At 41.1% G+C, this 60217-nt stretch overlaps 5 protein-coding genes across 8 annotated transcripts in view; 3 read left to right on the top strand and 2 right to left on the bottom strand.

Annotated features, from left to right (window-relative positions):
• Window positions 1-2026: 2026 nt before the first annotated feature.
• LOC146612492 (fibroblast growth factor receptor-like 1) lies at window positions 2027-35458 on the top strand. The gene is made up of 7 exons (XM_085343170.1): window positions 2027-2299; window positions 2856-2951; window positions 24228-24500; window positions 30584-30652; window positions 32441-32725; window positions 33374-33727; window positions 34184-35458. The coding sequence occupies exons 2-7, from the start codon at window positions 2867-2869 to the stop codon at window positions 34621-34623; spliced, it is 1506 nt and encodes a 501-aa protein (XP_085199296.1). The 5' UTR covers window positions 2027-2299; window positions 2856-2866; the 3' UTR covers window positions 34624-35458.
• A 1294-nt stretch (window positions 35459-36752) lies between these two features.
• Window positions 36753-41326, bottom strand: tacc3 (transforming, acidic coiled-coil containing protein 3). Of its 2 annotated transcripts, none has more exons than XM_085342988.1 (16): window positions 41165-41326; window positions 40721-40839; window positions 40598-40635; window positions 39368-40478; window positions 39216-39258; window positions 38978-39122; window positions 38810-38868; window positions 38599-38729; window positions 38387-38471; window positions 38163-38288; window positions 37699-37766; window positions 37567-37610; window positions 37313-37473; window positions 37099-37205; window positions 36901-37021; window positions 36753-36818 (listed from the first exon to the last, which is right to left on the bottom strand). In XM_085342988.1, the coding sequence occupies exons 1-16, from the start codon at window positions 41324-41326 to the stop codon at window positions 36753-36755; spliced, it is 2586 nt and encodes an 861-aa protein (XP_085199114.1). The 2 variants fall into 2 exon arrangements, with proteins under 2 accessions (XP_085199114.1, XP_085199115.1); XM_085342989.1 differs by having other exon boundaries at window positions 39222-39258.
• A 3111-nt stretch (window positions 41327-44437) lies between these two features.
• On the top strand, window positions 44438-54310 carry kif15 (kinesin family member 15). Of its 2 annotated transcripts, none has more exons than XM_085342669.1 (35): window positions 44438-44456; window positions 44666-44696; window positions 45292-45478; window positions 45614-45690; window positions 45804-45841; window positions 45932-46029; window positions 46120-46299; window positions 46460-46669; window positions 46764-46889; window positions 47161-47283; window positions 47394-47541; window positions 47657-47748; window positions 47834-48043; window positions 48279-48456; window positions 48562-48697; window positions 48894-49035; window positions 49145-49312; window positions 49410-49538; window positions 49620-49725; window positions 49846-50011; window positions 50536-50686; window positions 50796-50881; window positions 50988-51066; window positions 51169-51255; window positions 51338-51442; window positions 51551-51673; window positions 51785-51931; window positions 52042-52125; window positions 52535-52699; window positions 52925-53028; window positions 53120-53186; window positions 53277-53314; window positions 53439-53571; window positions 53996-54127; window positions 54233-54310. In XM_085342669.1, the coding sequence occupies exons 1-35, from the start codon at window positions 44438-44440 to the stop codon at window positions 54308-54310; spliced, it is 4143 nt and encodes a 1380-aa protein (XP_085198795.1). The 2 variants fall into 2 exon arrangements, with proteins under 2 accessions (XP_085198795.1, XP_085198794.1); XM_085342668.1 differs by having other exon boundaries at window positions 48556-48697; window positions 52030-52125.
• Window positions 54311-56255: 1945 nt separating this feature from the next.
• tdrd9 (tudor domain containing 9) overlaps window positions 56256-60217 on the top strand; it is a 38216-nt gene continuing 34254 nt past the window's right edge. For both annotated transcript variants that reach the window (XM_085342703.1, XM_085342702.1), the window contains exon 1: window positions 56256-56386. In XM_085342703.1, the coding sequence (XP_085198829.1) occupies window positions 56256-56386 (131 nt within the window). The remainder of the gene's footprint in view (window positions 56387-60217) is intronic.
• rd3l (RD3 like) overlaps window positions 58915-60217 on the bottom strand; it is a 2702-nt gene continuing 1399 nt past the window's right edge. The window contains exon 2 of the mRNA XM_085342704.1: window positions 58915-59278. Within this exon, the coding sequence (XP_085198830.1) occupies window positions 58915-59278 (364 nt within the window). The remainder of the gene's footprint in view (window positions 59279-60217) is intronic.

Below are 60217 nucleotides of genomic sequence, written 5' to 3'. Positions count from 1 at the left end.
ATGATCATTTAAAGCCTGGAATAATTTTAGCTTCTATTTGCCATTTATATTCCTGGCACTGGAGTGGGCAGTGTGGGCCTACTGATGATCCTCCTTAACTGAATTTCTTTATGGAGTTTGAGTACCACATTGTCAGAGTTTCATCCAGCCCAATTATAGGATTTCTAAAAGCAGATATTGGACACAGCTAAAGTTTCCTAACTATAGCAGGTGATCAAGTAGCTGATTGTTCCTGGGAAGGAATACATGGAGAGGAATGAAAGCTACCAGGTAGGTTTGGATTACGACACCAGGCCTATGGTTTGTTGTTGCTGAGATTTGATCAACCATTGGCAGGTCATCTAGCAGAGAGGGATGTAATGTTGGACATCCCCACCCCATTCATCCAAACAGGGGTGATGACGCATCCAATGAGAACCAAACCTTAAGAGGTCCCTCTTTAAAGGTACCTTTAGAGGGCCAAATAACTCAGCAACATGACTGTCAATACTGAATGAGAGCCAAAACATCAGTAAAACACCTAAGTTCCAAGTACTTACTGAGTGAAGCAGTGATTGTAGTTGAAATTCTTCAGCATGGCAGAAGCTGATCTGTAGCCAGTAGGTGGCAGCACATGTTCATGGCTTCGCACCATTGTATCTGGATACTGAATGGGTGTTACTCACAGCACAGGGTGCTACAGTATGGAGCTATAAGTTTGACTTTTGAAGCTTGTAATTTAATCTGGGCATTTGCGGCAGTATTTCCAGGTATCCGTTACATTAATGATGACACTTACTTCAAAGCTGTAGCTCCTAAGTAAAAAAATCAGGGTGTAATTATACTCAAACAATATAATTTATATATTGATTCATTTAGGTATTAAAAGTATCTTTTTATAATATAACTTAAGTTGGATTATGTAAAACAGCTAAAACCAATGTCTTCATGTAATACATCTCTGACTTAGTGCACATGAGTATGGAGAGCCTCAAGTGCCAAAATTAGTTAAATAAATATATCATTAAATAATTTAAGTTGTTATTAATTAATTAAAATGGGAAAGAAGTAATAGTTAAATAATGAACTTATAATGAATATTCTGTGATCAACTGGCTGTTTGTGGCTGCTTTTGATTTGAAGTATACACTGCAAACATGCTAAATGTCACAAATCTCTCAGATGTGAAAACTCGCTATTGTTATCGCTCACTTTTTCTCCACCGTCACTCCCACAACTGTTCCCTCTTCCTACGCAACCAAATACATTTTGATTAGTTGATGCGTTTTTCTGCAAATAGGCTCTGGGGGTTTCCTCAAAAAAAAATCCTGCTTTGAATTTTGACAACAGAATTCAGAGTAAAATATTTATTCTGGACTTACTTGGCCTATCAACACAATTTGAAAGCTAAAAAGTCACAGTTTTGACACAAGTTGAAACAGAGACTCTGTGAGAGTGCATCTTGCTACTATATAATCTTAACTTGGCCATGTGATTTAAACTCTAGAGGGTTAAACGTGTCATTAATTAATCACAATCAGAAACAAGTAAAACATTATATTTTATTAAGTGTTTTAAATGAAATCACTTATACTTAAAATAATTATGGATGCATTTATTTATTGCCTAGTTTGATTAATTAATGACATATTAACGTTATTATTTAATGATGTATTTATTGGATTCATTTTGGCACTTGGGGACCTCCATACAGGGATGCCCATTAGCCTGAAAATCAAAATGTTCCCCTCCACTGTTTTCATTGTGTTTATTTCTGATCAGATATTATATTAGAACAATAGAATGGCTTATATAAGGCCCATTATTTGCATGGCATCCTTCTTAACAGTTTGCAGCTGTTATCTCTTTCCCGTGCGCTGAGCTGACAGCGGTGGGATAACAGCTCTGTAATGAAGAGGTTGGTTTGAGAGATAAAGAGTTAAACGTGGCCGGGCTCTGCAGGCTGTGATTGGCCCGCAGCTGCAGCGCTGGGACGGACAGCGAGTCTCGGCTGTGTGCGCGCTCCTGGAAAAGTCACTCTGTGGATGAAGCGGACTACACGGACCGGACTGGACTTCCCTGAGTTTTCTTTTCCCTAACACTTTGGAAACTTTGTTATTGTGATTTATGGAAGTGTCCGGTTTTATTGCAGCCGTGAATCCGTTATTTTATCCCGGAGAGAGGCATGTGCTGGTCTGTTAGAGGTCGGTGGAAAGTCGACCGCTGTCACTTTTGATTCATGGACTCGACACGGACTTTAGCTAAAAGCATTTCAGTCAAGAGGCTGATACGAGGCTGACTTAATTCACTGAATATTAAGGTATGTTAAAGTCCTATTTATACTTTTATTTGCATTCTCACCCGACCTTCATTTGAGCAGCTGGAGGGATATTTTACTGTAAGCACATCAAGAAACTAGCCAAAAGCAACAGTTTCCATGAACGCTTTGCTTTCCCAGACCTTGATTTTGTATCTGAATATGTCGTTTAGATACATAACTGTGCTATTAAGATATTCAGCACTTTTTAAACCCTCAATATTGACCCTAATGTAGAGTCCCAAACCTAGGTGTCTACCTGTAGTTGGAAGGAGTGGAAAAACTGCACACATCCTGTGTTATTTAACGTTAACTTTATATGTTAATATTGCCATTAAATAAATTCTGCTTGGTTTTCATTTTAAAATCCTTAAACTTCCTTATAAACCACAAAAAGATCCCAGGTGTCTTAGTTTGGGAACCTCCAGTTTGTTAGTGATATAGTGCATATTAGGTTTGGTCAGGACTTTTATAAGCAAGCTATAGTATTTAAACTATTTTGTATACAAATGTCTTGATATCCTCCAGCAGTGTAACTGTTTGTGCATGTGTCTTTCAGGTTTAGGGAAGATGAATTTGTCTTTGGACAGCATGGACATCCTGAAGATTGTGTTACTCATCTTTGAGGCTGTTTTGCTGACTGACTGCGTAAGAGGTGAGCTGCTTCATTTTTTTAAATTATTTATTTTTTGGGTTTTTCTTTTCATTTATACAGCAGTCGTAGCTCATTATTAACCAAGCTGACTGGCTGGTTTCCTGTGAGCCTGAAGAAAGCCTCAGTTGGGTTTTGAATGCTGTCGCGCAGAGAAGAGATGGAAAACTTAAAACTCACAAAAATCTCTAAACACAGCCCAAAATCAACACAGGACAGCAGAATGAGAGAGGGCAAACCAGCCCGTCCCCTACCCCTAGTTTGTGTGTTTCAGTCATGGCAGCGTGTGTGTGTGTGTGTGTGTGTGTGTGTGTGCATTCGCTACAGCAAAACCAAACAAACATCATCCATCAGCTTCCCAGGGTGAAAGAACACAAGTTGGTGTAAGAGTCCAGCTCTCAAGTAGCTGGCCAAAGGGCCTGACTCACAACACCCTGTGTCTGTGTGTGTGTTCATGTGCGTGCATATTTTCTTGACCGTAACCCCGACTGGAGAGTGGGAAACCTCAGTCTCACCACAGTTCACTGTGCTGTTGTTTGTGCCAGTATCAATACTCTGCTTTATAAAGACAACTTACAGTGAGCTTGTCAACAGCTCGTGAACAGCTCTCGAGACAATTTCTGTGATTTCATCCACCATCACCGACTACTGAACCATGTCTGATGCAATCCAGTGGCATGAGTCAAAGCCAGAGGCAGAATTTGTAACTTCGCTTCAGTTTTTAATGAGAGAAATCTGAAAACCAGAACATTTCCCCCGAAGATTATTCTCTGGCAAAACAAGCAGGCTCTATAGCGCCTTCTTTATTCTCCCCGCTCAGCGTGTGAGTGGATTCAAGAGGCGTCTGATAGGTACAATACCTGCATGTGGCTATCATGGCTCAAGGTAGAAGGGGGCAGGAGGCGGGGGTGGGAGGCTTGGCGGCAGTTTAGAGGGGGAGATTACATCTGTGGGTCTGCAGACAATGCCTCATTCACAGCGTGGCAGCCGTGCCTTCACGGCACAACTAAACCAAAAGTAAACAAGATGTGAAGGCTAAATCAGATTAGACAGGCAATTTTCTGTGTTTACAGATTAACATATGTCAGCGAGGGAGCAAAGAAAAACGGGGAAGCCAGTTTGGACGGTGGGGAGCCGAGGTCCGATGGGTCCTGAGCTGATTTAATGTCAGGCAATGGGAAGAATTTGCAGCCTGCTTTTCATAATTTCTCTGAAAGTGGTTGCAGATGCAGGGACACATGTACAATTGCAGATATGCGGCTGGCAAGGAGTCTGAGCGAGATGATTTTTGTACGTTCCCTGACAGTCTGTGAAGTGTAAATATCCCACAGTTCCACCAACAGAAGCAGGGATACAGTGGGTTCTGTGTTACAGTCCAAATGCAACAGCTTGACTCTGACATGCTGTGAAATATAGCCTGTAGGTGGGGGTAGTTGATTCAAAGCTTCTGCTTTTGTAGTGAAGCGAAGGCCAGCAGAGCTGTTAAGCTGTCCCTGTAAAACTTAACAGTGTATGATGACATCGTTGACAAATGTAAATGAAATCATAAAGGACGGGCCCCCTTTTCGCTTGTGTGTGAAACAGTAAAAACACGTAGGGAGTGTTACTTTACTGCTGTTATCTAAACACTTCAGGCAGTGCACCTGAGAGGACAGTAAGTTTGGGTGAATGACTTTGAGCCTGTTGCTGTCAGTCACCAGGTGACATCTGACCCAGGACCCCCTGCCCTAGTACCACAGAGAGCCCCAAATACACACTCAGTCATATACACACAGACCTCCCTCTTTCTGTGCTGCAACGTCACAGCTGGACCCCCTTGTAGCCACTGCACTTCCTCCATCTTAGCACCTTCTGCCGCCCCCCCCCCAAATGTGCTGCTCTGCCTCCCCAAGCAGCTGGAGGAGGTGCTCGGTGATGTGTCCCAGCAGAGCTCTAACGTGGTGACAGGTCCGGGGACTGTTCGGCTCTGCTAAACGAGGAATGCAGCAGCCTGGACATATGGATCTGCAGAAATGCACCCTGGGAGAAAAAAATAGAGGCACCAGGTGTCCCTGTTATGCACCGGGGCTAGCTAACAATGTGCACAATGAATGGTACTATTTTGGTGCATTTTAATTAGAACCAGGCATCAAATACAGTGGTCCTTTTAAGCTGCTGCACTAGCCCTTTCCTTTTTTCTTATGTGATTTAACCCCACACGTATTTCCTTCACTTCTAAAGCTATCTGGCAAAGTTTAGAGCATGCAAACTCCTCTGCGACCCTGTTGGAAAATATACATTTTATAGCAGAGTTACATCATGGTTTCATACCAAGAATGCACTATGAGATAAACTGCATGCCAAAGGCTTTTAAAATCACAAGGCTGTTTTGGCTCTCAGACCATTTTCCATTTCCTTAAACCGTAATGACGCTAGTTTCTGAGCAACAAAATGCCCCAAAGTCCTCTTATATATATATATATATATATATATATATATATATATATATATTTTTTTTTTTTATTTTTTTTTTTTATTTTATTTTTTTCCTGCATAGTAAGAAGGTGTAACAGTGGCTTGTGGGCCAAGCTGGTGAGACGAGGTGGGGGAATGAGAAAGGGTAGAGCTGAAAAGCTGTTTAACATGTTTGTTTGTTTTTTTAATCCTCCTTACAACTCGCACTTTAATGCCTCATTTAGTGCTGGAAATAAAATCAGCTTCATGTTACCTTTTTGTCTTTCATCCCACACCAAACAGCAGAAGTCAAAGGAAGACGCACTTCATCTTTAAGCCGCGACTGGTCCGGCGCATCGTTTCTGTTTCCCACACCACGCGTCCACCAGTGAATGCCACCCTTTTAAACACATGTCCCCTTCTTTTTCTCTGCATTTCCTCTCATTTATTACCAGTCTAAAGTCGAAGGAAGTCAGTTAAGTTAATGTGCTGTCGTTAAAAACAAGGCTCGAGCTGACCTTTACTCCCACCCAGCCTTTCTCAGCTCTTCACAGCCCCATATTTACAGAGGCTGGGTCCATTTGCAGAGAACAATGGATGGATTATTGTGTGCAGTGGTCCCCCAAGGTTGGACAGGGCAGCGGTAATTAATTTTAAACCCTCGTCATCCCTTTTGACTGGACTTATTTGCCGTGTATTTAAGCTCATAGCAGACGGGGGACTCGCTTTTCCTGAGGTGGTGCCACGTAGGCCTGCGTGAGAAGAAGTTACGAGAGCGAATGGGCGCTGCTTTCGTGCCTCTGAATATATGCGTGCGTTTTATTAAGCAGCCTGAAATTACCCTGAGAAAAGTCATGATAATGAGACATCCAAGGAGCGCGGGGCAATTTGGAAAACCTCAGAGGTAGACCAACAACTATTCCCACTCCACCTCCTTCCCCTCTAAACCAGGTGGAAATAATATACCTCCTGCCTACAAATCCCTCTGTTTCTATCGCGGAAATAATGTTAGCAGCGCTATAACAATCCTTGTTCCCAATCTATCAGCGCACAATGCTGACCCTGTCAGTTCAGGAGGAAACATTTGGTGGGAGGAATGTGTCCGACTTCACCTCTCCAAGGGGAACGAAAGGAAAGAGCCGTAGCCGTGATAAGTAGTCATAATGGAGGTCACTCTGTGTTTACTTTAGCGGGGTCGTATAATCCTGGTGAGCAGCACTCCCACTCATTGACTGACTCTAATGGACACTTCAATTAAGATTCATGTGGAATTTCAACAAAGTATTGTCTGCCACTTTCAGCTGTATGCTAATGTTCAGATTTTTTCCCCCTTTCTTTTTACTTTTTAAGAAAGTCCCCATGTCTGTGTGTGTGTGTGTGTACAATGCTCATTAGTTTGTTTGGGCAGTTGGCTCTGGGAGTGTTTTCAGACCACACACACTCTTCCTGCCTGCTGAATGGATTTGAGTTCAGCTAAATAGAATTCCTTTTGCTCCTGTTAACCTTCGCGAAACCCACGGAGCTGCTCGCACAGAGGCGTCGGGACGGCCACCATTCAGATGATAATCGACTTTGTGCCTTTCGCTGGTCTGACTTGCACTATTTAGCAGACGTATGAATAACAGATTTGTGTTAATTGGCAGTTGCTTGGTGTTAAATAAGATGACACCGGACACTGTTTAGACTCCACTCTCAGAGCTGCTGCGTTACACCCTTGGCCAAAGAAAGCGAGTGGACGGAGTGACTGGAAGCAAGCCTTGTGGGTGGGTAGGTGGGAGGGGGGCAAGGGTCCCTGCCTTCCTGGAACCTTACAAGTGACCTTACAATAACATTTCAGCCCCACAGCGGGAAGTGTTTGTCTTGCGCAACCCCTCCTTCTAAGCCTCCTTCATTTCTGCAGTCTCGCTCTGTTTTCTCTTTTCTTTCGAGGAGCCAAGTCATGGAGAGCCTCCCCGAACCCCCCGCTCCCCCACCCAGCCACCTTCCTCCCTGTTTTGTGCTCCACAGCTGCTCGCTCAGTCACTTTAGTAGGAGAAATGATGACATGCCAATTGATCTCCACTTTCATTGCTCAACAGGAGAAGCTGAGGTTTGTTTTCCTGTAAATTTTAACTTCTAGATTTATGATGCATACCTGGGCACGTGAGTTTGGGGAGGGGGGGGGTGTTACAGAAATTGAAACTTTACTTCCTTCTTCTCCTGCTTCTCCACATCTTTCATCTGGCGTTAGATCCTGGTTGTATCTCCAACAAAATATGTACCAAAGCAACATTTTGTTGCCTCGGGAAAATACTATCTATACTGTCAACTTTAATGCGATGATGGCCTCGAAGGTGTTTCTTGGACTGAGCAGGTTTGGACAAGTTTGAGAGTTGCCATTGTGATGTTAGTGAATAAAAGGCTGATTTAAAGAGCAGAAATATTATCTGCCCCATCTGACTGTGTGTGCCTGTTTGCTGTACTTGCCACAGCCTGCTAGAATCTGTGCTGCTGAAGTCTCTGACTGACTTATCAGAATACCAAATCGTGCACCCAGGGTGAACCTGTTGCATATCATTTGAGGAGATCCTTATTGTTTTCCATCCACTTTTATTTTTATTCTTTTTGGTTTTGAGTCAACTTTTTGATTTTTAATGCATTACTACACATCAAACCATTAAAGATTGCTCTATCTTTGTTTTTCTGTGTTCCTTCTTCTTCCTCTGTCTAGGGTTTAATCTGGAATCTCTTGACAGTCCCTCACACAACCCCTTCCAACCTCTGACTAACCCTGCCACTCAGCAGTTAAAAGGATGATTGAAAGTTATGGTGGTGGCAACAGTGGTGGCTGGCCGGGCTTAAAGAAAGCCGAGCCAAGGCATGGCTGGGATAACGAGCTCTGAATGAGGCTTCTGCTTCTCTTCTCAACCCCCCCCCCCCCCCCCCCCCCCCCCCCCCCTCCTGTTTCAGTTCTCCTCTGATGAGCTTCAGGAAGACCCCACTTGGCATTGAGGCTTATTCACTTCCACTTTTTATCGTTAAGGATCCTTTTGAATGACCCTGGAAAGTATTTATACATTGTCCCCATTGATTCCAGTTATACAGTCTGGTCTAGGCTACCGCTTCTCACAATATGCCAAAGTAGGAGGATTTTTCTGTGAGCATCCAGGCTGTTGTGATGGAATCTGCATGTGCCCGTTTCTGCACGGGATGTGAAGGCTCGAAGCTCTGATTTTTTTTATTATTTTGGGGATGCACCACTTTTTCAAATGAATAGAAAAAATCTGTCCCCCTTGACATGAAGAGTGCAGCGGGAGGAAAAGTCATTTCAGGGGGAAAGAGTATAATCTGTCATATTTTATAGCAGAGCTACTGCTGTCCCAGGCTGGAATTCTGCACCATGCAGTGAAACTGATTTGATTTCCTCCTGCACAGAGATGTGAGCTTAGGCCTTGGATCAGTCCCCAGTCTGGATGTAGATAGATTTTAAGACTTGGCAGACGGTGGCAATATGCCAATCATACAGTTACTGTGTGCCTTGATTAGCTGAACTGGCCATTATTTTTGTGTATTTTCAACCATGCAAGCACAGCAATGATGGCAGTGTCAGTCTGTCCAGGCTAAAATATTTCAACAGCTGTTGTGTTACTATGAAATCTGTACAGTAAAGGTCCCCAGAGGATGAATCCTCCTGACTCTGGCTTTCATACCAAAAAACTACTTTAAATTATATTAACAGCTAAAGTTTTACTTTATTGTTGGTGTAGACTCTGAGTGAGGTGGGTGCCAACAATTGTGGTCGTAGCTGAGAGCTGTCTGCTTGGGATCACCACAGCACTGGAACTTGTGATAGCTTTTTGCTCTTTTTTTAATGCAGTTATCAGACAGATTACATGTATTGCTGTGCACTTAATTGTATCCAAGAGGTATTTTGCTCAATTTCAGTGAGTGAAATTCAATTTTTATTTTATTTATAGGTTTGCACTTATGAACATGTTCATAGTCAGTGACATTACTAAGTATGGACATCCATCCGTTTTCTACTGCCTGTCCAATTAAGAGTTGTGGTTTGGGGGCTGGAACTCATCCCAGTTTTCATTGGGCCAGAGGCGAATGACTGTGGGAGGAAGTCGGAGTAGCTGGAGAAAATCCACGCCAGCATGGGGAGAACATGCATACTCCACATAGAAAGGTTCCAGCCAGCCGGTTGATTCCAACCTGGACCTCCTTGGTGTGAGGCAACAGCGCTAGCTATGCCTTGTGATACTGTGCCGATGGCACCTCTGTTCTGCTACATGGACCACCCACTCACACAAATATATATTTAATTCTGGTTCCAAAAAATCCAAAATGGCACCGATCATGATGCCAAAATTATTCCAATTAACGTGCTTAGGGACACACCCATAACTCCAAATCTCCATTATGCAGTTGGATAAGTTATTAAATTCACCATCTTCAATGGAAACTTTTCATTGACACCAGCACTGATTTTTTTTTTATACAGGTTGTAAGTATGTCTATTAAATGCTGTAAAACTGGACTAAAATGACATGGAAGTCTGTGGTGATTTTAATGACTCGCTTTTGGAGGCATCCTCAAGTGGCCACTCGAGGAACTGCAGTTTCTGGTGCTGTTTGTTGGCTTTATTTTTCAGCTGTCGGGGTTTCACCTTGATCACACAACACTTGATACTTCTAACCTGGTAGTCCACCAATCAGTGAGTCGCAATGGCTAAGTCTGTGGTTCAGATTGAAATGTTATGTAACTCTTGGATGGACCGCCACAACATTTGCTCCAGAAATTCAAGTTCCCTCGGGGATGATGTCATCTGACTTTGCTGATCCCTTCAGTTTTCCTTTAGTAACACCAACAACGGGTCAAATAGCTCATTAATTCAGTGAACGCTTGACTGCTTATACTGGATGGATTGGCACCACATTGTGGGCAGAAATTCACGCTTTACAGGAAGTCTATTCTTCTTTGAATCCTTGGCTTTCTCATGTTAGTTCACTATGAGAGTAACTTTACTTCATTAAAAGTCCAACAGTCATTAATGATTGTTGGAAAGAATGCCAGACATTTGTGGTTCCCAGAGGATTCATTATAAAAACATGAGTCCACTGACTTTTTACATGAACCCATTATCAGGTCAAAGGTCAAAATGAGCCCAAAATGTTGGTTTATGACCAAAGTTTCTATTAGCCTTAATGCCTTGCAACTGCTAGATATTAAATCTAAAAAATTCAGCATGCCACTATTTTAAAAGTGAACATGTTAGCATTTACCTGAAAGCACTGTTTACTGCTGTAGACTCTTGGACTTATTATTCTAGAAAGCTTTTTTGTTGTTCGCTTATTTTTGATATCTGGAAATATGGAAAATCGATGATGTAACAGACGTTCTTGCAGCAGGACGTCTGTTCTGGTCATCAGCCGTCTGTTTCTGTGCAGGTCACTCCGGTAAAAGGGCTGCAAAGCTCTGTGTGGACAGTTGATTAACAAAGAGGGAGACAGACAGACTAGCAGACAGAGATGGATAGAGGGCAGTGACCTTTCTACAGTGCAGTAGTAAGGTGAACTGGGAAAGCACTGAACAAATTGTCACTGTGAAAGGGCGAGTACCACATGGTAATGACAGACTCAACAGCTCCATGATGACAGATTGATTTCAGACAATATTCCTGGATTGTCAAGGAGGCCCCATTGCTGTCAGTGAGAGCTTTGCCAGTTCTTCCACCCCCTCCGTCTGTCTCGTCTTGCCTCTCCCCTTCTCTCCCCCCCGCTCTGTCTCGTCTCTTGTCTCACCCGCCTTTCTCTTTCCCTCACCTGCTCCACCCCCGGCTTTTCCCTCCCTCCCGCCGCTGTCTGAATTGCTCCATTCTGCCCAAACACTCTTGCTACATCACAGTCTGTCATTGGCCCTGTCCTGAAAGGCCTTGTTGACAAAGGCACTGGTGTAAAGTGCTTCCTAGTGTCATGGAGATTGGCTTGTCCTCAGACTGTACACTGGTGTAAGGTTCCTGGAAAGCCATAAGAGGTGTTTCACACCAAGCTTAGCTGTCATCATCATCGCAAAGACACACACACTTGGGTCCACTGGTGACTGATGCATGTCTGACTCAGATAGTTCTTGTTTACAGTCGCTGTGCTTCTCTGTCACTCACTGTACACAATGAGCCAAATGCAGGTTGAACACTTTTTTTCCAAACTGTGGAATGCAGTAAGGATGAAGGAGAAGGAGGAGGGTGTGAGAGGCAGGATGCATCTCACTGCTAAAAGATAAGAGGAAAAAAAACCCCAAAAAACAAAACAAGTCTTGCTATGAGGAAATAGTTTTTTTTGTGCAGCATTTGTGCTCTGAAGCAGTGATCTGCAAGGGTTTTTTCCCTTTTCACATCTTAAAACTCCATGTATCCCATTGGTTATATATATCTGTGCACTATGGGATTAGAGGGTCAGTAGCTTTTGGTACAGACTGAAATGAGTCTGGTTGTGAGCATAGAAGTCTCACCCACACACTGCTCAAATCTGTTGCTTTCAAGGGGCCAAACAGAAGAAACAAACGCCAAAATTATTTTTTCCAGAAGGTAAACGAACTGAGGAGCTCCAAAAAGATCTGCTATGAGATAAATAAGGATTATTTTGAACTGTGAATCATGCAAAGTGCTATTTAAGAATAAAAATAAAAATCAGGTGTTGGAAATTAGCATAATGGGTCCCTTTTAAAGTAACCCAGCAGCTTAGTTATTGTTGGTTTCTGGTAAATACAATAAAGGTTGCAAAAGCCTCCATGTGGTCCTAGACTTATGCAAAGACTTAGCCTTACCTGCAAAGTTGATATCATGCCAGCAAAAGTCTTTGCAGGTTTTTCACCACCTGGCTCAGACTCAGCTGCAGCTCCTTGAACTCTTGGATGCCCAACGGTCTAAGTCCAAAATTAAAAACACAAAAAGTATCCTTTGATGTCTGAAGGGGGTAAATTTGCTCAATTATTGTGTGTGGTTTCTACAACTTTGTTGGCTTTTTACACCCTGCATAAAACATCTGCTTGTGACACCTAAATAGCTTTTTTAGGTTTGAGTTTAGAAGTTTTTTGAGCAGTTTAACCAGTTCAAAGTCTTACACATTAGTACAGACATAAATTAAAAAACAAATCAGGGATTAAATTTACACAAATGTTATTCTTTTAAGACCATTTGAGTGTCTAGAATACCAGTTTATCTTATCAAGATGCTGTGAGGGAGAACTGCTCTATGCAGTTAAATACTAACCTGAAGTTTAATATTTAACACCCTGTGTTTTCTCTGGCGAGGGGGACTATGATAACATACAGATTAATACGAGTTTGTGTCTAAACATTCATATCTGTTTGTCTGCGAGGGAGAATAAGAAACAATGCACTGGCAGTGCAGTGCAGCCAAAACATGTGGGCATTCCCACAATGTCCCATTTAGTGCCAAGTGGTCGGCCAACCTCCAAACGTATTAGACAGACAGTAATAAACAGGTGCTTGTTGGTGCGCTGCTTTGTAATGGAGAGAGGGCAAAGTCTGTTTGAGTGTGTCATGTGGCCGAGGCTGAGTGCGGGCCAGGGAGTGGGGTGCGAGATTGTTGGGATTCTTGGTTGCTGCCGCCTAGGCCCACCTAATCGCCTTTTGCTCCCCCCTGCAGCCCTCCTCTCCTTATGAGCTCTGTTAAAGAAGGCCTCTCTGCCATCTTAGCCTCTGCTCCCTTCTGCTCTCTAAAGTGACCCTCCTCTCCTTAACCCTCACCCTGCTTCTCTCTCCTCTGCCTGATTTTATTTCTCTCCACGTCTCTGCTCTCTCCTTCTGTGTCTGCCACTCTGTTTGGCTTTCCTCTTTCCTCACAGCCTCCCCGCTGTTGCCTCTTCCCTGATAAGTGGCCCTAAGCACACACTCAGCCCGTGTGTGTGCACCAGGCCTTAGCCTAATGGAGTGAGATAAAACGGCTAGAGTGCCACTTGCTGTGCTCTCTTTATGACGGGACAAGCGCAGCAAGACTCACATTTGCATGAAAGATTGTGGCACTCCGTCGGTATGTTCAATTTTCTAGGAATTTTTGGGGAAAATATTTAAATTTCAGAAATATTTGAGGAAAAACGTGACTTTGTAACTCCAGATGAAAACATTTCCTAGTCTGACAGCACTTCCTTTGTTAAATTTGATAAGTTCAGTAAGTGTTTTCCTTTTGATGTAGATAGAAAAAAATAACCAAAAAGTAAGTCACACATTACAGGATAATTACTCTTTTTAATATGAAAAACTGTAATCAGTATTTCAAATACACATGTAGCTTCTATGACATTATCCACTGGATTGTGACACTCTGTTTTACTTTACTGTTTTAAGTTTAGCATCTAGTTTTTTATGATAACAGACATGCCTAGCGAGGAGTTGATCTGACTTAGAATATGAGGCCACTGCACGCATTTCAGTCACAGGATAAAGCATACCCAGTCTTACCATTTATTTGTTCTAAATGTGGAGATATGTTATACAATATTGTCTACTTAAAGTAAGACTTTAAAGTAGCTGCTGAGATCATAACTTTATTAGGAAAGTATTGACGGAGGTCATAATGAAGTGAAAAGTAGGTTTTGTTTTTGTTTTTTTGGAACCACAAACGTCATTCCCTGCTGGCCACTGCAAAGAATGCAGGTTTAAGACAATTCTGCATGGGCTTCAGCAACAATGACCATAACCAACAGTGTGTTTGACAATCTCACACATATACAGTTTCATCATTTATAAAGGCTGAGTAGTAGACTTAAAAAGTCAAAATGGTGTGAGTTATGCATTTGTTAAATTGCATTTGCACTTTACCTCTTGAAAGCTTAGTAAGAATAACCCTTAAAGCTCTTTTCGGAACTGTGCAACTACCCTTGAAAAACCCCCCCAGAAAACTTGTCATGGACTGTTACGTGACAAGCAGCTAGTGGAACTAGCAAACACAGTTAAACTCAAACTCACAGCTTTTATTTCACTGGCAAAATAGTCATTGAGTAAGGTAAGAACCATAGAAACCAAACCAAACATCTTATATCACATTACTGAGTCAAAACTCGTCATTTAGGGTTAAGGGGAGGTCGTCAAATATCGTTTTGTTGGGGGAGTTACTACACATTTGATGCACCAGCTCTCTGATGGCATGATACTGTTAAAATCATTTAAAGTACCTCTGTTTACTGTAAAGGAGTAACATCACTCAGGATATTGTGCTATTCACCTTTAAATAAAGTGAAAAGAAGGGGAATCCCCTGACTCCTTTTTCCCACCACTACACAGCACAAGTCAGTGAAGTTCCTACTGTAACCAGAGTGCTATTTTTTGACACGTCTTTCAAGTCTCTTTGAAAGCAGTGTTTGTAATTAAAAGAGCATTCAAAGGGCAGCTCCTTCGTCAAGGCCAATGCCCTACTGCACAGACTTAAAGAAAGATCCTTTCCAATCTTTATCGCGTTCCTTCCTTCAGTGTTTGGGTAATCTTGCTAACACAGAGAAACAAACAGGCATCAACGATCCCTGATCAGCCCATAAATAAAGAAATGTCCCGTTTTCTGTGCTGGTTGATCAGGTAACATCCTGGAAAACCAACCTAGGAGGTGTTCTACTGCAAACCCCCTTTTTCACTTCCTAGTATTAAGACTAAAACGCAACAAGAAAGACCTCTATTAATTCAGGTTAAAGACTTTCCATAGGGTTCCATACTTCCACACACTTGGAAAAGTACAGTCTTCATGGAAACCCCTTAACCTGAAGTGAAAGAGACCTTTCACATAATCATAAAAGTTTTCCCCAGGATGCTTTTGGCAGTAAGCCACCTGGTTCTCAGCACATCTTCTCTTGTGATCAATTTGTTCCAAAAACAAGGGTCTAAATAATAAAATATAATATAAGGTACTTTTTCTGACGTTAGCAGAGGTTGTCTTTGCTTCAGGGGTAATAATAGACCTCTGATCCACATTTAAATGAATTAATCTGGTTTATTTACAAGTAGAAATATTCACTAATTAACTGTTTAAGTTGCACAGGAGAGAGTAGAGAGGAGACTAAAAAAGCTTACACACACGCACAGGCTTTTTGCTCCAGCCGAGGCAGCTGGGGCCGGCAGAAGGCCGTCAAGTTTAATGAAATATAGCAGCTTAGAGTTCAAAGACTCCACAGTAGGGCCTGTTAAGGGTAAGCCGCGTGATGGAGATGTTTCCCGGAGCTTTATGACGCTGGAGTAATTCTTCTCTGTTTCTTTCCTGTTCTTTTGATGAGCAGTCGGCAGGAGGCTGTTGTTTTGCTGGGCGAAGGAAGCAGAGGCAGAGATGTTACTCCTCTGATTCTTCTTTAATCAGATAGATTGACAGGAGCATCTTATTCCCCTTTTCTTTTTATTCCACCCTGTTTCTGCTGTTTTTCTAGTCCCTCGTGTTATCCAATAGCTCCTCCTGTACTATTCCCACCACTAAAGCAGTTGCTATTCACCCCAGATCTGATGGTGCCACAGAAAGAGCCATTGTCCCGACTGGTCTTACCCGACTCTTATCTATTGATTGGAAAGGCGAGAGGGGAAAATAACCGGTATTGATTACCACACTGGGTGAAGCTGCTGGGCAGGACGTCTGGACGGGTAAGAAAAGACGGCATTCTTCACCCTCTGCTGCCTCACTGCTGTCAGAACAACCGCTCTCGCCACTCCACGTATCCCATCCCCTTTCACCCAGCCTCCCCTTCCCACCCTCACCTCCGCCTTTCTTGAATTGCCAAGATGGCTCTCCTCCCCGGTCTCACTGTTTTATGCAGATTTTTATCTCTGTTTGTGAAATGTATAGCCGAGCGCAGCAGAAGCAGCCCCTGAACAGAAGCTCTGGCCTTTCACACACTCCCTGAGCTGCGGTGTCCACCTCACCTTTCGCCCAACCCCTCCGGTCTCAAGTGAAGTCTTCGGCTCTGGATTTGGTTTCCAGCTGGAGTTTTTCACCCCCCTCATTGTCTCTCATATTCCTTGAACTTTGCTTTTATTTGTTCATTTTTTTTTAACTTGTATTATGCCATTGGTCCTAAGGCTTTAAGAAAATGTGTTGTAGAATGCTTCCCTGGATGCACAGGCTCCATTAAACTCCTTCTTCTGCCTTCTGCTGAGCTAACACAGTGCTCCTGAGGAGGAGGAAGCATTCTCCAGCTCCTGTCTGTCTCTGCGCCTCTTATCCTTTATGTAAATACTGCACACTGAAGACACATTCGCTCAGATCTGTGTTTATCTTAGTAATGAATCACTACAGTCTGCCTGCGTGCAAAAGCCTTTTGATGCCTTAGAAAATTCCTGCAGTTGGCTGGAGATTAAGCAACAAAATGCTTTTTATTGGAAAATGTTTGAATAACTGTATCGTGCATTGAGGCGGACAGTGTTGCGTGCATTATGGGGTTGGTCTCATTGTGGTTGGTTAACTTCCAGCTGTTCTCTATTGGTACGGCTGTCAGCAGCCTAGTCAGCCTTTTATTCACATGTTTGCAATGATTAAGGCCGAAGCACTTTGTATGGACTAGAAAATGCATGTACACATCATTACAAATCCACAGGTGTTTAGTAAAAGAGGAAAAAAAATAAACAAGGAGAAAGCTGCCAGCACATCTGAGCGTTGCTCAAGCCTGGAAGCTTTTGTAGTCTTTAACTTTTTAATTTATTATTTTTTATTTCTTTCATTCTCTTCCTGACATTTCCTAACATATTTCCCTCCACAGATGCCTGCACGACAGATCAACTGCTCATTAACCCGCTCACAAGGTTTCGTAAAAGCTGGCTATATTTAGTCTGAATCACAAGAATGCTTCTTATTGAATGTGCCCCTTTCTCTTAAAATAATCCATCACCAAATTGAGCAAAGAAAAACAGAGCTAATTCTGTGAGTCGCCAGGCCTCCTCCTCCTCCTCTTCCTGCACTATGAAAGATTCCATTCACACATGAAGCTCGCTTATAATAAGCAGCGCTTTACCAGCGCAGCAGTACGGAAAAGCCCATATGGTCACGTGTATCATTTTCCAGCAATTCCAACAATTTAAGTAAACGCTCACCAGTTTCTCATGAGTCGGGCAGATGTCCATTTATCCCTGTGTCTGTAGAGGACTGATACTTTGTGAGGTAACCAGAAAAGAGTCTGTTGCAGTACAATCGACCTCCTCTATGGTGTGATGACAAATTGAATATCAGGCATCTTAAACTGTGTATCTTAAAAGGGCAATAATTTCCCATTTCTCAGACCTGGAGTTGTTGTTGCACAGAAGGCCTCTGTGTGCTTTCAAAGCTTTTAACTCCAAGGTTAAGAGAACCTGTCCTTGAGAGGGCGGAGGTGGAGGAGTAGAATGGAGCCCCCCCACCCTCGAAGAAACGATGCAATCATGCACACAACACAAACACTTCTGAAGTTATTCAGACGATGTCCTTGATTTCAGCACTTCTTCATGCCTTGTTTTTCAAAAAAGACTTCAAAAGCTTTGGAGGAACGGAGATTGAGGGAGGAAGTCATTTTGTTGCACATTCCTCGCACTCGGAGCAACAGCCAAAACTGTAATAAGCCAAAAAAGCTCAGGAGTGGCTCGAGTGTCCAAGTTCAAGATCACCCAGACCCTTTCATCACAACCGAAGGAATCTTTTGATATTTTTGGCAACACACCAACTTGGATTTGTGTTCTGGTTTTTGCAAGAATTAGCTAGCTGGGCAATTCAAGCAATAACGTAGCCATCATTTACTGAGAACTGCTGGACTTGCTGGACAGGTGAGAGCAGCCAGTCAGCCTTCAGTTTGCTGCTGAAAAACTCATTTTAACAGCGTTAGTAATGGAGTCTTCCTCAGCACCTCCTCAATTTAGACACTTTTTAGCATTTTCATTACATGAAAGTAGATCATGTTAAACTTCAGATGTTCTTGTATAGTGTCAGTGTGGTCTGTTGTTCATTATTGTAAGTCATGGAATTTAAATTGTATCGACTGCTCTCAGTTTTTAACTCATGCAAGTTTAGATAATAAATAGCGTCTATTTTTCAAAGTCACGCTATTCAAAAATTGATCCCAGCACAATTGATCGATGTGACAGATCTAAGCCATATGCTTTATTCCTGCCATAAACTGCAAAAATATTAGACCGATTATTATACAGTTATGTCCAATGAAGCAATTTCAGTCAGGTTGACACTGAGCTCTGTCCAGGGGCGTTTGTAGTATTTTTTTTAATGGGTGGAAGAAGGTGGGGGGGGAGACAATCAGAAATAACTGTTGAAAACAGCCTTAGAAGACATATTCATGAGCATCTTTCCATTAATAGAACAATAGAACAACCCATTTCCTAAAAAAATGATAGTAAGCAATTATTCATTGAACAGTATTTATTTGTAAGAAACAATATTATTATTATATACAAGGACCAGTGTATTTTCATTTAAAAATCACAGCTGCAACTTCCTGAAGGAGACCCACCCCTGAAGTGTCATGACCCGGACCACAAGACACGGAGACCGTCAGGCCCACCGAAGACAGCGCCGCGGATAGCTTTCCCCTCCACACCAATGACTGAGAAAACTCAGGCTGCAAAAGTGCAACATGGCAGCTGTTGCGTCGTCCATCTTTCATGCAGTCATTGATACAACTAAAAAGAAAACAGACGATAAAGTTCAGTGAATTTCATTATTTAGCTTGCTAATACTTTGACCTGAATGTTTACACCACTGACAGAAAATAAAAAGAGACAGAAATACAAGTTAAAATTCGGAATTTGTTTTATTGATTTGGAAATTTTTAACATATTGCTAATCAATTTGATTTAAATAGGGCCCAATAACAAAAGCTGATTGAAAGTGCTATATATTATAAAGACCCTACAATGCAAGAGAGAAAACCCAACAATCTGATGATCCACTATGAGCAAGCACTTGGCAACAGTGGGCAGGAAAGAAAAATCCTTTTAATGGAAGGAAACCTGCGGCAGAACCAGGCTCAGTCGGTTGAGGGATTTTAATCCAGTTATAATCAAATTTCTCTCTTGCTACGACATTTTTGATGTTATGTATTTAGGTATTCATCTGCAAGGAAAAAGATGACCATTTTTCCTTCAAGATGAATACTAAGTTGATGTTAAAAAACACCACTTCAAGTTGTGCGTCTTAATGGCTCGGTGATGGTTTTGGCCAATGCAATGAAAAACCTGACAATGGCATTTGGCTTCTTTTCTGCTTCTGACAGATGTTTAGTCAAGCTAGATGCAATGTTTTTTACTGCTGTGGATTTCTGTAACTCCCAATAAAAGGTAGATCTGATTGAGAAACCATGGGATACTGCAGTAATCTCACAAGGCTGTGTGCTTTTTGGCTGTAATCGTGACAATAATTTTTAAAAATGATGGCAGCTGGAATAGGCTCCAGCCCCCGCAAGCTGCATGAGAAGAAGAAGATGAACGTATCATCGTGCCATTATCAATAAGACTCAAAACTAGAAAAGAAAAGAAACTATTCAGCTTGAGAACCATCGTAGTTTTCGCAGTTTTCTGTACAATTGTACATCTTTTTGGAACCACAGGCTCTGCCACCTGCTGGCCATTATATAGAATAGATTTGGCTTCATTTTTTGTTAATACACAACAGGATTTCTTCAGGTATTTAATTCTTATCTATTAAGTAGTTATGTTGCTGTTGTGGGAAAGGCCTTTATTAGTAGAAAACACTGTTTGTTGACTGTTTATAAAGAAAGAAAACATTAATATAACACAACATGAAGGGTGTCAGTCATGATGGTGATTGGCAGCTTTTTTCACCTTTAAGCACAACCAGACTTGCCCTGAGAGGAACGAGTATGTAATCAGTTTGGTTTATTTGTCTGTCTAGCGGCTACAGTTTTCATATCATATCTGATTTAATTGTGGTGAAAATTGGAACTTCAAGGTCACACCAAATGTGAAAATCAGGAAAATTTGTATTACCCTCATTTTTTATGGATTATCTTCAAAATTCACAACAATATACTAGGCCTTTGGGGACATCAGTACCTAGGGTGGCTAAGCATTTGAATATGACCTTTATTGCTAGCGTCCGCTGAAGGTCAAAATTTGCGCCTCACAATGCTGCCATGAAGTTTTGCAAAATCACAAACTGCTTGAATATATTTTAAAATCTCGAGTTTTTACAGCTTAGATAAGCCAAAGATTTCAGCCAGTTCTGCTCCAGTCATATGGATAAAGAAGATAAAATACACCATTTTAGTATGTAATGTTTCAAGGTCATGGGGTCAAAGGTCAGACAGTGTTGTTATGAAAACAGACTGACGTCATCCTGTCAGTCTGCAATAAAAGCATCATAAAACATCAAAGTTTTAGTATAGTCATTGCCCTTCGGGGGGGAGTGCCGCTCTCTGACTCCTCTAGTTTCCTCTCGTTTCCAGTCCATAGATTTTTCATAGAGAGACACATTTAAGGAGACCAAAATCTTCCTGCCTTTATGTTTAGATTCAGTAACTGGCACATCATATCATGTTTATTCAAGTACAAAAACTTGGAGGTTAGAGATGGAACTGGTTTTTTTTCCTGTGTCAGTATTTATCAGAAACTTCTTCTCATCTAACTTGCACTGATAAAGGAAATAAGGTTACTTCTCCAACCCTCAAATTATTCCTTTATGTTGGAAAGGACACATTTAGCGACAGAAAAATGGGCCTGTAAATGAAGCAGCAGTGAGAGTTCAGGTTAGCCAAAACCACCACAAACATAAAGCCAACAGAAATCTCAGCTTGGAAGGAAATCCTCCTCTGGAAGGTCGGCGTGAATTTACTGTAAGTGTCGAACACTCTGCAAAGAAGTGCAAAAAAAATAAAGTTCACCCTTGTTTTTTTTTTAAAATTTTATTTATTTTTTATGAATGGAAACGGGGCATTCAGAAGTTCTCTTGTCTCTTTTTATTTTCTTCCGACTTGTACTTACGTCTCAAGAAATATATTTTGCAGCTTTGACAGAAGCATTTCCTTTGCAAGTTCAATCTGTTTTGATGCTTTACTTCAGCTAAACCTTTGACATGAATCAGGCCTTGTTTTTGTAAGTCACTCTCCATTAATCCAGAAGGGACACATGGTTGAGTGGCTTGTGAGACCATAAGTCGGAAGAGATAACTGTAGCCTATTTGTTCAAGATTTGGCAGAAATGTATTTATGTTTTCCCGAGGCGGTTAAATCCTTTAGGACTCGCGGTCCATATGAGCTCGAGCAGCACTGAGCCAACGCTGGGACGTGTCTGTGGTCCTAAATCAGATCCTACAGAGGAGAAACAGTGAGCGTCTCTGTTCTGATTTCCTAGTAGCTGTGGAGTGAGATACGGGCCAGCTGACAACAGCCAAAAAGACTGCGGTTGCATTTTCTCCACAGACATAAACAATGACACTTCCAATTTCCTGTGCGTGCTGTGGACCAGGAAAGGACATCCACAGAGAGAAAGGGAAAACTCTCAGTTTATGGGTGAAGGAAAGAGGGTTTCGTTGCTTTTATGCTGCTTTTACGCTGAAATATTTCTTCTTTTTTTTTAACTTATACAGCTGTATGTATTTTTTTGAGAGAGAAAAAAAAGAGACTGAGTTTGTCACGGTTCTGGGTCCGTTGGACCCGGTATTTTGAGTTTATTATGTTTTGGTTTATTTTTGCATTATGGATTGTTTTCTGATGTTCTGGTGCTTTGTTTATTATTGTCATTATAGATCTGTTTCTGTTATTCTTGGTGAGGGATCAGTTCTTAGGTTTTGGGTTCTCATGTGTGTTGCAGTTTCTGTTCAGTGTCATGTCTGCATCTGGTTTAGTACTTCTTGTTTCCTGTCTTATTGTGAAAGTCTTTGTCTAATGTTAGTGTGTGCAGCTTAGCTCCCCCGTCTCGTTAGCCCTGATCTCCCCCAGCTGTGTCTCCCTTCTGTTGCCCATTCCCTCATTACTACCCTGTGTATTTAAGCCCTGTGTTTTCCCATGCTCGGGGTCGTGTCGTAACATCATATTATACCTGTGTGTGTGTGTGTTTCTGTTCTCCATAGTCCGTGTTCACTTCATGTTTTGTTTTTGTACCAGCAATAAAGCTGAGGTTTTTGAGTTTCAAGTTAGTGTCTGAGTCCTGCGTTTGGATCCTCCTTTACGCCTGCCCGCACACAGAGCCCTGACAGAGTTAAAGATTTTTGGCTTTAGAAATGATAGCGGCCCAGATGTTGTACCTGCAGCTGAGATACATCTGTAAGCAAAGTGATGGATGCCAGGGGGAGTTACCTGTGTCAGGATAATGAACTTCTTGTTTACCATATGTGTGAAATGCACTGAAGGAATGTGACTCCTGTGCGTGCGTGTGTATGCATGCATGCATTGGGAGAGGCCATGCGTACATACCCTTTCCATTGTTTTTACTGCGAGCAGAGCGCCCATTTGTCCTGAGCCGCAGTTTGTGCTCTGTGTACTTTTGAGGTCTGTCGCAGGTATAGGGTTTGGTTGCATTTCCTCCCCCTCTTTGCGCTCCCTCGAGCTCCTGTTTCTCCTCCGCGTCTGCTCTGCTCAGTAATTCAGGGTTTTGTTTAGTTTTTGATGGGGGGGTTAGTCAGAGGCCCGGCGCTGTGCGACCAGCGGCGCAGGCCTCCTAACACCATCACAGGGTGTTTCGGCCTGCTTCACTTCACCAGATCTGAGGGCCCAGACCCGAGCCAATTAAGAGCCGGGAGAATAGGCTGCTGTCCGTCTCGCTGAGAACCGCCCCCTCTCATCTCTTTGATGTCTTGCACGCTACACATAACCAGAGCCAGAACACTTCACCCTCTCTGTGCAGGCAGTGAACGACAGGGCTTACCCAATTATTACAATCTGGTTTCAAGATTTTGGGTAATCATTGAGAAGATGACAAATTGCCTCTATCTCGTTTCATCTGCCTCTGATCTCACTGTTTTAGACTCTTTTAGACTGGTTTGATGCTGATAAGTCAGGATTCACATGCTTTTTTTTCCACTTGCAAGTGTGAATAAAGCTGTTTTTTCATTATCACTCAGTTATAATCTGTCATGCAAATTAAAAGATTTTTAGATTTTAATGGTTTGACTGCTGTTACTTTTAAATGTTACTAAAAGAAGAAAAACAAACTAAATGATACATGTCTACTTCATCCTAAAGACTCTTAATCCCTCTTCAGGTGATGTTTCATTGTCTGTTACACTATGATGGGGGGAAACACAGTGAGTTGCTGCGTGCTTTTAATGTTTTTGGCCTACAAATGCTAAAAGATGTGGAGCACCATCTGAATATTGTGGTCAGCCACAGAAACACATTTTCACTGTTAACAAAACAACTTTATCACGTGGCCCCCTTTTTTATAAGGCTCTCAGTTGACAGTGATGCAGTGCACATTATTGCACAGACAACAATAATGTTGCAGAAAGAAAGGCAGAAGACAAAAAGCAGGTAAATGAGCAAAATATATTAAGTATAAAGCATTTAAATAGTAAAGAACAACAAAAGCAGCCAAAAATCAGTAGAGTGGGGACATTCGATTGTGAAAAGAAGATTATGTAGTGCTTTGGAGCTATAATGTTATTTCATCATGAGTCTACAAAGGATTTAAGCTGATTTCTATCTCACTATATTTTAATGGTGTCTAAAACCAACCAGACTAACGTTTTCCTTCAACATCTTTTTAATTCTCGTTTCTGTTCACTGGTTTTGCCTGAAGATGCTCTCAGTGTCATCATAAAAAGCAAAGAAGAGAAAAAGATGATCTGAAAGTGAGCGTTCACATTTACTGACTTAAATGTGAGCTGTTACATATGAGGAAATATATGAGACATTATAATTGCATATTTTCTTGCATCCTCAGGACCTCCACGGGTGTCTGACAAAGTTGAGCACAGACAGACGGCCCGGGTGGGCAGTGCCATCAAGCTGCCATGTCCGGTGGAAGGAGACCCTCCACCCCTCAAAATGTGGACCAAAGACGCACGCAACATCCACAGTGGCTGGATACGCTTCCGCATCCTCCGCATGGGCCTGAAGATCAAAGAGGTGGAGACGGATGATGCGGGGACCTACATCTGCAAAGCAACAAACGGCTTTGGTAGCGTTAACGTCAACTACACCCTCATCGTCATTGGTGAGTGCGGACGGAGTTCGGTTTGGATAACCTGCCCCTCGGCAGGCTCACGAGATGAGATCATTGGCTCGCAGAAAAATGTGTCATTCTTGTTAATGCAGCAACTATAAAACATGAAGTCACCTGTCTCTTAACTAAAACCAGAAACAGCGGCAGTGAGTCAGTCCCTGATTTGTACTGTCGGGCCTCATCAGTTCCGCTGTGGTGTTTAGGGGCCAGATTTGTAGCTTTTCCCGGCAGTCAGAAATCTCACCTCAGTTTAAATGTTAAACGAAAGCATCGCTCACAGAGGTCAAGGTCTAAAACAAGTAGATTTATGGAGGTTTAGTGGCTGATCCTCTCATCTGTTCTATGTGTTGCTGCCTCTACCTCTGTCTGCCCAAAGTCAACAGCGGCACGGGATATTGTTTCATACTACTTCATCCTCTGTGACTCAATTGGATCTCCAGCTCTTCCTTTTCCTTAGGCCACACTCTTTAGAGGAAGGAGGTCTGCAGCCTCACAATAAGAAACACATTCAGTGTAAAAGTTTGTCTCCAGCCTCTCCCGCAGCTCTTGTAAGAGCACAATCTGACCGAGTGTGTTACTCTTTTGCACACTTTTGAACACAGTGCATTTCCTCTGCGCTACAGCAGCACATGATGAATGAGCGGAGTGGAGCGTGAAGGCTGTGTTTATTCTAATTACTCTAAGATGCCTAATTTGGGCCAGAGTCTGTGCGCTCTCGCAGGAGGAGTTACAGTCTGGTCTTGTGACAGGCGTGCTTCAGACGAAGAAGAGCCATAATCAGGCACAAGCAGAAAACACAAATCACTTCAGAAAACGGCCCTTATTGCAGTAAAGCATGCGCATGAGTGGGGAATAGATGAGACCAAAGTTTATTTTAGGGTCTCCCTCTGTCTGTTGCTGGTGAGTTGAAAATGAGGGTGTCTGTTGATTGGGCTAAAATGAAAGGTTGGAGACTGGGGCACGGGGCCAGCTATAATGGTTTGTAGTATAGTTGTGCTGTATAGTATCAAAGTCAGACGTGGCTATGGCTGTATGTGTAGTTAAAGGACATTCCTGTGAACTTTTTATAGTGAGTGTAAAGAATTTGTTAAAGATGGAGCTGGCAGTCTTGGTAGTGAAAATACAGAGTTCAGCTAAAGTTAGAGTTAAATCTGAATTGCTGGAAGTTTTAGATGACGTGTGAGCACTCACTGTAGCTAGGCATACACTCACCAGTTACTTTATTAGGTAATATTGTCAGAAATTTCACTACTAGAATTTTTCCACAAAACCATCTCTAAGGTTTACAGAGAAGAAGCATAAGAAGACAAATGTGACATGCCTTGTTGTCGGAGGTCAGAGTTAGAAGGCCAGAGTGCTTCGGTTCAAATAACCACTAGTTTCAACCACAGTATGTAGAAGAGTAGCAGAAGAGCACACCAGGTGCCCCTCCTGTCAGCTAAGAACAGGAAACTGATGCTAAATTCAGACAAACTCACAAAATTGGACTATATAAGACTAGAAAAACGTATTCAGATGCATTCAGATGGGAGGCACGACATCACCCTGCCTTGTATCGACAGTATTGTTCCTGGCCATGTCCATTCCTTTGTGACCACAGAGTATCCATCTTTAATGGGTGCTTGCAGAAGGATAATGTGCCTGTGCCCTCAGATCATCTCAAAATTTTTGAACATGACAGTAAGTTCACTCTACTCAAATTGCCTCCTCAGTCACCAGATCTCAGTCCAGTAGAGCACCTTTAGGAGGGGTGAAACATGAAATTCACATCATGGATGTGCAGCTGGCAAATCTGCAGCAGCTGTGTGATGCTTTTGTGTCAACATGGACCAAAAACTCTGAGGACTGTTCTGTGAATCTGTGCCGTGAAAGCAAAAGGGGTTCTAACCCAGTAATAACAAGACGTATCTAATAAAATGGCCATTGAATGTATGTGTAGGTGAAAGCAGTGATAGAAGCTTGAGGTCCAGTTGAGGTTCAAGTACTGAAATGTAGTAATTGTAGCAGAAGCTGACCTGGGACTGTGAGTTAAAGTGGAAGCAGGTAGTTGGGTCCTTATATGTTTGGATGTGGGTGTCGGGTTTTCCCCTGAAATCAGAAACATGTTTGCCGAGTAATCTAACTACTTAAAGTAAGTTAGGCAAGTAATTTAATGAATCGTCTATGTTGAAAAGGTCTTTTCGCAGCATGTTCAAACTGTTTTGTTAGTAAATAAACATTTATTATGAAACTTTCCAGCCTGCACTTCCAGGAATTCTGTCAGTTTGTGTCTGGAAATTCAGAAAAAACAATTATCAAGTACTTTTTGTATTCCTTAAAGATTTGTGAAAAAGCAAGGAGTATTATTTAGGGGATTGTACTTTATCATTTTCATTGAAACTTGACAAATATAAACTAGTTGTGACATTTTTAGATCTCTTTCCAAGTTGAGAAAAAGCTTAACTAAACAACCAAATAAGTATTAAAAAAGAAAAAGAAAAAAGGAGCTCCGAAACTTTCCAGACCGATGTTTTCTTTGAACATGTGAGATGACCGATTTTTGAAAATGAAGTATTTATCCAGAGTGGAGCCAGAGGTTATTTGGGCTATATTTTTTATTTAAATATTGATTTAAAGTTGGGAGATAAAGACACGCAGGCATACACACTCTCACACACAGTTAACCGATTAATCTCACTGATAAATAACTTTCTCCCTGAGGATAATTTGTGTGGTTTGACTTTCTGTTGTGGCTCCGCTGAGTGAGAAGACAAATGAACAGTTAGATGTTGCTGGCATGAAGCTGGCACTGATTCCTTTGAGATCAGAGATTGCTTTGAGTAGAGCATGCATTGCCCTACTCCTCTTTGAGACTTCTTTAAAAAAAATCCTTTGCAAGTTTAATCTTAAGTCTTTCTTGGAAGCATATTTCCATGAGATTGTTATCAGAAGTCTGTTGACCCTTTATGGAGTTACCTGGAGACTTTCTGGCCTGACTCTTAATCCTGAACTGGCTTGTTCCATTTCCTACTTATCCTCGGGTGCTGGTGGCAATGAGTGCATAACAAATGGACTCTGCATTTCTCAAGAACACCCCCTCCTCTGTTTCAGCTCTCTTGTCTATCATCCCATTACTCGCTGGCAGGCCATCGCCGCAGCGTTTGATTTTATAGGTAATTGTTCCATCAGGGGTGCATTTTCATTCGGGTTGCCACAAAGATTATGGGAGCCTCATTGTCAAAATACTTGCAGGACTGAAGTCAGATTAATACAGCCAAATAGTCTGCAATTATCATGAGCAACACTTTCCAGTAACACTGAATCACCTAATTGTGTACGGTTTTTAATTTAGCTGCATGCTGTAAAACCTGCTGTCCGTGTGTGTGTGTTTAGGGGATAAATTATGGTGCTTAAAGAGATCAGAGAACATAGTTTATTTATTTGAAATTCTGTAAATGAGGGGTAGCGGGCTCCAAGCACAACTGAAGTATCCATCATGTGCGTGTATTATTTTTACTGGAGCGAACATGTTAAGAGGAGCAACTGCATTCAGTTATAGTGCCGGTCAGGGGAGGAGGGTCAGCTAAATCCTGGCAGCTGTTCAAGTTCAGCATGGAGAGCATAACTCCTAAGACGTCGCTTGGGACCCGGCAGAGAGGCCAAGCAGAAGAAAAACAGTAAGATAAAGATTGTGGAGTGAGACTGGAAGTGCGAGAGTGAGAGGTTTTGCGGGCTGATCCGTGGAGGCGGGGTGGAGGGGGTTCCACTGAGGCTGGAGAGATATCCCTCTTCCCATCTGCCAGCGGACAGCGTGTCCTCCCAAGAGCTATCTGAAGAATCTGGTCAGTCAGTGCAACATGGCGCCTCCTCAATCCCTCCAGCTGGCTGTTTGGGCCCTGTTTGGGGTGGTCTCCTGACAACTGGCCCCCATCACCTCCTAGCACCCCTGCCAGGATAGACCGATGCATGCAGCAGTCTCATCCTCAGCTGCTCGGGCTACAGCAAGGCTTCACGAGGATTAATATGGGATTGTCTGATTAGCATTTAGAGGATTGCATGTTAATGTTTATGTCTGTGCAGATTAAATATTACAGGATTAGCGCTCCTTATTTTAGGGTGAAAATGTTGGCTCGCATTGTTCATTTTTCTCCTCTCTCTAGAGATGTTGTCAGGCTGGATAAACTGCCATGTGTCTCACTGATCACATGTGAGAGCTGTTTGGAGATTTCCAGAGTGTGATGCAAGGCCACTGAGCATAACTTTCCCTGGACATTAGTGTCCCCAACAACATCTGGAGCTCATTGTGACCCCAAATCATCCAGGCCTTTTCCTGTGGTTCAGCTGGCACAGGAGGCCAGTGTATCGTGACCTGTTTCCTGCGGCTGGATTTGTGAATGAAGTGGGAGGGAATGGCGTCAGACCCCAAACACTGTAGCTAGATCATGAATGAATGGGAGCTGTGTGGAAAAAGATTGACTGTATTTTAGCCAGCTTAGTCTGAGTCTCACTGGAGCACTGTCCCATTTGCGTGAAGAATTTGTGACTTCACACAGAGAGCACTGATTCCATAGTGTGTAACAGCTTTTACTAACCTTCCTGGACACAAAAATGCTCATTTATAGAGGAGGCTTCTTAAGCACTTCTCCTTTACTGATTTTATTTTTCAGATTTCCAAAAATAACCTTCATATGGCAGCCAGGAGATGTCCTACATCACCCCTGTCTGCAGTCCAGTGAGCCAACATTGTGCAAGGACAATAGTGGCAAGGGATAGCTTTAACAGGACAGACTTATAAAGGGCACCATTGTTCCCTGAAATTGCCAAAAAGTAGAGAGGAAATAGATTAAAGAGAAAAAAGTCAGAAAGAAAACCCCGGCAGTGTGGGACCATGTTCTGTTTGGATTGGGAGGTTCAGGAACCAGGAGGAATGTGGAGAGTCCGAGTGAGCAACAGAGAAATATTTCTTCCACTGGAGGCTGTTTTTTAAAGGAATGGGTTATTATAGTTGGCCAGTTAAACCCCTTCAAATAGCCATGACATCATGGCTGGGCTTGGTGCTGCAGGGGACAAACAAAGGAGGGTTTGTACCCAGAGAACCCCAGAGAGCTTTGAGGGTTTCGGGGGGACTCAGAGGGAGGCAGAATGAGGAGGTTAGAAGTCACATCTGGTCTCTTTACCTGACCCAATCAAACCCTGAGAGGGAATCGAGTGTGCCAAACTGCATCTGAAAAAAAATCCCAACGTGAGGCTGCCCTGAAACGGGAATCAAAACGAGTCTTAGAAGGTAATAAACTGGCTGGGAGATTTTCCTATGGGATCGCTGTTAAAACATACTGTTAAATGGAGGTGCTGCTAAATGACAAAAAAATAATCCTTTTTTCCCAAAATGCTACACATACGCTGGTTTCTTTTTTCGTTTTTTAACGTGAGGATGTTTTGTGCAATTGCACCTCATTAATATCGCAAAAATAAATCATTCAATTGAAACACTTCTTCAATAATAACCTGCTTAATGTCCATCTGCACTCATTGGTAAATATTGGCAAGAAACTTGATCTGCTTCATTAATTCATCACTGCTTAACTCGAAAAGTGAATACGCATTACAAACTCATCGATTAGGTTTCACTCATTATATTTCCTCTAAGCCCCTGTCTCAGCTCAGCTGTATGATGTCAGCCAATGACATAAACTCCACAGCTGTCTCCTGGAAGCGAGCTTATATAAACTGGTCATATTACTTCCAAACGCTGCACAGTATGACCTGAGCATGCAACACTCTCAGAAGAGCCTGTCGATAAATGCTGAATTGAATTGGTGAGAGCCAGGAACAGTTTTCTTGCCTTGTTTTTGTATCCGGTCACCGCTACTGCAAAATGACTATAACAGAATAGAAGAGGGGGATTGTAATGGAAGGATTTAAAATGAGCCTGTCATCTGAAATGTCAGTGTGTACCGGATGTTGTATTCATGCACCCAAAACAGTAAATGTGCAATAATTGTTACTTATTCAGATTCTTCTATACTGTAGTGAGGACCTTAATGTCTCACTCAGCCTTTTGTTGACTTATTTGTGTTTTTCTGCTGTGTTAACAGATGATTCGGGTTCTGATAAAACTGGATTGAGGGCACCGGATGGAGCCGAGCTTGGTGGTGAAAAATTTGGTAAGACTTCTGTGCATGCTCTCGACTTTGCAGCTGGAAATTCAAGGACTAATTGAGTTGTTTTGAATGCTTTATTGCATGTACTGCAAGTCATATTTACTTTTACAGCTGTGGGCAAACCTATGTGTAATAGTCACTGTGCAAAAATCTTGAGCCACCCCTCATTTCTTTAGATTTCTCTTCCAAGGAGTCAGACTTTCTTGTAAGTGTTTAACGTGGTCTTGGGCAACAGTTTTCCAGGCTTTCAGGAGCTGATGCAGAGTTTTTCTCCTTCTACGTGACCAGTTTTTGCTGGACCACTCACCACTGGCCTATGAATCATCTGATCATAAAAATGTACCTAACTCAAGGGATGAACCAGTGCTGTGTCCACACATAACAGACAGCATAGCAAAAAAAAAAGTTAAAATTTTAAATCGTCCTTTGTTACTAGTAGACTGTTGCAAAAACATATCATTTGTTTCCATTTCTTTATTTGAATTAGCAAAAAATGACAAACACATTTTGATGGCCGTAAAATTGTAGTTTTGAACCAACAAGGTAATTCCTAAAAACTCATTAGCTGAAAGCCTTGAATGGTGGGCAGGTCTTGTTGATTATTTGAATTTTTTTGGTTCAAAACATCATTGGTGCAACCGTGAGTTCAGCCTGTATAACATGGTGGAGGCTCTGTCATGGTGTGGGGCTGCACTTCAGTCAATGGTGTTGGGGATCGTGTCAAAATTGTTGGAATTACGAACACAGAAAAGTGTTGGCAGATTTTGATCCCCCATGCAATACTATCTGGAAAGCATCCGAAAGGCTTCATTTTTCAGCATGACATTGATCCCAAGCACACTTGCAGCGCAGTAAAACTATACTTAGATAGAAAATAATACACTGTGGAACACTATCAGTCATGAGCTGGCCTTCACTGAGCCAAAGACTGATGAAGCAGTGTGCGATCATCTTGACAGAGAACAGAACAAAAGGCATCCATCTTCCAAAGAAGAGCTTTGAATTTCCTTCGGAAAGCCTGGAGAACTATTCCTGACTTAAAGAAATTACAAGAAAGCCGTTTTTTGCTGTTTTTGTCTTATATGCTGTTTTTCCATGTAAGTTTTGCACGTGTCAATACATATTTTCCCAGCAAAATGTAAAGAAGCTCCTCAATTTATTCACTTTCCTAAATTGGTTATTTTTGCTTTATCCCCCTTTACTAAATATCTTTTGATTAGCTGTCGCTCATTAAGAGACTCTCCTGTGATCACAGCCAGAACTGTGTGCCCGAGCACGCAGGAAATCTACTCTCACTGACTAAAAAACTGACTAAAAGTAAGCAGTCTGAAGCCTCAACCTTTGGCTCACAGGGATTACTTACATGTTTGTCTAAGTCTAAGTCATCAGTAATGACCAAGAACCCCAGCCCTGAACACTGTCCTTCTTGGAGACAAGAAAAAAAGTCCTTTTTTGTTAAATATCTTTATAGTTTTTGATGCATGTTGGTTAGAATTATTATTATTATTATTTTACTTTTGACTGCTAAGACTCGGGAGAATAATTTTTTAAAAAGAGCAAATACTACATATTCATATAGCACAGGGTTAGGAGTCAGAGTCATTCCTCCAGACCTCTGAGGGTTAATACAAACTTCCACCATCATAAAAGTATGTGTAGGTCAGGAAATAAGGAAATTTTTTAGAAACTCTATAGATATCAATAGAAACATAAAACCTCACTTGAGAAATGTAGAAAAAAGGTAAATTATACTATCTACTCAAAGTAACCAGCTTGTACTTTCCTCCAAAGTGCGTCCCCGCTTCACTCAACCTACAAAGATGAGGAAGAGAGTGATAGCTCGCCCAGTGGGCAGCTCAGTGCGGCTCAAGTGCGCAGCCAGTGGAAACCCTCGACCGGACATCGTGTGGCTGAAGGACGACCGGCCGCTGACGGAGCAGGAGGTCGGCGAGGGCCGTCAGAAGAAGTGGACTCTGAGTCTGAAGAATCTGATGCCAGAGCACAGCGGCAAATACACCTGCAGGGTCTCCAATTGTGCCGGGGAGATCAACGCCACGTACAAAGTTGAGGTCATACGTGAGTATCCCGCAGAGAGCTGAGCTGTACACATACCGAGCACGCTCACCTGGAATTATTAGGGCTAACAGATGAGGCCGAGCAAATTATTTTAAATGGTTACTGCTGTTTGTGCGTCTCATGTTTGTGATTTTATGTACATCGCTGCAGGAAATTCAGACAGCCTAATCACTGTTTCAGGTCTGATTATGACCAAGGAAAAACATGCCGTATCCATATTCTTCCTGCATGGATGAATGTGTAATCATGTATATGAGAAGAATACTAAGAACGCAAGTTTGAGAGTGGGGGCTTGTGCCTTGGTGTTTGTACAGAGGGGAGAGAGCTCAGCTTAGAGACCATCCACCCAATCTGGAGCTGATTAAAGCCCAGCTGTCTGCCAGACCCACTGCCCCCCCCCTTTTCCCATGAGAAATGTGTGCTGTACAACCAGGAGCAAAGAAAGAGAGGAAACTAATCACACATACTTCTTGTGTTACATGTGGTATTCTTCCCTCAATGTCAATTATAAGTTCTAAGCCTGAGGGTAATAACAGCGTGGAGGACTAAGACCTCCTCTGTCCGCAGAGGGGCTGTCATGTCAAAAGATGTCTGTGTGCATCTTGACAAGTTGGGTTTTGTTTTGTTTTTCTCTGTATGTTCACTCAGAGAGGACAAACTCCAAACCTGTCCTGACAGGCACCCACCCGGTCAACACAACGGTAGACTACGGCGGCACCACGTCCTTCCAGTGCAAAGTGAGGAGCGACGTTAAGCCGGTCATTCAGTGGCTCAAACGCGTGGAGACCAACGAGGAGAGCCGCTACAACTCCACGATCGAGGTGGGGGACCATAGGTTTGTGGTGCTCCCCACGGGTGAGGTGTGGTCGAGGCCCGACGGCTCCTACCTCAACAAGCTGCTCATTAGCCGCGCCAAGGAGGACGACGCTGGCATGTACATCTGCTTAGGCGCCAACACCATGGGCTACAGCTTCCGCAGTGCCTTCCTCAGTGTGCTGCCAGGTGAGGCTCGGGGAATGTCTGTCTGCAGTGTTACAGTAAACTGTAGAAAAGCTTGGATAAAGCCCAGTGCTATCAACCTATCAATCGAATTACATATACAAAAATGTTGTGTTTTTTTCTTTATGTATCTGCATTAGTGCAAATAGTATATGCATGCATAAATCAGGAAAAGGTACCTTTGGAGGCATCAGTATGTTTTGAACTAATTAGGCTATTTTTCCCATCAATTAATTATTAATCATTCAGTAAAAATGTAGCATTTTTAAACTTTAATTCATGCCTTTTCCTCTCTTGTTCTGTTTTATGATTTTAAATCAAACATATGTTTTCTCAGCAACCCATATTCAGCGATGAATAACAACAAGTAATGTGATAATAAAACTACAACTGTTAGTTTGCTGGCAGACAACAGAGTATGGAAACATTTAAAAGCTGGAATCTCATTTTCTTTTACAGACACTAAGCCTCACATAACACCGATGTTTCCGCAAGCCTCCAGCTCCCTCCCCTGGCCTGTCATCATTGGCATCCCTGCAGTAATAGTGTTCATCTTTGGCACAGTGCTGCTGTGGTTCTGCCAAAGCAGAAAACACTGTCCTCCTCCCAGCTCCCCGGCCGCGCAGGTACTGCAGAGCTCTCACCGGCTGCCGCACCGGGAGCGGGACAGGGGCTGCGCGGCTCCCTCGTCCAGCTCCTCCAGCCCCGAGAAAGACTGTGTGACATCCATGAACTATGAGGAGTACCTCGCGCAGCAGCAGCAGCTCCTCCTCGGCCAGGGAGGACCAACAATTCCCGCTAAAATCTACCCCAAAATCTACACAGACATTCACACACACACTCACTCCCACGTGGATGGGAAAGTACATCAGCATCAACACATTCATTTTCAGTGTTAGTGCCAAATATTCCCAAATACTCTCCTCTAAGCTGCGGACATTAAGCTGCGGACTGAACAGGAACTCTGGAGTGACACTCACCTGGCATTAATTTTTTAAAATGGAGATTGTTGGAAAAGTGTACAATGTGTGGAAAAACAGTGGCCAGTGATACACACCTTTTGTTATTACATAAAAACTTCCATATTTGTTGCTCTTTTTTTTTATACCTGTCAGATTCTCACACCACTACAAATGGATCAATCCTTGGCGGGCACTTACTAAAAAGGACGGGGATGTTTTTATTTTATTTTTTAAGAGTGTGAGATTAATAGCAGCTATTAGGACCAGCTGAAAGGTCTTCCTCATCAGATGAATTTTCCATTTTCTCAAGTGAAAGTTGGTCTTTATCTTTCACATGCTCAGCTGTTGGAGCGCACAGATGAAAATGGTACTCAAGACTTACAAAAGGGCTGGTTTTACGCTCCTACTCAGGTTGTCCTTTTGTTTGTTAAAGATGCATTATGCTGGGAATGCTGACCACTATCCTTTATGTTACCTTTTTCCATCCCTGACTTCTGTCAAAAGTGATATAGAATAGACTGATAAATGTTTATTGTCTTTCACAGAGTGGAATAATTACATTGCCATGTCAACTGTGTTGGTCTACATTATCATTTTTTAACCTTTTTTGTGGTAGCTTCCCATCTGTAGTCAGTAGTATGTTGACAAACAAGAGAAGATGAGTCTTTTTGACATCAACCTTTTCCACCCACAGTTCATGAAGCTGTAGTCATTTATAATCAAACTGATGACTATTTAATTTATTTTGCTAAAAAATGTATCAAAGGTTTATTTTTCAGAGTAAAGCGTTTTGCATATCTATGTAATGTTATTACGTTGTTGTGTATAGTACATATTTGAATATTGTCACTCAGTTTATTCACATTTACTTCATGCCAATATTTAGGTATTTTTTGTATGTAATTGGTTGTATTTGACAATCTTATTTGATGTACTCTAAGGTTTAAAAAAAAAAGTTTGAAGGTTTGATAGTTTGATTAAATGACCAGAAACAAAAACAGATGCATTCTTCCTGAAGATTAGTGGATTTTGGGTATTAGTTAAAAGCTGCAGTGTGCACTGTGATGAAGGCGTACCTTTCATGAAACCGTCAGGGCACGCAGGTCAGCTTTCTTCCTTTGAGTGGGTTGAAGTGTCCGTCGAGGGTGACACAGAGGGCATGCCCACAGAGGGGCAGAACGTGCTGGGATGAATGAATAGATACTGTACAGACACAAGAGCAGTCTCACAGTTGCTTTATAGATGAGTGATGGCCCCTGCAAGACTACACCAAACAACCAGCATCTTTTCTCATTTAAGTGAATTGACCCTCTCCTCCCCCCTCTCTAGTCTGCACCACCACCATCTACTCATTCAACTCCAATCTAGGTAGGATTTCCTTTCACCATTTAGGAAGTGCATTGTCCTGCTGTGGGAGTGATGTGACGGGACCCTGTGATTACTCAGGAAAGAAGGGGAGCATTGTATCAAGTGAGCTCTTGTTTTGTTGCAAGTATGGCAGGATGGAGATGAGCTTTGGCTCCAGACAGATGACGGCCGAGTACACTGAGCTGCCTGTTTTTAAAGCAGGTGTGTTTCTCTGAGTCAAAAAGCTGTGGTATTGTCGTGTCCATAAATAACGCTTAGAATACAAAATCCAGCTGAGGTTAAATTATGAGAGCATGCACTGCCCTCTAGTGGTCAGGGTCCTGTATATCAGCCATTGCTAAAGTCAGAAGTGCCACAATCCACTTAGAACATCAAGAAAATCCCATGGGGTCTACCCAGTCTTAACTGCTCACTCCAAAGTGATTTACCTTGAAAAATTGTTTTATGAAAAAAAATAAAAAAATTCTGTTATAACTGCAGGCTACATGCAGTACCTCACCTGCCCACAGTTTGGGAATCCCTGAGTATAGCATACAAGCAAAACTAAAGATTGATGCAAGAATGATCACCAGATCAATAAATCCTTTTTATTAACCTTTTTACAGTATAACATTGAAAGAGACAAACAGTTCACCACACAAGAAGACACTCTGGACATGAAGATAAAGAACAGAAGCAAACAGCATTTAAAACCAAGTTCAGCCCTTTTGCACATTGGATATGAGTTCATCACAAAGTTTGGTGAGCTCCTCTGCCTCTTTCTCCTGTAACAAGAAAAGAATTTAGAAATGAGAAGAAAAGTGATAATACTGCTGCAAATTCATGAAAAACAACATGCCGACTTGCCTTCTGGTCCAAGCTCTTCTCCAGTGACTGCACTTTCAGCTGCTCTCTGCGCAGCTGTGCTTGAAGTGCAGATACCTCAGCCTTGTATTTGGATCGCACCTCAGCTATTCCTTCATTTGCACTGATGGTGAGAATTAAATTCAAGTTAGTCAACGCAAGTCTCCTGATGCTTCAACATAAAAGGCCAGAGTTTCTTACTGGCTAATTTTCTCCTCGGCGTGAGCTTTAAGTGTTTGATAGCGCTGCTCCTCCTTTTTGATCCTTGCCAAGTAGTCCTGTGCACAAGACTTCAGAGTCTCTTCATTCTGGGTAGAGGATGCAGAAAATATTTCAACATTTAAACCTTAACATTAAAAAAAATAATAATAAGAAGAAATTATAGCAAACATTTGTCTGGCTTCCATGAGCTGACCTTTTTGTAACCCTCTATAACGTCCTTGTACTTCTCCAGCCTCTTGAAGAGCTCGCCTAAAGATCTCTCCATAGCGTTCAGGTCGCTGCATAGTTGCTCCTTCTCCAACAGAGCCGCATTGAGCTTCGCCTGGGCCACCTCCCTCTCCTTCTCTTGATCAGCTGACCAGTGGCAGGAAATTTTAAATTAAATGTTTGACAAAATACCCCACACATTAACCCTTCTGATGAGCGCAACATGTACATATAACTTACCCATCATCTTTGTGATCATGAGCTCAAATTCAGCTACTATTTTCCTATGACGGAGACAAAATGTGGTCAAAGATCTTCAAAATTGATTTTATATAAAAACAACAAGAAATTTTAATATGATGCACAGCTCACCTCATTTCTTGCTCATTATCAAGCAGCTTACTGTTCTTCATACTCCACTGGTCCTCTTTTTCTTTACCCTATATGAGAGAGAAATGTACACTTTATTTTTTCCTTGAGACTAAGAATGGTGCCCATCATCTAGAAAACCCATTACTCAAAATTTTTTTTTTTTTTTTTTTTAAATAAAAATTACGCTCAACTTCAATGCCAAGCATTTATTCTTTGGATCCAGAGGAGCTTTGCATAAACCACAATTCAAAATAATCCCATTGATCTTTTCTGGCCTTTTTACTTTAGTGCCATTTTACTTTTAACCTTCTGATTGGCTGCTACATGTAGATACAAATTTTGATCTTTGTGTTTAAAGTGTGGCTAAACCTGATTATTTTAAAATAAATAAATAAGTATCATAATTTAATGTGGATGTTTTTGTGTTCAAATGCTGTATGGATGTGAAAAGCCAGACAACCTACTTCTGCCTGCACTTTGGCGATTGCTGCATCCAAGTCTTTCTGACTGTACTTCAGCACTTCGATGATAGCATCTTCGCTGTTTGCTGGCTGCGGGAAAGGAGGGACAAAGCTCTCAAGGACTGGAGTCTAGATGACATAAGTGGAGAAGATTTCAACAAAGTTAGCAGAAATAACAAAGGCGACGAGAAATTACCGGTCCAGCGGACAGAGTACAAGAGACTCACCGATGCTGCTGCATCGTCAAGCAGTCTGAAATCATCTTTTTGTGGACCATTTGCCACTTTATCTGCAGTCTGTGGTGTTTCAAGCCTGAATTAAACAGAACAAAGTGAAGAGGTTTCCCTTCCGATAAATTTATTTTACAGAAAATCAAAAGCCGATCAAATTCGGCTCTAATGTCCAGTGAGAGCAGCAGCACAACAGAACTACACCGTACCGTAAAACAGGGGCAGCAGGGGGGGGGGCTTGAATCTGAGCACCCGGGCCTGCAGACTTCTTTGGGCTCTCCCTCAGGAGGGGATCAAATTTTAGGTACAAGGACTGTTTCCTCAGTGCGGACTCCTTGAACTATTGATGAGAAAATGTAAACACTTTGAACCTTGTGGTTGAGGATTTAGTCATTTAGCAAAGATAAAGAAAGCACTTACACTGCTGGACCCAAACTGTTCGAGGTAGTCAATCTGTCCATCAAAGTCACTGGTCATGACTGGAGATAAAGATCGTGGGTTAAAAGCAGTAAGAGCTTTCCATTACTGCTAAGGATTGAACAAAAGCACGGTTTGGTTCAAACAGAGCTGAAGCCAACAATTACGCACACATTGCTCCAGGAACAAACTCGCCATTGAAGTCTAGCATGCCAGCTTGTGCCTTCTGCTCAGGCTGAGAGGGTTCAGAGGACTCAGGGAGATTCTGCACTGGTTGTTTGGTGTCAAGGTCAGAGACAACCTTGTTATCTGCAACCTGTCATTCCATAATAAACAGATGTTTGTTAAAAACAACCCACACATACACAATATATTGAGAGTTGCATCAAAGTACATTCCTCCAACTTACCTGTACATGGTTTGGTTCAGGAGCTGGCAAACTGTCTTCAGCACTGAGAAGATGAAAACTTTTAGAGTGAATCTACAGTGAAACATGGCACTACTGGTAAGTGAAGCATCTGCTGCTAATAATAACGATACTAAGCCTTTACTTTCTCTTACCGTGCTGGCGGTTCAGCCTCCTTTGTCACAGGGACATCAGTTTGCTCCTGAACTGCGGTTTCTACTGGTTCTGGGCTGGATTTCCTGCTGCACACGGGGGAGTTGTTTATGGCCGTTTTTGTGCCAAAAGGATTGAAGTTTGGGTCGTCAAACTTTTCAAAGTCAAACGAGTAAGAACTTTTAGGCTGTAAAGCATCAGCATCACCATAACTGACTTCAGGCTTCACTTCAGCTTCTTTTGGTGGTTTGACATCAGACACCTGCTTTGGCTCTTTAGGTCTTACACCAGTTGGCCTTTTGCCAAATTTCTTAGGTGGCGGTTTCCGTTTGACTTCAGCACCATCATCAAAATTGAATTCAAGTTTGACAGGCCCGTTCTTGGTTGGGCCTTCCTTGACTGGGTCATCAGCCGGCTGGGATTCAGCAGGAGGGGGTTTTGCTGTGTCGGCAGATATCAGATCCACTGTAGCGTCATGCTTCACCTCGTGCTGAACAGGCAATTCTTGGGCCACCTCAACAACAGATTGTTTGCTTTCCTCTGCAAGTGCATCTTCATTTGACACCTTTCGCCCAAGGACAGGTGAATTTGGAATTTTAGAGCCACCAGTCTGGAAAGGATTGACTGCGTCAAGGTTGTCAAAATCGAAGTTATAAGAACCTTTTGCTGAGAGTGGAGCATCTTCTGCAAAACTGCTGGACGACTTCTCTTGATCTGTGCTTGAAGACGCAACACCAAGCCGTTTTTCATCAGGTGTCGCAGGCCATGAATTGTCTTCCTCAACCACTGGAACCTTCACTATAACCACACTGCTCTCCGTGGAGCAGATATCGGCAGAAAGATCAGCGAGTGAGTTTTCTACAGACGCGCTGAATGGAAGGGTCTCATCTAGTGCAGACTCCATTTTGATAGGCTCCTCCACGATGTTCACTGGCGGTGTGTTTTCAGACTTGCTATGATCTGCAGGGGGGTTTTCAACAGCAGGCCTCATAGGTGAGAGAGCCATATTGTTAGACCCCTGAAATGGATTGAAGTCATCAAGGTTTCCAAAATCCAGCATATAGCCACCTCTGCTTTGTATTGGCATGTTGTCATCGGGATAAGATGACACTTCTGCAGGGGGAAAGAAAAAAGTAATGAAGGTATCTGCTAATCTCTCAGCAGTGGTAGGGGGAAAATACATAAAGAGCTCATAACTTACAAGTTTAAAAATAAATAAATAAATAAATTACCTTCTTTGAGTTGCTCAGTGGCTTCCTGTGGCAAAGTACTACAAAACCAAAACATGATAAGTTACCTAAATGCAACACTTTGTTCAATGAAGGCATACTGGTGAATGACACTCATTTACTTACTTTGATTTATCCAAATCCATAACTTTAGTATTCTCGTCAACACTCAACAAATTGACAGACTTGTTGGGAGACAGAATTCTTTTAGTCACAGGGTCTCTTCTTGGAGTCTGAAAACAAACCTACACAAAAATTATTTAGTCAGTAGTCAGAAGTAGCCAGCTGCCCCCAAAAGGCCTGGTTTTGAGCCTTGAAAAACCTTTTGTCTACAAATAACTGCTTTTCTTTTTCTTCATATAGGTTTTCTTGTCCATCTTATTAAAATTCTGTTAACACTGGTTAGAGACAAACAGGCTGAGGTCAGAGTTCATATAGTACCAAAAGTAAATAATTTTTCATCATAGTCAAAGAGTGAAAGACAGTCATTAGCATTAGCTTTCTGCCCAGGGCTACACTGCCTTGTGACTATACAATGGAATGGGATGAAAGTTGTTTTTTTTTTTTTACTTTTACCCCCTTTGGTACAGTCTTGCTGGGCAGGTTTTCTGTCTGACGTAGGATGGAGGGCCTTCCAGTCGGCTGATCCAGGGCAAATATGTCGTTAGGAGAGTTGTGCTTTCCTCCTGGGCAGACCCCACGATTTTCATCATTAACATCAACAGAGCTCATCCTGTAAAAAAATAAAAATAAAAAATAGAGGAAAAGACTGTTATGCGACTGTACTGGGACCTCTAACCCTCACCGCTGAAGGAGGCGTCAGTCTTAAAGCTGCAACCAGTTGATAAGGCACTCTTCTGGTTACAGTTTACTCAGTGTGGGTGGAGAGCAAGAGAGAAAAATAATGTAAGATTTACACAAGAACCAAGGCAGATATATTGAGTCGGTACTTCTCCTGGTGAAGTTCTTAGAACTCATTTGAACTCCTCTCTCCGGGTGGTTTGCAGTAAGGCTACCGTTTGCCTTTGATCCCACCACTTTACTACATTTGTTTTGTGCATTTGTGCACAACAAAATATTTTAGGTAGAATTAGCGCTGCAGCAGTTGCATGGTTTGGCCACCAGATGGTCTTGAAGAGTTTATTTTTTCCACACTCAAATGGCAGTCAATGTCAACAACTTGGTAACAAAAATAATGCTTTTAGATAATATAGCATTATCAGTTTAAAATAAAATCCTAAATATTTATCCGCCAATTTTGATAAATCCTGGTATATAAATATTTATCTAAGCCTTGGCTTTTAGTCTTTAGACTTAATGCTGTCTAAGTCACGTATTAAGCCCTAGATGAATGAAGCATTATTGGGAGGAATGAGTCTTCCAAGTTATTTTAACTGGTTAAACTACATGAATCGCATATATGACCAAGCAGCAACACGTGATTTCTTGTAGCCAAAGGTTAGCATGCCTAAGTTTACAAACCTGGTTACAAATAATGGATAGCGAACTAACCTTCCCTGGTGTCTTAATGGCTGTACAAGACAGCCGTTTGCTGGCACTGAAGCGGTAGATAAACCCCCAACTGTCTCTGATGGATGCCAGGAGAGCAGTGTTTCATTCAACCGTTAGTTATTAGTAAGAGAACAACAATGCACATAAACCGCAGAGTACAAGCCACGATGTGGTTAGGTTACAACAAACAGACATCTACTCCCTACTCAATTTTACCAAATTTTTCATTAAAGCTAATTCAACTTTCGACACCCTGTACACACTAGCACTGATATAGTTAACGTCAACAGTAAAGTGACAATAGCACCTTTGCTAGCTAACCGGTACACTTTAGTTAACGGAAAGTCGAAGAAAATAAAATCTCAACATCACATCTTAAAATACCAAACATTGCCAGAAATAACATACTAAACTGTAATCCCGTGTATCTACCACTTACCTCAATAAAACATATGGTGCTGAGAGAAACCGGGTCTTCGTCTATACAGTGACGATAAGAAACAAAGTCGTTTTTGAAAAACCCTCGCCTTGTGTGGGTGACAACCGTTTGGATTTTAAAAGCCGTGAAACTCACCAATTAGATCGGGGGAAGCGTTCAAAGGGAACGCACTTCCCGGTTAAGCAGCCAATCCGTGAAAGAACGGATGTGATGTATTTTGGTGACTGCGCACTCGAGTCAGCTTTAAAGATGACAGGAGTGGCAAGGTAATGTGCTCTAAAATAAAATGTTACACACTCCTTAAACCAAAACTACTACACAGCGTGATAAAAACAACAACATATATTTAAAGAAAAAAAATACGATAAGGTTTTGTGTTACAGTTCTGGATTTTGAATTACTTTACTACATTAGAAAGGGATTAGTTTATTTTTGTTTTTATTTTCTGTCATTAGACTCTTAGATACGTACATCCCGTAGGTGAAGTAGGTTTTCTGTCTGTTACTTATCTATCAATAATCTACTTCATCAAACGACACAGCTACTTGAGCGTCTGCATCATTAGTCTAACGTGATCCAAATGACATTGTTTATGTCCAATCATTTCTTTCATCATTTATCTTTTTTGGTTGTTTTTGTTTTATTCTGATTTTTTAAATTATCATTCTAATTTCTGCCTTCAGGCTGTTAGTATTATGCTTGAAAATTTCTTAATCGGGTGTCTTTAGTCTTCTTTAGTTTTGAACTCTTTACCTACATAAGCATTGTGCATTTTGATTTGTGTATTTAAACTTGTATTATTAGCCTATTGTCACCCGGAACTTTTAAGAGGTAGTTTATTGACATTACCTACAGTATTGTTGAAAAGTCTTGACCTCCTCCCCCTCTTTTAATATATAGGTGCAGTGATTTATTGAAACATGTAAAAACATACAAAGAACTGCAGTATATGAGGTTAAAAAAAGACATTCAAAGATCTTCTTTGGATCTTGGCTCTTTCTTTTGACAAAGTCCCCAACACCCCCGACTGAAATGCAGCCTCAAACCATGACAAATCCTCTACTGTGTTTTACAGATGTCTGAAGACAAACACTGTTGGACCTTTTTCATACCTCTCTATACTGACAGTTTTAACCAGACATTTCACATTTGGATCCATCAGTCCATAAGACTTGCTGCTACTGATTTTCAGTCAGTGTCAGTGGAAATATGGTTGTCAAAAATCTATTTCTGACAAGGCTTCGGTGAACAGTTGATGAATCAACTGAAGGGCCAGATGTGTCTCGCAGGTCCTATGTCAGGTCTTTATTAGATTTGTCCTATTTCTTAAGGACATAACTTTCAGATACTGTTCATTTGCTGTGGACAGTTTTTCAGTCTTGTCACTTCTTCTGTTCTCCACTTATCCAGTTGTCTCAGATTATCAGGGGCACACTTCACACCATACCAAGATATGCTTTTCGGCTAATAATTCTTTTGGTATCTCCTTACTGATGCAAAAAATAAAAGGTTATGCCTATGAAACTGTTACAATTGACATTTTGTTTTCTTGAAAGACTGATAGTAACAAAGTCCCTACATATTACAGGGTTAAGAAAGAGATTTCGGGATGTCGTTCCTGGGATCTGCTGGAAATACTCACTCACCTAAACAAAACAAGACAAAATCCCTAGAACAAAACAAACAATTAACAGTTTTCACTTGAACAGCAGGTGGCGGTATGTCCCGTTCAATAGTCTGTTCATAAAACTAAGGAAGAAGAAGAAGAAGTAGGAGCAAACTTGCCCGCCAATTTCGAAGGATGTAAACAGTGCTGTCTTTCTGCCTCTGTTAATCGAAATGTTGTGAAAAATATATTTTACCAGGAAACTGAGAATATTCGGCTGTCAACAATGAATTCCAGTGGGAAAGGTAGAGCAGCACAAATGCATGTTTTTGTTGTTCAGCTAACAGGAGTAAAATTAGCTTAAACGCTGCTATGAAACTCGATGCCAGGCATCGAGTATGTATGGAAGCTCTAAGCATGATACTTGAACGCTGTATTATTAATGAAGCTTTAGCTCTAAAAACGACTTGCAAAGCTAAATCAACATCTAACATGGTCATGATTTTGTTAACAGGCTCTGCTGATTCAGCTCACCTTGCTGCCAGGTAATCATACTTTGTCACGCCGTCTGTTTTTTTTAGTTTAAAACGCTAACGCTACAAACCTAAAAGGATAACGGTAAAATGAAACCAGAGCTGCTTCATACTAATACGACCCTAACTCTGTTGCTACCAAGAAGGATCAAAAGAAAACTGTTTCCCTCCTTATGATTAGGAGTTAAGTGACTAAATGTAATGACCAAAGTGAGATAGTTGGTCACATCGTTAGGATTGATCTCTAAAAGGGCTGTAATTTGTATGGATTAGCAAACATGCAGGCTCACAAACTATGTTGGTGTAATCTGTTTGTGAAAATAAATTTCTCAGCTGTATGCAGCACATTTATGGAGCAGGAAAAGTAAAATAAAAATGAGCCAATGTAATGAAATAATGCACGCAATAATGCATAGTGTTGTTGCTGGTACGGTGTGTGGCTAATGAGGCCACTTTAACTGTTATTTTGATGCTTTTGGAAAGACAATAGTTATAGTTAAAACAACCATGCAGTAAATTAGCAGCTGCTCTTTTTAACAGTGTTTAACTCTTGCTATTTTCACCTTAAATATCTTGCTCTTTGTCGTGTTATTATCTGGGCTTAAAGCAGTGAGAGCGACTCTATTAAAGTCTTTGTCAGAGTACGACCTCTGACCCGGGACACTGGGCTGACCACAGATGGCGATCAGAACCTGTGTCTCTCTGTCACGTCACCAAACACCATCCGTTTGCTCTCAAAACCAGAACCACGAACCTTCACCTATGATCATGTTGCTGATATGGACACCACACAGGTTTGAGGCACATTATTGATTATTCGGTTATAAAAATGCCACTGTGTCACTGTTAATATTAATTGTCTAAATTTTATTTTACTGATCTGAGATGTAGCTTTTATGGCTAAAAAAGTAATTGTAACATTTCTACAGGATGCTGTATTTTCCAGTGTGGCCAAGAATATTGTTGAGTCGTGCATGAATGGATATAACGGTACAATATTTGCCTAGTAAGTGATCTTCCCATTCTTTACTTCATAAAATCAATTTATGGCACAGCCAGTCTTCAGTGTGCTTAATGTGAATTACCCATTTGGTTCCTTATTGGTCTCCTCTTTTGCAGTGGACAAACAGGCTCTGGAAAAACCTTCACCATGCTTGGTGCGGCTTCTGTAATATCACTTACATTTTAGAATAAATATGATCGAACAATCATATAACCTAAAATAATTTTTCTCTCTTTTGCTTCAGGGCCATCAGAGCTGGATAATTTCACAGATGATCTAAGGGGGGTCATTCCTCGAAGTTTTGAGTACCTGTTTTTTCTCATCATCAGGGAAGTGGAAAGGGTGAGCACTAACATTTTATTATCTTGAAAGACATATTGTTCAAATTTGTTCTTTAAATGAATTTTTCACTTGTTCTCCCCTCCCCAACAGTCTTCTCAGTCCAAGAGTTTCCTCTGCAAATGTTCATTTATTGAGATATACAATGAACAAATTTATGACCTTCTGGACACGGCCTCAGCCAGCCTTTTTCTCAGGGAGAACATCAAGAAAGGTGTCTTTGTTGAGGGAGTCGTGGAGAAGTTTGTGAACTCAGCGGCTGAAGCGTACCAGGTATAAAGTCCCAGTTTGTTGTGGCTGATGGTTCTTATGTTTACTGTCTAACCAATTAGAATGTATGAAACCTGTATGTTCTTGTATGTGAATTTATCCAGTTTCATAAAAACAAAACAAGCTGTGGGACTGTATAAAATGTGTGTTTTAAACCATTTAGGTGCTCTCTATGGGCTGGCGCAATCGACGTGTGGCCTCTACCTCGATGAATCGCGAGTCTTCGAGATCCCACGCAGTGTTCACTATGACTTTGGAGTCCAAGGAGTCCATCAATGAAGTGGTGAACATCCGAATGTCTCAGCTGAACCTGGTTGATCTGGCAGGGTCTGAGAGGCAGAAAGACACACACACAGAGGGCTCGAGATTGAAGGTGAAGGCTTTGTGTCTTAATGCCCTCACACTATTGGACCTACATTGTTTTATGGTCTCTAAAAGTTGCTGTCTGCTCTGCTTCTGTTGCTCAGGAGGCCAGCAGTATCAATCGCTCCCTCATGTGCCTTGGCCAGGTGATCATGGCGCTGGTGGACGTGTCTAATGGAAAGAATCGCCACATCTGCTACAGGGATTCAAAGCTCACCTTTCTGCTCAGGGTATGTGTAGATGCAAATTCAGGAGGATGTAGCATGGAAATAATAATTGCAGACATGCGCCACAGTCAGGCATTATCGTTGCAGTGCTTGATTTTTAAGGTTTTCTCTCTTTATTTTAGGTCTTAACTTGCAAATGTGATTTCCTAGGTTGTAGAGTATGGATTGCAGTGAATATATGAGATTCATAAAATTTCACAGTGTAACTTCTGGGGAATTATATGTGAAATAATGTTCAGATATATTAACAATTCTATTGTCACTGTAATTTCAGGACTCTCTTGGAGGGAATGCCAAGACTTACATCATAGCCAACGTCCACCCTGGTTCAAAGTGTTTTGGAGAAACATTGTCCACCCTGCAGTTTGCCCAGAGAGCAAAGTTGATCAAAAATAAGGTATAAGTCATAAGAGCCAAATACTTAGTTAAAACTTAGAATTAACAAGTGTGTCTTGATTTCTCACTACAGTTTTTTCCTATCTCTGTATAATTATTGTGCCTTGCCAGGCTGTCATCAATGAAGATACACAGGGAAATGTGAAGCAGCTGCAGGCTGAAGTGAAGAAGCTGAAGGAGCAGCTTGCTCAGGCGCTCACATCTCAGGGAGTGGACTATGGGAGAGACATAGCACCAGGAGGACCTGAACTTCACATGGGTAACAATGAATCAAACATATGTTAATGTTCAGCCCGTTAACAACCTGTTTAAACCGTTTTAGAGTTCAGCATAGACTAAGTTACTTTTTTTTTTTTTTATTCTAACCAATCCAGGCTCATCCATCGAGACTCATCATGATGTCTCATATAAAGCAAAGTTTATGTCTGCTATTCGTCTGTGGAAGAAACAAGATGAGGAAAAAAAGGCAAGATGAAGCTTTTATTTGTTTATTTTGCCACGTATTTTAAAAACCTATAGTGAAACTTATAGTTACGTTTGATTGTTCTCAGGCGCTACTCACCAAGGTGGCCCAACTAGAGGAGGCCTGGGCGCAAAAAGACAAGTTTATCCATTCCAGCCGAATGATTGTCAGGTTTCGAGAAGACCACATCTCTCGCCTGGAGAAAAAACTGAAGGCAGGGGAAAACTTGCTGTCAGACAAGGACTCTCAGGCTCTGATTGATCAGCTGAAAGAAGAGATTAAGATCTTGAAGGATCAGGTACAAATGTCAGCCCACTGCTTAAATTAAAGGCTTTGAAACTATATCTGCATATTGTATAGATGCAAGCTGTAGGAGAAACTAAAATCAAAATACACTCCAGTAGCATATATATTTTTCTTCATATAACAACATGGCAAAAGCAAGGTTACATGTGCCATAATTAATTTCTCACTTTCTTCACCACCACACTCTTTATTTTTATTTTTTTTAAAACACTTCTGCCTTGAACAAGGTTGAACATCACCCAAAGATGACTCGCTACGCTGCAGAGAATTACAGCCTCAGAGAGGAGAACCGTCAGCTACGTTCGCTTGAATCAGTGGTGAAAGCTCAAGAAGTTGCAGCCCAAGTTGCTGTGGAGATTGAAGAGGCCTTTCAGAAAGCTGTGGAGTCAGAGAGACCCACAGAAAGTAAGATTGCCATCCAAAAATTGGAGAATTATGTTTGGAAAAATAAAACTGTGAATTATAATATACTGTTGTTTTTAATTATCACTTGTTGCTCCACAGCTTCAGAAGTCTCTTCAGCCTCTGTGGCTACAGATACCACCTCGGCAGCGACAATTGAGAAACTCAATGCCAAGCTCCTTCAGAGACAGTCAGACCTGACAGGGGCCCTTCAGGCTTTTGAAGAGTACAAAGATGTCACCAAGTAAGAGTTAAAGAGGTTCTTTAATATAAATCTGATGTTAACATCCCTTCTACCTCTTGTAGAAGAGGTATCATATATGAAAACACAGCTCAGCTTTGATTTCTGTGTCAAAAATGTATTTAAAAGAATTTTTAATATGTATTATTTAAATCACAAATAAACTTCACGAAGATTAAAGTGGTGCTTTGTGTTTCAGGAAGCAGATGGCTCAGCTCGAGTCTGAGAAACGATACCTTGAGAAGTCCAACAAACATTTGGAGAAGATTCTGGAAGCTACAAATGCTTATAACAAACAGGAGGTTTCTGAACTGAACCGAATTCATGTTGAAACTCTAAAGGTTAGTCGTTGCAAAAATGACTAACTATAAGGTAACATTAGGTCCAATCTCTATTTAGGATTATGAAAAAATGAATTGGGCTTCAATAATGAAATATCTATTGTACCAGATTCTCAGCACGCCCACCAGAGGATACAACTTGCGGTCCCGCCTCGTGCCGCTCTCCAGCCCGGAGCACCTGAATGGGATGGACGGTAATGAAAACGGCATTTGGTCGGAGCAGCCTCCATCAGACATGACTGAGATGGCCCTGACGGAGGAACTGCGTCAAGTGCAGGTAAAGCAGTGTGGATTTTTGTCTGCATATACTATGCAAATAAAATGACCGCATAAAGTCCACTTATTGTGTTAAACTTTTTCTGATTTGTCATCAGGATCAAGCTAGCCGCATCCAGGCGCAGTTGAATGAAGAGGAGCTGAAGAACAGCAAGATGCTGCAAGACATCTCCAAACTTGAGGAACAGGTGGCTGTGATAACTCAGGAATCTGACTGCAAGGACGAGGTAGAAATGTTTAATTTGCATGAGAAATTGGAAAATGTCCTTTTTTAAATTGATTTCCTGATTATTTACACTGTTGTACAGCAACTTTCTACTGAAAGAAATAACTGGAATAAAGATCAACTCTGTCTGCAAGAAACTATTAACAACCTGCAACAGAGCCTTCAGTCTGAACAGCAAGCTGCAGAAGGTTAGTCTGTGATGTTTCTGCTGATTGCATGAACTTGTGCTCATCTTAAGAAATGTAAGAACTTTTGACTTTAGCCAGCGATGGGAAAAGTTTGCCACGGTCCTTTTGCACTTCTTTCAGTTCTGAGGAGCGAGATCCGTGACCTGCGCTTGGTGCTGCAGTCGTCCGATAAGGAGCTGGCCTCTGTGAAGAACAAGCTAATAGACAGTCAGAGCGAGCAGCAGAGAGAGATGAGTCAGCTCTCCAACAGTCTGATCAGCACACAGCTCCAACTTGACAAAGTCCAGTAAGCATGAGTCAAATACTGGGGTGGACAACATTTTTTCTTTTTCTTAGAGAGCCATGCTATGTAGAACCACATGTAGAACAACTGAATTGAAGTTGATGAAAATGATGCTGAATTATGGAAAGTCTGTTGAAAACAAATCTGTGTTGATGTTGTTTCAAAAGCTTTCAATTCAGTTTAGGATTGTGTTAATACTGATAAATGTGCTTTCTCCATAAATTTATTATAATGGCGCTGTGTGTTACACAACTGTGTGACATTTAGCTTTATGGGAACATAAAGACTATCAAATCAACTCGCGTTAAATATAGAGTTGAAGGAAAATATGTGTGGCCATCACCAGAGAGCTGTAACGGTTCATTACAGAAAACAGTTTGCCCAGTTCCCTCTGTTTGAATCCAGTTAAATAGCAGTAAAGCAGCCAATAAAGTAGAGGGGGCTGGATTCAAGTGGTTCTTATTTTTTGCAGTGCTGTGGCCTCATTAGTATGTTGATGTGTTCACGTGACAACATCTTCATTCCAGGCTGGAGTGGGAGCAGCTTCTGGAGCAGCATCGGACACTTCAGGATTCGTTTGACCAGCTTCAAGCTGAGGCCAAGTTTGAGGCTGATCAGTCAAGACAGCAGCTGGATGACAGGCAGAAGGAGATCGACGAACTGAAAGCCGAGATCATGGTGAGTGAACTCGCAGGGTTTACGACAGCTTTGTCTGAAAATGTTGCCATGATGTTTACTTTCTATCCTTGATTTTTATTTATTTATTTATTTATTTATTTTACTGTAGAAATTGAATAATTCTCTGCAAACTGAGCAGGAGCACACAAACACCTTAGTCTCCCAGTTAAAGGAAAACAAAGAAAGTACATCAAAGTAAGTTCTGCACAGTTAAAACTTTTAATCTTTTTTTTTTTTTTTTTTTTTGTCTCCTAAAATGTTAAATTACTACATTAACATGGGTCGCTTTCGTATCCTTCAGGGAACTTCTTGAAACAGTGGAGCAGAATGCACAACTCAAAAAACAAGTCTCAGACTTGATAACACAAAATCAACAACAGGTCAGTCTTAAGAACAAGGTGTATCTCTGCAAATAAAAAAACTGTCATATAAGTATTTGCAGCCTAGTCGTTAAACCTGCTCGTTTCATTTTTGTTTCAAAGGTGTCCACTCTTGCTGATCTTGAACAAAATCTTACCTCTGCCAAGGAAAGCATAAAAAGCTTGGAACAGAAGACTGAACAGGACAAAGTAAGCCTCGTATCTTTAATTCCTCAAATATGGCTTCTGTATTTCTACTGCCCTTCTAAAAACTGCTTGTAATGTTTTACAGGATGTTGTTTTAGACCTTATTAACCAAACCAGAGACCTCCGCAGTGAGCTGAGCCACAAGGACCAGACCATTGTTCATCTTAATGAAGATATCAGAGACATCACTGTAATCTTACTCCTACGTTATCCTTATACTGTTTGCTGTAGTTACCCTTTACGTTACACAACCATTTTATAGTGCATTTTTATACAGTTAATCTCATTGCTCTTCCAGGCCAAATGCAACGCTGCATGCTGTGAAAGGGACAACATCAAGGAGCAAAAGTGTAAGATGCAGGAAGAAATCTGTGACCTTAAAGAAACTTTAGACAGGAGGGTGGCATCCAACAAAATAGAGGTAATGAAATGACTGTAAATGAATTTGTGGTGTTTTGTAGATTCATCACAAGTAATTAAGAGCAAAGAATAGAGTTGAATGATACAAATTGTATATATTGTGTGTCTTCAGGTTGAGGTTTTGCAGGAGGAGATTGTTTATGCCACTGAGGAGGTTGAAAGGCTTACTAAAGTCTTAGATGAGCAAAACAGCCTCCTGCAGGCATCTCAAGAGCAAACCGCCAAGAAGGATGTCATTATACAGAATCTGCAGCAGAAGGTAAAGTTTTTTTATTTTATTTTGTTTTATTTATTCAATTAAGTCAATCAAATAACGCATCAATGTTACCAATTTCCCTAATTTCTACCTTTTACCAGCTGCAACGACAGCAAGAAGCTGTCGAGAAAACTATCAGGAATGGAGCTTTCCAGCCACCCGTTGAACCGACAGTAACGCCTAAATCGTTTCCTCGGGTAAAACCTGCTTATGTTTTTAACATCTACCTGGTCACTGGTGCCCAAATTTAGCTTAACATCCAACCGTGGCTTACCCAAATTGAGAAGCTGCATGTCATGGCTCAGTGGTCTCATGGTTAACATGTTCACCTTGCATATGAAAGATCTCTAATGCGACACCAGAAGAAGACACAAAAACCAAACGTCAGGGTGTCACAAGCTGAAGTTAAGTAGAGGCTTGTGTCAGAAAGTGTAAAATCTTTGCCTATCAACCATGTGTGCTTGTTTAACCTAGCCCTAACATACCTGGTGAACGTGAAGAAGTTAAATATCCCTTCATAAATGTATGTTTTTAAATTTGCACTTAAGAACATAGCATATACAAACTTTCTTGTTTATTTCTTTTTTCCCTCTTTTTAAATTTAAGACACCCTGTACCCCTGGAAGTTTCAACAGGGACCTGAGCCAGGTGCTGGAAATCCAGGAGCGGGAGCTGGAGAATAGACGCTCTTCCATGATGACCATGGAAATTCTTTTATCAGAGCTGAATGCTGAGAGAGCTGCCAAAAATGAGGAAATCGAACGGCTTAAGGTATATTTGTGGAAAAATTAATGAATCTATAATCTTTCATAATTAGACTGATTTATATCAAGTAGCTTTGTTTTTATAGATTCGAATAAGTTCTTTATGAAGTTCTTATTGAAGTTGCTGTATTTAAATATTTTTTTATTTGCATTTTTCATGAAATGCTTGTCATGAATGCATCCTATTTGAATATATACACAACATTCATATACTGTATTGCCTTTCTCCCAGACGCAGCTCAGTGAGAAAGAGATGGTTCGAATGGAGATCCAGGCTTTGCTTGATAAGTTTTACACTAAGCAGAACCAGATGACCCAAAATGGAAATAATAACGGGTTGAGTATCTTGAAGATTATGCAATCCTCAGGCCACCTATAATGAAAAAGTATAAATAAAATAAATAATGCTACCTTGCATGTGTTTCAGTGAAGAGTTGAATGAAGCCTTCAAGCACTCCATTCTTAAAGAGCTAGATGAGGAGAGAACAGAGAAGGTCTGCATCTGTTCTTCTGCTTTAAAATTCTATCATTAATGAAGTTACCGATAATTATTCATGTCCTGTTTCTCTTGTATTTATTAACAGAGCAAAATGATGCAGAAGCTTTCAGAAACTCAAAAAAAGTAAGCATCTGCATGGATTGGTGTCATCAGATTGATCTGTTTGCTCTTGCATAATGCTTCAAACCTTTTTTTTAAGCTTCAGATTTTACAGCCTGCTCTGTTTTCTTCTCCTCTCTGCGATTAGATTGCAGGCGCAGGAGTCTATGTTGGTTCAGTCTCAGACCTGCATTCAAGAGCTCACCACTGAGCTGAGAAACCGCTGTCTAGAGCTGAGAGAGACGAACCAGAGGATAGTGGAGGAAGAGAAATTAATCCAGGTAAAAATCATGTGCCATACAAAGATTGTGCTATGCATAGCCGTCTCATTTTACATCTGGAACACTGGGTCCAGATTTACAAAGACAATATAGTATTTTTAAGACTAATACTGTTGCCAACAGAGTTGTTGTTTTGTTTTTCTAACATTTGTTATGTGTAGTTATTTATGAGTCCTTAAAGTGCAGTTTTAAAATCTTTTTTTTATTGTCACTATGAATTGGGGATTACTCCTTTATGTTCTGCCTGACTCGGCTCTGATCAGCTGGTTGATTCTGGAACTTCCCTGTGTTATTAACAGGGAAGTTCGGGGTGTTATACCTTATACATTTTCATTTATTCGCTCTCGCTCTCTCTCTCTCGCTATGGGTCGGGGTCTAGCATATTGCTTTTGTGACTTCTGCAACTTTTTGTGCTTTCTTACAGGAGATTGAGGTTCTCCGTAAACAGAACATTAAGCTGTCTGAGGAGAATGGAAAACTTGTGGGACACAAGAATCACAAACAGAGGATTGAGTATCTCGTTAAGCTTAAGAAGGACAACACAAAACTTCAGGAGGTAACTATGTTCTCCTCTAAGACTAAAGAAGGCTTTTCTATGACCAGGTGAATACTGATAACTCATGACATCAATCAAATCTGTGCATTTCTTTGTGTTTTCAAGGAAAACGAAAAGCTCCGAACGGAGATTAGCTTAATGCGAGAGAACACTGGATGTCCACCGCTGGAGTTAAACCTCTGATGCTTGTTTGAACAGTCAAATCTTTTTTTCTTCTTTTTTTTTTTTAAATATAAGTTTATGTTTTTTCTGCCATAATGTTATTCTACTTCTGTTTTTTGGACTTTGACACTGTGCTGTGACTAAACCTCTGTTAGTGCAGGCCCACGTTTTCTTGGTCCTGTTAGGTTAGATTGATATCACGTTGTTCTCTGGTTATGGAGTCTGTGTTCACATTTTGTCGGTGTATATGCTTGGTGCTGTGTTGTATGACTGAAGATTTGAATTCTGTACATGGCATTGTTAGTTGCCGTTTTACCATTGTAGTGATGTATATCCAATGAATTTCTTTTTCTTTTCTTTTTTTTTAGCACAATGAACTTAAAAAAAAAAAAAAATACTGCAATTAAATTTTTTCTCTTTTCTAAGTTTGAATGTCAGTATTTCGGAGCCTGATCCAAATGTTTTATTTTATCTGAACAACAGCAGGAATCCCCAAAATCATCCTTGTTAAACCTACAAATATCATGGCTGTTGGGTCTGTGTTTCCACAAGCCCCGCTAATTCTAGAGACTTATTCATCATGAAGAAAACAAGACAGTCGATCGATCAATCACTTGCGCAAGGGAGGCCTGTGTCCACCACGAAAATGACCTCACATCTGACCTCCCTTGCTGCCTTTTATTGAGAGACAGTTCACACAAAAAAAACATCAGAACAAAGCCACGCCCACATGGTTCTAAGGGGGGTGTGTGTGTGTGTGTGTGTGTGTGTGTGTGTGTGCTCCATACAAAGGGGAGGAAGTTTACCAACATCAAACAGACCTTCACAAGGATGTGCCTGTGATTAAAAACACTACTGCCCCCCCCCCCCCCCCCCCCCCCCCCCACACTCAGAACCTCGAGAATCTGGGGAGGGGAGGACAGAAAGAATTCCTTTCACAGAGTTAAAACAATGTACAAATGGTAAACATAAAAATGACAAACATTTAACAATTCACTCTAACAATGGCCCAATTGAATATAAAGAATTTCTGCACCTCCCCAAAGCTTCAATCAGAAATCTGATTAACACAAATGAAGATGAAGTATCTTCTCTTTGGCTTCGCAGATTCATTTTTATCCTCTTTTAATTTTCTATTTACTTTATTTGCAGTTTCTCATTTCCTACCTGATAGTTACTGCTCCTTTCTACCTGTTTACTCACTAATGACAGAAAATATGGGACAGAATACCTGGTAACTTAAGTCATTTGGATTTGTTCTATGAGTTCTGATTACTTCACTAAATTCATGCCCCAGTGGGACATCCAAGCCCACACCTTAGAAATCACTATGCTAAATATTAAGTTAACACAAATGCTTACATCTGTTTAAGAAATTTGTTTGGCATTTTACATGAGACAGTGCACAAACATAAATCTGATTTTAAGCTGTCAAGTATGTCTTTAGATATAAAACATCCAAGCGAATTAGCTTTCAGTGGTTTAAAAAATAGATAGTGGAGATCACCTAAACAGGTAAGTCATAATTGATAGTAATTTCTCTGATTTTGTTCTTTAATATAGAAATATTTTATTTGGTTGCTATCATTATTGTGACAAATCGTATACAATAATTATCTTCTTGCCTAGTTCCACATACCAAAGGTATTACAGTTAACTAAAATGTTTTCATTTGTTAGTCATGTAAAAACAAACCAAGAGCAGAAAAATTAACAATAATACTATGACTAGTACAGTATTAACTATAACAATTTTGGTTACCCTGTTCGTGGTGTATCTTCTGTGGGTGCTGATAACTTGTTTATAAGGTTCATTTAAAAAACAGACAGAGAGACAGGTAGACTTGCCATTTTTATTCCAACCGCCAGTGGGAGACCTTAGAGCTGCGCCTGCCTCACGTGTTTTCGTCTTCGTGTTACCCGCTATCACAGCGAAGTGGAAAAAAAAATACAATTACTGGCGCAAAATGAAGAAAATATTTACCGCTGAACAAATATCGGACTGGTTCACTTCAGGGAACAGGTTTGCGAACATTAAACTCACAGAAGAAGTGGCTGAGAGGAAGTCAGACGATGAACAATCGTCGAAAGAGAGCAGGTATGATGGTTTAGTTAGCGTAAACGTGGTTGACCTTAAGCTAAGTAGCATGCTAGCATGGTCTAGCTTTGCATTCAGGTGTTAGACACTTAAATATTTTAGAAAAATTAATGGCGTATGGTTTTGTTGTTGTTGCTAGATTTAGCTGCTCAAAGTGATACCGTTAAATTGTTTTTAACTTATCAAGTGTTTTAAGTCGTTGGCGGACATATACATCATGTCTCAGCTTGGCAGCAAGTATTGGAAAGTGAAGTTCAAATAGAAGAAATCACATTGTAGGCATGCTTAAATGTCACCGTAATGGGTAAATGCGTAACGACCAAAATTAACACAAATTATTCCGGAGCTGTAGAAAACAAACGGGGGGATATTTTAATGGTTTCATCCATACAGCTGCACGTTTTTGTATGGTTTTGCTAAAACCTCGAATCTGAATGTATTTTAACCTTTGTTTTTACACTGCCAGTGGTCTTTTTTTTAAGTATTCAAATTGAGATAAGGGTAAAAACTCCGGTGTCATCCAAGCAAATGCACACTGTTTTAAGAAATGTAACAAATATTTGCTCTACCAAAGCTACCAGATTCCTCTTAAAATCTTACACTAGATCCCCTAATACAGGGGTGGGGGAACTCCAGGCCTCAAGGGCCGGTGTCCTGCAGGTCTTAGATGTGTCCTTGATCCAACATAGCTGATTTAAATGGCCAACTTGCCTCCTCAACTGAATTTGGAAGACCATGCAGGCACAGAGAATACCAGCATGGACAGTAAAAATGAGGCAGAACAGGTAGCCCCAAACGGAAGGACCAGTCAAAACTAATTGAGGATCTTATTCCTAAACAAGGGGCTAACTCTCTAGCATGGAGATAGTTTGGTTATGAAAAGTCTGACATGGACCAGAAATCTGTACTCTGCAAATAATACCACAAACAGGTCCCCACCACAGACGTAAGCATGACAAACCTCTTCTACCACCTATGCAAGAATCACGTGAGAGAGTTTACAGATGAGAAGCAAAAAAGAGCCCTCAGGTTCTCAAAATAAACCTTAGACTTAAATGTTAGAACAGACTTTTCCCCGCAGCACGCCATATAATAAACTCGTACAAAGAAAATTGGCGGCCGTTACAACTTGTGTCTAAAAATATATATAGTTATATTGAATTGGTCAAAACACTTGACTCCAGGTACACGATGAGTTGCCCGAGATGTCTTTTAAGTTCTCGAGAAGCCTGGTAATGAACTAGTTTTGATTCAGGTGTATTGACCCAGGGTGATATCTCAAACCTGCCGGACACCGGCCCTTGAGGCCTGGAGTTCCCCACCACTGACCTAATATTATAAGGGTGGATGCTGTTGATGTGTGTCTGATAAACAGTCCCAAAGATGGACTGCATAAGTCCCCACATTTTCTTACCATGTTGTTTGATGCAGGTCATCTAAAACAGACAAGTGAAAAATATCATTTTGTCTTTGCATGTTTTTCTTTATTTTAAGGTTTTCATTACCTGTGAATTATCAAAAATTAATGGTTAGATTATCAGTGTTGATCCGACTGAGGCCTTCACTAATGCAAACTGAATTATAGTAAATCTTATTTTAATGTTTGTTTTTTTTTATTTATAAAGGACGTTCTTTAGTCAAGGCAACAACTTAATAATATTTTTTGTCCAATAGTATATTGATAAGCTAAATGGAAATCATACTATTTATTACCATTTACACGTTGATCTGTTTTTCAAGTTGGTTGATTGAGTTTAATGACCATCAAATAGTGCATTGCTACACTTCTTCCTGAAGGGTGTCTTAACTGTAGCACAGAACAATAGCTGCTGTTTGTCAAGGGATTTAGGACTCCGAAAGGAAGTTAAACACTGATACACAAGAACAAAAACAAGTCCTACACAAATCAAGATGAGTTCTGCCTAATCTATATAAAATGTTTAGCTCAATGTTTTTTTTATTTTTCAGTCTGAAACATTTACATTAAAGAGTGCTCACTCAGATTTCCAGGGTTTTTCCTGCATATAAAATGTTTGCCACCCCAAGAGGTTTTGGCCAGCAATAACAGGAAAGTTGACTGACTTGTGTTAGATAAGGTAACGTGGAGTGTTTACATCTTTGCATTAACTATATGTGAGCCAGTCATGTTTTTACACATGTATTCACTCCAAAAGCTGGACATTTTGAGCTCTTAATGAGCTACCACAAATTGACCAACTCAGTCAGTTTGTCACTTAGCCAAAAGCCAAAAAGGCATCTAGTGCTTTTACTATTAAAATCACTCCAGGTTCTTGACATCTCTGAAATGCATCTCCAGCTGTTCAATTGAAGGTTTAGAATAAGGAGTAACTAAACAACTCAGGCTGTGAAGTAGGGATAAGAATTAGTTATTGCCATTAAACATTTGAGTACATATAACACCTAGCCTAGTGCTATTTTGGTAAAGCTAGTGAAATGTCTATATCTAAGACGCATATTGCGATTTGGTCTCCATGCTGTTGGTTGCAGATGGTTAAAGAGTTGTCCTTTCACAGTGTGGTGCTGTAAGCACCTTTGGACCTGAGAGGTACTGGATAATAATATGGAAGGTCCCAGTCCCTGTGTGCTGTGAATGAACCAGAGTGGCGCATGACCCGATCCACGTATCCAGAGACCGTTGGGATCTCTTCCCTTGGATGGTCGCCACAGTTGGGGACAGTGGGTGTGACAAACCCCTGCTTCATTTTGTACCGGCTGGTCCAAGCCTCCATGGGTTGGAACTGCACCGGCTGCACTGAGAGGTCATCCTCTTCATCATATCCCCTTTGGCTCAGGAAGTCCTTTAGTATTTGCTTAAACACAGATGCCAGCTCCCAGGGTCGTATGTTGTTAGTGGCAAGCACCTCACGAAACCTGTGGAAACATACAACATTATAGTTAATTAAACAGTTCTTGGAGAGGTTTTTCTCATTTCCTCATCATTTATTCCTTCTTGTTTCCTTTGCGCTCTGTCCTCTCGTCTCTGACTTGAAAATCAGTCACACTAAGCCACGTTGAAATATGTCTCTGTTCCTAAAAACACAGTATCACTGTAGTTTATGAAATAGTCACACACTCCTATCTGGTTATTATTCTTTCTGCTGAAGGGGTTGGTGGTAAAGTTTGACCTCTTACATTAGAGACAGTGGACATGAAATCTACTCAAGTTTTGAAAAGCTTTGACAGAGATGTTATTTCTATATTATGACTTTTGTCTTCATAGCAGCAGCCGTGTAGTGATTGTGCCCTCACCCAGAGGTTTAGATTTCACATTTTATTGCCTTAACATTAGCATGGAGCCAGAATTTACCTCCATGCTTACTAACCTTAGCTAACTAAGGTTAACAAGGGTTCATAAACTGTACAGATTCAGTGAAAATACATACATATTGACTAATTAGTGCTTATTAACAAATTAAGTGCCAGATTTACTAAACAGGTCAAAATAGCAGGTGTAAATGGCTCTCAGAGTTGCGGGTTTGCTTGTGATGTAAATATTCACTTCCCTATATTTTGTGCCTTGAGAAAGGAACTCTCAGAAATGCATATGCAATAGAGTCAGTCGGAAAAAATCAGAGTCACTCTATCAGAGTCACTCTAACAAGCAATCTTGTCACTGCGCCATCTTTGTAAATACTCATAAAACTTTAGCACTCACTGCTGGGAGGGTCTGTACATTAACAAAGGCACAAGGTAATAACAGCACAAAGATGTTGAAGAGGATCAGTTTAATAACCTTCAGTAGTGGATGAGCCCTAACAGATTCCAGCTCTAGTTGCCCAACCTGTCAATTATTGAGACCACACTCCTAAC

Source organism: Diplotaxodon limnothrissa, linkage group LG19, assembly GCF_057381915.1.
Source record: "Diplotaxodon limnothrissa isolate DT_005_m linkage group LG19, D_limnothrissa_male_GT1.1, whole genome shotgun sequence".
Lineage (NCBI taxonomy): Eukaryota > Metazoa > Chordata > Actinopteri > Cichliformes > Cichlidae > Diplotaxodon > Diplotaxodon limnothrissa.
The sequence above is the reverse complement of the archived record's forward strand: the minus strand, read 5'-3'. Positions and strand labels throughout refer to the sequence as shown.

What these genes read in the sequence shown, in the direction of transcription:
- LOC146612492 (XM_085343170.1), top strand. Translation starts at nt 2,867, where the DNA reads ATGAATTTGTCTTTGGACAGCATGGACATCCTGAAGATTGTGTTACTC. An exon ending in GCTGACTGACTGCGTAAGAG is followed by an intron (nt 2,952 to 24,227) that starts GTGAGCTGCTTC and finishes TTGCATCCTCAG; the next exon opens with GACCTCCACGGGTGTCTGAC. An exon ending in CTACACCCTCATCGTCATTG is followed by an intron (nt 24,501 to 30,583) that starts GTGAGTGCGGAC and finishes CTGTGTTAACAG; the next exon opens with ATGATTCGGGTTCTGATAAA.
- tacc3 (XM_085342988.1), bottom strand. Translation starts at nt 41,326, where the DNA reads ATGAGCTCTGTTGATGTTAATGATGAAAATCGTGGGGTCTGCCCAGGA. An exon ending in CCTGCTGCCCCTGTTTTACG is followed by an intron (nt 38,472 to 38,598) that starts GTACGGTGTAGT and finishes TGTTTAATTCAG; the next exon opens with GCTTGAAACACCACAGACTG. An exon ending in TCGCCAAAGTGCAGGCAGAA is followed by an intron (nt 37,767 to 38,162) that starts GTAGGTTGTCTG and finishes TCTCTCATATAG; the next exon opens with GGTAAAGAAAAAGAGGACCA.
- kif15 (XM_085342668.1), top strand. An exon ending in GAGTACAAAGATGTCACCAA is followed by an intron (nt 48,698 to 48,893) that starts GTAAGAGTTAAA and finishes TTTGTGTTTCAG; the next exon opens with GAAGCAGATGGCTCAGCTCG. An exon ending in CAAAATGGAAATAATAACGG is followed by an intron (nt 53,029 to 53,119) that starts GTTGAGTATCTT and finishes CATGTGTTTCAG; the next exon opens with TGAAGAGTTGAATGAAGCCT.